General features: G+C 32.7%; 6 protein-coding genes and 1 pseudogene across 8 annotated transcripts in view; 6 read left to right on the top strand and 1 right to left on the bottom strand.

Moving 5' to 3' along the window:
• LOC132310468 (cytochrome b561 and DOMON domain-containing protein At3g25290-like) overlaps positions 1-1,738 on the top strand; it is a 1,910-nt gene extending 172 nt beyond the window's left edge. The window contains exons 1-3 of the mRNA XM_059808638.1: positions 1-485; positions 752-1,006; positions 1,111-1,738. The exon at positions 1-485 is cut by the window's left edge and continues 172 nt beyond it. Coding sequence (XP_059664621.1) covers positions 1-485; positions 752-1,006; positions 1,111-1,485 — 1,115 coding nt within the window. The 3' untranslated portion in view covers positions 1,486-1,738. The remainder of the gene's footprint in view (positions 486-751; positions 1,007-1,110) is intronic.
• Positions 1,739-7,695: 5,957 nt separating this feature from the next.
• Positions 7,696-10,029, top strand: LOC132310467 (cytochrome b561 and DOMON domain-containing protein At5g47530-like). Its single transcript, XM_059808637.1, has 3 exons — positions 7,696-8,439; positions 8,769-9,023; positions 9,180-10,029. Exons 1-3 carry the CDS (start codon positions 7,759-7,761, stop codon positions 9,483-9,485), a joined length of 1,242 nt encoding a protein of 413 aa, XP_059664620.1. The 5' UTR covers positions 7,696-7,758; the 3' UTR covers positions 9,486-10,029.
• Positions 10,030-13,236: 3,207 nt separating this feature from the next.
• LOC132310539 (U2 spliceosomal RNA) lies at positions 13,237-13,406 on the bottom strand (annotated as a pseudogene).
• Positions 13,407-25,264: 11,858 nt separating this feature from the next.
• LOC132308407 (uncharacterized) lies at positions 25,265-29,677 on the top strand. 2 transcript variants are annotated; one of them, XR_009482433.1, is made up of 8 exons: positions 25,265-25,557; positions 25,679-25,745; positions 26,408-26,454; positions 27,378-27,465; positions 28,128-28,261; positions 28,506-28,576; positions 28,694-28,792; positions 29,486-29,677. XR_009482433.1 is itself a non-coding variant. In XM_059806479.1 (7 exons), exons 1-7 carry the CDS (start codon positions 25,336-25,338, stop codon positions 29,567-29,569), a joined length of 741 nt encoding a protein of 246 aa, XP_059662462.1. In that variant the 5' UTR covers positions 25,272-25,335; the 3' UTR covers positions 29,570-29,677. The 2 variants fall into 2 exon arrangements, 1 of the variants encoding a protein (XP_059662462.1); XM_059806479.1 differs by lacking the exon at positions 28,506-28,576 and having other exon boundaries at positions 25,272-25,557.
• An 8,948-nt stretch (positions 29,678-38,625) lies between these two features.
• LOC132308406 (uncharacterized) lies at positions 38,626-43,123 on the top strand. The gene is made up of 7 exons (XM_059806478.1): positions 38,626-38,938; positions 39,063-39,129; positions 39,819-39,865; positions 40,807-40,894; positions 41,563-41,696; positions 42,150-42,248; positions 42,950-43,123. Exons 1-7 carry the CDS (start codon positions 38,717-38,719, stop codon positions 43,031-43,033), a joined length of 741 nt encoding a protein of 246 aa, XP_059662461.1. The 5' UTR covers positions 38,626-38,716; the 3' UTR covers positions 43,034-43,123.
• Positions 43,124-45,706: 2,583 nt separating this feature from the next.
• Positions 45,707-64,335, top strand: LOC132308405 (uncharacterized). Of its 2 annotated transcripts, none has more exons than XM_059806475.1 (9): positions 45,707-46,059; positions 48,555-48,626; positions 51,974-52,063; positions 53,123-53,165; positions 58,175-58,281; positions 59,648-59,743; positions 61,902-62,092; positions 62,226-62,295; positions 63,283-63,773. In XM_059806475.1, exons 1-9 carry the CDS (start codon positions 45,883-45,885, stop codon positions 63,424-63,426), a joined length of 990 nt encoding a protein of 329 aa, XP_059662458.1. In that variant the 5' UTR covers positions 45,707-45,882; the 3' UTR covers positions 63,427-63,773. The 2 variants fall into 2 exon arrangements, with proteins under 2 accessions (XP_059662458.1, XP_059662459.1); XM_059806476.1 differs by lacking the exon at positions 63,283-63,773 and adding an exon at positions 63,837-64,335 and having other exon boundaries at positions 45,708-46,059.
• Positions 64,336-64,820: 485 nt separating this feature from the next.
• Positions 64,821-71,099, top strand: LOC132308404 (ribonuclease 3-like protein 2). The gene is made up of 4 exons (XM_059806474.1): positions 64,821-65,475; positions 65,558-65,710; positions 66,447-66,823; positions 70,298-71,099. The coding sequence occupies exons 1-4, from the start codon at positions 65,089-65,091 to the stop codon at positions 70,470-70,472; spliced, it is 1,092 nt and encodes a 363-aa protein (XP_059662457.1). The 5' UTR covers positions 64,821-65,088; the 3' UTR covers positions 70,473-71,099.
• The last annotated feature ends 819 nt before the right edge of the window (positions 71,100-71,918 follow it).

Here is a 71,918-nt window from a genome sequence, read left to right as displayed (position 1 = left end):
GGTGGGAGTACCACCAAGGGTCCAGTAATATTACCATTTTGTTTGCAGCCAAGCTAGAGTCTGAGGTGGGATGGCTAGCTTGGGGGGTGAACCCTCAGGACAAACCACAGATGGTTGGGACTAGAGCCATCATAGGCATCAAACAACCAAATGGCTCACGAATAATCAACACCTACAACATCACCGGTGACACCAAGCTAGGTTGCCGCCTCCTACCTACCGACATTGATTTGGAAGTTCGCCGCATGAAATTTGAGTACTTTTCTCGAAATCAATACTACGCAATCAATGCCACACTTGTTCTTCCTTCAGCATACAACATGTCAAGGTTAAACATTGTGTGGCAAGTTGGTCACGCGTCCTCTGGCACCCAACCCTTGATGCATCCCGCCACTATCCAACATCTTGATAGCTCCGAGACTATAGACCTGAATTCGGGTCAAGGTACTCGAAGCATTGGAGAGCACCCAATGCACCTTAGAAAGGTAAACTATTATTTTACTTGAATTGCATGCTGGAAATGAAATTGTTGCAATATGTTCTACTTGTACCTAACATATATTTTGGCTATACATATGCATGTCTACAAGTAATCTCATTGCAGAGCACCTATGGCATAAGAGTCACTTTGGTATAACTGGTTTCATTTCATTTGCTCCCTATGGTCTTATTTTCCGCAATACTTCATCATATGTCTATGTGGTTGAGCCCCACAACAAAAACCATAATATGGGTTTTTGAGATTTTGCAGGTCCATGGGATCCTGAACATTGTTGGTTGGGGTACATTGATGCCAATTGGTGTGATTGTGGCGAGGTACTTCAGGACATTTCCGGTACCAATCAATTGGTGGTTTCGCCTTCATATTTTTTTTGAGATTGTGGGATATACATTAGGAACAGTAGGCTGGATCATTGGATTATGTCTTGGACATGTTTCTGAGTACTACACCTTTCGCACTCACCGGATTCTAGCAACATCCATTTTTACCTTCACAACATTGCAGGTAATTAAACTTCATGCTCTGTCACACTCATGTATGTCGATGTGTTTTTTTTTTTTTTTTTCTTCTTTAATTTAAATAAAATGTTGTGATCATTTATTGTTCAGATGGTGGCATTGCGACTCAGGCCAAGGGCAACAGATGATTATCGCAAGTACTGGGACATGTACCATCATTTTCTAGGCTATGCTCTGCTTGCTCTAATATCTGTGAACATATTTCATGGAATTGCCATCTTAAAACCGCAAAATAACTGGAAATGGATTTACATTGGACTGCTTGGTATTTTGCTCTCTATTACTCTAGTAATGGAGATTTACACTTGGGTTGCATTCGCTCGCAAAAATAAACGAACAAATACAACTCCAACCAACACAGATCAAGGGAAGACTTGTGACCCCTGGGTTGCATTGGTTCGCAAAAATAAACGAACAAATACAACTCCAACCAACAAAGATCAAGAGAAGACAAGTGGGCGCTAGCCAATTTACTCACCCTTTTAGGAAGAGACATGTCTCTATCTCGTACCCGATCTGAATATCAGCATCTGTTTCAATTGAATCACTTTGTTTCTTAGATATGAGTTGTATTGTCTATTTTTTTCACCCTTTTGGCTTGGATTAAGAATGTGACATTGGTGATGTATCTATTTGTTCCCAATTTAAAATTTAGTTGGTAGTTACAAGTGTAGCTCGTGAGAAAGTAATACAATACTTAATGTATTCATTATGTGGTACCTCCAAGTAATACACATTCATACTTTTTCTTAAAACTTCTTCATTTTTCGTATATCATGATAAATTGAGAGTTTACATAACTATGCATTAATTAGGGATACCATACTTTCAAAATATTATATATTTTCTGATAGTTCGGATATGTTAGACAATCATATATTTTTTAAAAAACTCTTCATTTTTTGCATATCAAGATAAATTGAGAGTTTTCATTACTATGCGTTGATTGAAAATATTAAGTGTAAGTATTTCCGAAATATTATATACTTTCTGGTAGTTCGAAAGTACTTACACAACTATGAGAGTTAATAATTTACCCTTGATTAAAGTTTATGTTTCCTGCTGGAATTCTAAATGTGGTTTGCATTTCTTTAATGACCTCATCCAATGGCATGGCCAAATTTCAATAGATGTACATCAATCGGGGCATCACATTAACCATAATAATAATATGTCAAAAATTGTAATGTTTTCAATTTTTACAAATTTTCATTTACTGGAATTTTCAGATTTTTTGAGGGCATTTTTGTCTTTTCATATGTTGCGTGCCGGACACCTTGGGGTGTGCTGAGTGTGTCAGAGAGTTATTTTGGGTATTTCATTGAGTTCAGGACTCTTTGAAATGCAAAGGTTGTCATTTTTACATTTTTTCATTTTTTGGGCCGGACAATCCCGTGTGGGACCCACTACCGTAATTGTTGTATATGAGAATTTTAGTTAGGTCCATTTGCATCTCATATATTTTATTTAATGTGTTTATGTGGGTTTTATATGGTTGTATGCATGGTGGAAAAATAAGAAGGAAAATAAAAGAAAAAAAAACTGGTGGAACCCACCATAATTGCTTTTATTGTCCAAAAGGCCATTATTTGGTCACACCTTATCTCTCTCTCCCTCATTTTTGTTTTCTTTTTTTTTTTCTTTTGCAAAATTCAAGCTTTAATTTCTCTTTCATTCCTTGGAGTTTTTGGATGCCGTTTGTGGCAAATCGAAGAGTTCGGTGAGATCTTCAAGTTAATGTAAGCAATTTCAGCTTTTGGTCACTCTAAGAATTTCGAAAATATGAACCCATTCGAGGGTTTTCTACAAAATTGAGGTAGGGGTGTTCTAATACCCATTTCTTTGAGTTTTGTGAATTAATCTCCTTTAATTGATGCACAAGCATGCTTATATTGTGTTAAATTCTTGAGATGTAATTTATATATTGTATATATGATTTTTTTTTTTTTTATGTTGTAGAAAGTGTGTGATTATGTGATAGCCGCCTTGTTGAGATGATACATGCTTAAATGATGTTAATTTAAGCCTTATGTATTTAAGTTGTTGGATTTGCAAATTGAAAGTATGTAAAATGCCATGAATTAGAAATATGAGAATGTGATATTGTGTGAAAATTCATATTTTAAACATGTCTAAATGATGTGGATGATATGCACGAAATTTTTATATTGTCATAGTATTAAAGGAATTGCATAATTCATGCATTAACATTGGAAAAGTAAAGGGAAAAGTTTATTTTAAAAAAATAAATAAAATTATTTTTGGAAAAATATTTTCAAAGGTGTTTGTAAAAATCGGACGCTTAGTGGTCCGTGTTGTTAGTGTAGTCTACAAGGGAGTATGGTTGAACTAATTAGGCCGGATGCGACGCCTTGAAGGTGCCTTGTGGTCGTGGATAGTTAGTTAACCCTCCTTTCGTGACGCCTTGGAGGTGCCTTGGATCGGATTGCACTAACGGTTTGAAAGTTGAAACAGTATTGTTTCGAAAATGGGGAGCGACATTGCATGGCATGGCATTGCGTTGACATACATTGTATATTTGGTGATTAGACGACTAGCGTATGTATTTATTGATATCACCATTGCTTTACTTGCTTTTCCCGAGGCATGATCCCATTTACTTGTATTCTATTCCTTTGTATTCACGGGGTCGTAAGAGGTGTGTCTTAGACATTTCCTACTGAGCGGTTGGTTCACCCCATTTTATTATTAACATTTTTTAGGATACAGAAGGGAAGTGGTGGACGACGCTCCTCCACAGTTTTTGACGGGTTAGTGGATTGTTTTGTAGCTATGACCCCATTTTATTATTATTATTATTATTATGTATTGACATAGAAAAGGACAGTAATGTCCTTAGTTGATTTCTGATTCAGATAAGGACCCGGTTAGCAGTTAGGACCTTCAGGTTTGGGTTGTTATAGAAACGCCCTTCTTTACGTCAACTATACCAACTTTCACAATTGATTGTTTCGGGTGAAGCTCAAGAGATTGGTGATTGCTAATTCTCTTCAATTTCTAGAGTTACTAAATTGAAGGCTTATTTATGTAATTCTTTCTACTTTGAAGTACAAACATGTAAATGGCCTCTGCTGCTTTCCGTGCAAGGATGGAAATTTTTAAGGAAATCACAAGGGAAAGTTTAACAATAAAGATCTTATCTAACATTTTAGAAGATGAAACTTGGAAATATTTTGGGTCATTTGTAGAAAATTTTGGCCTTGTCTAGTACATGTGGATGAAAGGACTGTACAAATTTTATGATGGATCAAACTATGAATGTTTTAAGAGATCAAACATTTTTATCGTCTAAAAAAAAGTGAAAAGAAAAGAAAATAAATTTGTAAAAATAGTTGGTTGAAGATTTTTGTATATGAGGATTTGGTTAAGTATGATTTGTTATAATGATATAATGTAATGCTCTTAAAAACTTCAAGGAATACATGTTAAAATAGTTAGTTTACAGTTTGTAAGGGTTAGGGAGGGAGAGACTTGCATTATGTGGAGATGAGAATAAATAAATTTCATTGTACTGGAAGGGAACTTGAGTAATTCCTTTGCTGTGCATGCCTAAAGGGAAAATAAAAACAAACAAAATAAAAATGCATATTTTTTCACACACGACAAGAGAATTAAGGGTCGCTCATATAGAATTGAAACTCATATCTATCCTACGGACTATTAATTCCATAAAAGTCACACAAAATCAAATGCTCTCTCCCAGAACACCCTTTTTGTTTTCCTCCCAAAGACGGACATCTCACATACGATACAGGCTTAAGCTCAAACTCAAAGTGCAATGAGCTATTGTCTATATATTGATATCCATTGAAAAAGAAAGAGATAAAATAAATAAAATAAATAAAGAGGATAATTAAATTACATGCATGCATGGACCTTCCTGAAATTTGTTATAATTGCATGGACTTATTCTCTTGTCTGAAAAAGTACATATATACTAAACCTCTCATATATATATATATTTCCGTTACCGAAGGTGTAAAATATTTTTACTAGCACTTAAAATAAAATTGGATTTATAAGGACAAAATGAAAATTTGAAATTCTGAATTACTATTTGCCTTCAATTTCTACCATTTTATTATTATTTTAATTAATTAAAATTATTATTATTATTATTTACAGAGAAGGAAAGCATTAGATACTTGGGGCTATTTAAGGATGAAGATAAAGATGGAGAATTTTTTTTTGCAAGGGAATTTGTAAGAGAACGTGGACTCTTGGGGTGGTATACTTTGCGTAAGAGATAGCTACAACCAGTTCACTTAGAATATTTAGATCTGGCCAAGCATTGTCTGAGTTGGGCCATTTTATTTATTATTTTTTTTCAATCAAAGACATGAATATGGAAAAGAAAGATGTTGATGTTTCTTAAGACCTTGACCAACCATACCTCCAAGAACATTGGCATCCAAACGTAAAAAGATTAGCAAATTAAATGTAAAAGTTAAAGGTCCCTTGAAACTCTGATGTTTATACATCAGTAAAGCAAAGCTTAAGAGAATTTCTTAGATTGTTAATTTGGCAAAGCATGCATATAAGTAAGATAAAGATAGGACATGAAACACGAGGTCTCTTTATAAAAATTTATATATAATGTGCAATATTCAATTGCAAATAAAAATCTATGCACTCACATCACATCACATACAGTCCAGGCTTAAGCTCAAACTCAAAGTGCAATGAGCTATTGTCTATATATTGGTATCGATTGAAAAAGAAAGAGATCAAAAAAATAAAGAGGGTAATTAAATTACATGCATGGACCTTCCTCAAATTTGTCATAATTACATGGACTTATTCTCTAGCTTGTCTGAAAAAGTACATATATATACTAACCTCTTATATATATATTTCCTTTACCTAGTTGCCTTTGGGCGAGGAAGAGGATGACAGTGAATCTTTTGTGTTTGAAAGGTTCGAAGGTGTAAAATATTTTTACAAGTACTTAAAATAAAATTGGATTTATAAGGACAAAATGAAAATTTGAAATTCTGAATTACTATTTGCCTTCAATTTCTACCATTTAATTTAATTTAATTAATTAATTTTAATTTTTTAATATTTTTGGGAGATGAAAAGCATTATTAGATGCTTAGGGCTATTGAAGGATGAAGATGAAGATGGAGATGGAGATGGAGATGGCCGGAGATGGAGAAGGTTTTTTTATATTTATATTTTTATTATTATTATTATTATTATTATTATTATTATTATTTTTTGCAGGGAATTTGTGAGATAACGTGGACTCTTGGGGTGGTATACTTTGCGTAAGAGGTTTAGCTTCAACCAGTTCACTTAGAATATTTAGATCTCGCCAAGCATTGTCTGAGTTGGGCCATTTTATTTATTATTTATTTCAATCAAAGACATGAATATGGAAAAGAAAGATGTTGATGTTTCTTAATACATTGGCCAACCATGCCTCCAAGAACATTGGCATCCAAACTTAATAACTGTAAAAAGATGAGCAAATTAAATGCAAAAGTTAAAGGTCCTTGAAACTTTGCTGTTTATGCATCAGTAAAGCAAGCTTAAGAGAATTTCTTAGATTGTTAATTTGGTAAAGCACATGCATATAAGTAAGATAAAGATAGGACATGAAACACGAGGTCTATTTATAAAAATCTATATATCATATAATATGCAATATTCAATATTCAACTGCAAATAAAAATCTATGCACTCACATCACACGCCACCACATGCAGTTTTCCATTTATATATAATATTATCATCATTTTGGATGGATGTATAAACTTTCCCAAGTTGAATTGTACGGAATAGCCTTACAATATTCAAATAATAACCATTTTATAACCTTGTAACAGGAAAAAAATGGCCAAACATGTTTACTTTATTCCCAATTTATTTTTTATATAGGGTAGTTGTGAATAAGAGATAAAAAGTAGCCATCAAGGGTGTTGAGAGGGGGATAAACTTGGTGCATAAAACTGACATTTATATATTAATCTTGTTCTTCAAGTTTCATGATACAAGTTTTACCCAACAAATGCATAAAATGACTCTCTCTCTCTCTCTCTCTCTATATATATATAAATGTGTGTGTGTATATTCTTGAACAAAATTAAAGCTCGTGCATTTGGTGGGCAAAGCTAGCCAACTCATTTAGAAGTTAGAACTCTGCAGTTAGATATTGTAACTAGAAATACCAACTCAAGTTTTAGAAAATTAATTCTTTGTAATTGCACTATATATGTCATTGTTTCTTCAATTCTTCTTAATTGGAAAAAATATTTTAGTCAGATCTTCACATATTTCTGTTTTGTACACACCTAAAACTTGCATTGCATTGCAATGTCTACTTAAGAAAACCAGACCTCAGTACTCTCACCAGTTTGAACATCCGTCTTACCTTCGTGAACACGAATCAATTGGAGCAAACAATTCTATATTTCTTGCAAACACAACGCGCGCGTGACAACGTGCGTAGAAGCATGGTTTCAGTCTAGCTAGCTTCTTTATGACAACAACTATATGTTCACAGAGTACTGTACCTTGAACTCACCTAGCTAAAAAGCAAAAACTAAAGAGAAACAGAATATATGCTAACTTGGAGTTAACTCCAGTGGTTATTTATGCTTTTAGAAAATTAAGTTTCTCACTTCTAAGTAATCACTTCCAAACTTGACAGCTAAGACCAAGATCTCATAACAAAAATTAAGTCAGAACATATGTATATACTGTATAATATACATGGAGAATTGGAGATCAGAGAGTGTGACAAAGATGTCTTCTTGGCATTTTACTCTAGCGTTCATCCTGGCCTTGCTTTCCGCCATCTCCACAACTGCCCATATTTCCCCCTGCAGTCAGGAATTCTCTAACCTTACCAGAAAAAAAAACAACATTACGAATTGCAAGAAATTGAATAGTTTGGGAGCTGAATTTGGGTGGGAGTACAACCATGAATCGAGGACTATTGACATTTGGTTTGGTGCCAAGCTAGAGTCTGAGATGGGATGGTTAGCCTGGGGGGTGAACCCTCAGGACAGACCACAGATGGTTGGGACTAGAGCCCTCATAGGCATCAAACAATCAAATGCTTCACTCATAATCAACACCTATAACATCACCAGTGACACCAAGCTAGGTTGCCGCCTCCTACCTACCGACATTGATGTGGAAGTTCGGGACAAGAATTTTTTTTACTTAGGTAAAATTCAATACTATGTAATAGATGCCACACTTGTTCTTCCTTCAGCATACAACATTTCAAGGCTGAACATTGTGTGGCAAGTTGGGCACGCCGCCTCTGGCGACCAACCCATGATGCATCCCACCACTCTCCGAAATGTTGATAGCGTGGAGACTCTAAACCTCGTTTCTGGTACTAGTATTGGAAGTGTTGGAGAGCACCGTCGTCACCTTAGAATGGTAATTAGCTGTCTTAAATTGCTGAAATGAAACTGTTGCATTGCATGTGTTGTTCTTACGTACTAACACTATTTTCAGTGAATTCCTTTTTTTTGTTTTTAACGCCACAGCATTTGACTATACATTGTGTAAAAGTAGTAATCTCATTGCAGAAAAATCAAAGCACTTTTTGACAGTTGACATGAAGTTTTAGCTTCTTGATTAACACTTGAGATTGATATGCTAAGAGTTAATTACTTTGGTATAACTGGTTTCATTTAATTTGCTCACTATGGCCTTATTTTCAGCCCCACAACACAAGCCATAATATGGTTTTTCGCAATTTGCAGGTCCATGGGATTTTGAACATTATTGGGTGGGGTACATTCATGCCAATGGGTGTGATTGTGGCGAGGTACTTCAGGAAATTTCCAGTAGAAACCAAATGGTGGTTTAGAATTCATCTATTTTTCCAGATTGGGGGATATATTTTGGGAACAAGCGGCTGGGCCATTGGATTATGGCTTGGAAATGCTTCTAAGTACTACAGATTTCGCATTCACCGGATTCTAGCAATATTGATTTTTACCTTTACAACATTGCAGGTATTTTAATCTCCATGCTCAATCTGTCGCGCTCATGAATGTCAATTAATTTGCTGCTGCTTTTTTGTGTGTGTGTGTGTGTGTGTGTGTGTGTGTTTGTCAAATCTTGCTTGCAGCATATATCAAATGAAGTGAGCATTTTTGTTGTACGTTCAGATGTTGGCATTGCGACTGAGGCCAAGGCCAACGGATGATTACCGCAAGTACTGGAACATGTACCATCATTTTCTAGGGTATGCTCTGCTTGCTCTCATATCAGTGAACATATTTCAAGGGATTGCCATCTTAAAACCAGAGCATACCTGGAAATGGATATACATTGGACTGCTTGGTGTTTTGGGCTTCATCACTCTAGCAATGGAGATTCTCACTTGGTATGTATTCATGACTAAGGAAAAGAAAAACGCACCAACCAACACAATTCAAGTACAGACAGCACCGAAGACAACAAGTGGGCTCTAACCCACCAACTTAAAGAACACACCTCTCATCTCTTACCTCATCTGATGGATATGAGGAGCATCTCATTACTTTTGTTTCTTGATTTCAGTTGTCCCTTGTGTTTTTATATATTACATTTATTTCTCCTGACATTTGGTAATATGTTGTTTGTAAACATTAAATTTTTATTAATGTTTGCAAATTGATATTCTAAAATGTCAACTCTGCCCTTAGTAAGAATGGACTGATAATGGAAGGTTTTTTTGGAAGGTAAGACAATGGAAGTTTTCAAGGGTAAACTAGTAAACTTCGTTAAATAAGAGGTAAAATAAGAAACTTTGCTGTTTAAGTACAAGATAGTGTGCATCAATGTATTTATTAAAAAAAAAAAAAGTGGTGCATCTGAGAGTCGTGACACCACCATTGTGGACATATAGAAAAAAAAAAAAAAAATGTATTGCAAATAATAAAAAATTGTAAAAAAAATAAAATAAAATAAATCACTGAAAGAAAACACTAGCATTTCCTCGGTTCTTCTTAAGAGTGTTTTAGAAAAATAATGATAAAATTACTCATAAACCTACTTTCTTACTTTAAAGATCCCTATAAAGCTTCAATAACATTAATAAATTTTAATTTTCGTAAATATTTTCAAATTAGTTTAGATCTCTCAAATTTTTTACTTTACTTTTGTGCAATTTGTAATTATAATTATTCTATTTTTGGTTTTTAAATTGTTACTATTCCTTTTAATTTTAATTTTATTTTGTTATATTCTCATAAATTCAAAATTTTGAAATGGGAAATTTTTTTCTTCAAAGAATTGATAAATTCTTCATTCTTTTATTTAAACTAGTAAAAGGCACGTGCGATGCACGTGATGAATGTTTTATAACTTATATAATTTATATTTTCATATATATTTTTAATTATTTATAGTTTTATAAAAAAAAATAGACAAAACAGTTTCAGGCCTAGAATGCCTTAGAGAGTAATAATTGTTACCTCAAAAGAAACAAAATAAGGTTTTCCATTGATGTATGAATGAAAACTATAAACATTTAAAAAATATATGAAAATAAAATTCTATAATTTACAAAATATTCATAAATAAATATTATATAAAAATTCTATATATTTTAAAATCCGAAAAGGGTACCAACAATTTTTAAATTGTAATAATTGTCACATCAAAAGAAACAAAATATATTAGAAAATTCAAAACTATAACTGTTTGAAAATAAAAGTATTCCTAAATTATTTATTTCTCAATCTTTATCTTTTTTACATATCTCATTTCTTCATGAAATGAATCATTGTTAAGTGTCAATTCTTTTAATTCTTCCACCGCAAAATAAGTTTTCACAACTTGTTATTGAGTATTGTCTATCTTCACCAGAAAAAGAAAATATTTTCCTTTGCAGCTTGTCACTTTGTTACTGAATTCATCCATGTTTTACAAAAAGAACAAATATAATTTAGAGCTATTGAGAATTTAGAGCTATTAAGAAATTCAAGTAAATATTTTTTTAATTTAATTAAAATTTTATGAATAAAGGTGAAAAATTACCTCAATTTGTAATTGTAATAAATCATCTAGTGAACAATTTATTAATATTTGGCAATCATTGAACACTACTAGGGTTACAAGTATTCTAATATGTTCCATTTCGCACTTTAATTATCATCATGAATCTGCACATGAGTAAAGACAAAGAATTATGTATTTGTAATATTATTAAACCATTGAAATAAATACAATAATAAGATTTTAAGATATAATAATACTTTTGAAAGCATTTTGGGTCTGTTGTGTTGCATCAAGAACAATATACTCTATCTTTTTCAACTTTAATTTTCTTGTTGCATTTCTCATACGCGTTGTACCACGGTTTGCAATCATTGATGACATTTTCAATTGTTGCTTCGAAAGTATAATTTGTTTTCTGCAGGTTGTGCAACAAAATATAACTTCTCAATATATAAATTGAATATAAAAATATGATACACAATTAAGTAAGGTTAAAAAATATACTAAAATTTAATACCTCAAAGGACATTGTAGATTTTCCTATTATGTCTTGAAATTTGACTTTTCAGCACCATTGAATTTTTTATCAACACCATTGAATTTAATATACTGGAAATCAAACTTTTTATATCTTTGTTATACCTCAATAACAATTCCCAAAGCATCTAGTAAGATTAAAAATAAAATATTAATGTTAATTTTAATTTATTTTATATATGTACAAGAAAGAACATATATATGGAGAGTTGAGAATTAAATGAAAACCAACCCATATTTTATTTTGCATCAATGTACTTGTTTAGCTCCTTGAAGTCCACAAAATTAAATTTTATTATTTTTAAGCTTACTACTTCAAGCTCCTCAACTTCAATTGAGGTGTTATTAAGAAACTTCAATTTAACAGTTCCACCGTTATGAATTCAGCCAGTCAAGTAGTCCGTTTCTTTAGGGGTTAAAATATTGAGGGTTATTCTACAGAGAACATCATATTCGGAAGGCATAAGCCATGGACATATAAAAGAATTCATAACTCAAAAAAATAATAAAACAATGCATGATCTGGGTATGAGACAAATAAAAATTAATAAAATAATTCATGATCTGGGTATAAGACAGATAAAAAATAATAAAACAATGCATGATATGGGGGTGAGACAAATAAAAAATAATAAAACAATGCATAATCTGGGGGTTACACGTACCTCAGAAAAAAACATATAAAACTGATGTGATTACAGGAAGGCAAAAAAAAGACTTACATATAGAGAGAGTAGAGATTTTTTTAGAAACAACAAAAAGGTAAAATAGGTAACTTAAATTTTATTAGGTAATAATTTTTAGAGTTTCTATAATTTGAAATATATTTCATGTTAGAGTTTTAATAAATATTTTCTTTGAATTTTATTGTGAAATAATTTTTAGAGTTTTTATAACTTGAAATATATTTTGTGTAGCAAGGCAAAAAAAAGACTTATAAATAGAGAGAGTAAATACTTTTTTAGAAACAACAAATAGATAAAATAGGTAATTTGAATTTTATTAGGTATAATTTTTAGAGTTTTATAGAAGCTACTTTTTTTTAGATTTCTATAATTTGAAATATTTCGTGTTAGAGTTTTAATAAATATTTTATTTGAATTTTATTAGGTATTAAGTTTTAGAGTTTCTATATTTGAAATGTATTTCGTGTGGAGTTTTAATAAATATTTTATTTGAATTTTATTAGGTAATAATTTTTATATTTTATTTGAATTTTATTAGGTAATAATTTTTAGACTTTCTATAATTTGAAAAGGTTAGCCAAAATGTCGAGAAAGTAGTACTACACTTGATCTTAGCCAAAAGACCGAGCAAGGTTAGTCAAAAGGCCGACCTAAAAAAATTTAGCACTACACTTTATCTTAGCCAAAAGGCCGAGAAAGGTTAGCCAAAAGGCCGAGAAAGGTGTGATTATTATTTCTTTGGGTCTATAGTTTTATAAAAGACTTTCATGTAATCACTTTTACTTAATGCCAATGTGGAACAAGAAAAATAAATTTTATTAGGTAATTTGTAATTTGAATTAAACTTTTTAAATTCATTTTTATAAATTTTATTAAGTAATTTGTAATTTGGATTAAACTCTTTAGATAATTTTTTGGTACTTTTTTGTTTATAAAAACTCTTTTTTTATATTAATAAAAAAATACTGAAAGACTAAAACTCTTTGCACATTCAAAAGGCCGAGAAGGTAGTACTACAATTGATCTTAGCCTGATCTTAGCCAAAAGGCCGAGAAAGGTTAGCCAAAAGGGCGAGAAAGTAGTACTACACTTGATCTTAGCCAAAAGACCAAAAAAGGTTAGCCAAAAGGCCAACCCAAAAAATTTTAGTACTACACTTGATCTTAGCCAAAAGGCCGAGAAAGATGTGATTATTATTTCTTTAGGTTTAAAGTTTTATAAATGGCTTCCATATAATCATTTTTATTTAAAACCAATATGGGACAAGAAAAATGAATTTTATTTGGTAATTTGTAATTTGAATTAAACTCTTTAAATTAATTTTTATAAATTTTATTAGGCAATTTGAATTAAACTCTTTAAAACTCTTTTTTTATATTAATAAATAAATACTGAAAGCCAAAAAGCTGAGAAAGTAGTAATAAATAAATAAATATATAAATTGTTTGAAAATACAAAAAAGCCCTTACACTTTTATATAGTATAAATATCTAAAAGAAAAGGGAATAACATCTGGCAAGTAATTTGCTCCTTTGTCTTCAACCCAATCCCACTCTTTTTGTTTGTGCAATTACCTCAAAAACGGAAGAAATGAGGGAAAGTGCGGAAGAAACAGATGTAGAAATAGAAACAGCTTCCGAAAAGAAGGGGACTAAACAGGAACAAGAGGAATCTACTGAAGAAAATCCTTCTCCTTCCCTTTTTTCCGAAGAAAAGGAGGATTCGGACAAAATAGGTGAAACGGAAAAGATCTGAGTGAATGGAAAGCAAAAGACAACGGATGAATTCCACTTTTACTTTAAAGAGACATGCTATCAAAATAGTCCAATTTCTGAGACTTCTTATCTAGATGGGAATCAAGAAAATTCGAAGTTAAAAATACTTGAAAATAAAGAAAGTTATATAGAAGAAAATAAATAGTAAATTACTAAAAAGATTGATACATAAGATGAATACAAGAAAAGTTAAGAAGAAATGCGCCCCCCTCCTATATATTTGATGCCTTCTCCTACAAAGAAACTCATAATACCAACCCCATTCGTAATTCCATTAATTATCCGTCTATCAAAAAAATGAATTAATTTAGCCAATCCTCTTATACCTCCAGTTCAAATTGTTGCATAAAAAGCATCTATGTAACCACGATTATATGACCAATCATATATCCCATATATTATTTTGTCCCTAAGAGTTCTCTTAGGCCTCGTTTTAACAAATGAATTAATTAAGTTCAAATTTTGCAAAGATGAATAAATGGGTTTATATAAAAAAAAAAAAAGATGATATAAAAATTCCAAAATAAGCTATACTAATTGAAAATTTGGTCCATCTAGGTTTGGTTTAGGTTTTGAATCCCTTCCTGCTACAATCGTGGGATATAATAACTAATGAGAGTTAATTTTGAATTTTATTAGGTAATTACTGTTATTATATTTTGTGTGAGTAGTATAGTATAATTTGAATTTATTGTATTTTGTGTGAGTAATAGTATACTGCAAAATTTAATACTACACTTGATCTTAGCCAAAAGGCTAAGAAGGTGTGATTATTATTTCTTTAGCTCTATAGTTTAATAAGAGGATTTCATACAATCCTTTTTACTTAAAACCAATGTGGGACTTTGTAATTTAAATTTAATTCTTTTTTATATTTTGTTAATTTGAATTAATTTTAATTTTATTAGGTAATTTGGAGTTTTATAGAATTTATATTGTGGGATATAATAATTAATGAGAGCTCTTTATTGTGAATTAAACTCTTTTATATTTTGTTAATTAGAATTTTATTAGGTAATTACTGTTATTATAATTTAGTAATTTATTACCGTGGAAGCATGTAGTAAGTTTCAAAGCTTTGGGGGTTCTCAAATTAGGAGAGGTTGTGTTGTATTTTGCTTTTCCTACTTGGTTGGTTGTTGCATATTGGTTGGTCTCTGTCGTTTGATGTATTAATTTTGCTTTCCAAGATATCATTTTTAGTGTGGCTTACAGCAATAAACTCACAACTCATTTACATTAAGGATTTTATTAAATAAAAAATATGAAAATTGACAAATAATTTAATATATGGACCATTTGGTCAAGCACAATTGATTATAGATTGAATTTTCAACAGTAACTCTAATGCTATTCCGAAATGTTCAAATCAAATATGGTACTTAATTTAAATATGTTTGTTCTCAAGTGTGGAAAGAATTATTTGGTCCATTTGGGTTTGGTTTAGCTTTTGAATCCCTTCCTGCTGCAATCGTGGGATATAATAATTAATGAGAGTAGTATAATATAATTTGTTAATTTGAATTTTATTAGGTAATTATTGTTATTATATTTTGTGTGAGTAATATAGTATAATTTGAATTTATTATATTTTGTGTGAGTAGTAATATAATGCAAAATTTAGTACTACACTTGATCTTAGCCAAAAGGCCAAGAAGATGTGATTATTATTTCTGTAGCTCTATAGTTTTATAAGAGGCTTTCATGTAATCCTTTTTACTTAAAACCAATATGGAACTTTGTAATTTGAATTAAACTCTTTTTATATTTTATTAATTTTAATTTTATTAGGTAATTTTGAGTTTTATAGAATTTATATCAGTGGGATATAATAATTAATAAGAGCTTTTTATTATAAATTAAACTCTTTTATATTTTGTTAATTTGAATTAATTTGAATTTTATTAGGTACTTTTAAGTTTTATAGAATTTATATCAAATAATAAATAAATACTGAAACTCTTTGCACAAAGGCCGAGAAAGTAGTACTACACTTGATCTTAGCCAAAAGACCGAGAAAAGTTAGCCAAAAGGCCGACCCAAAAAAATTTAGTACTACAGTTGATCTTAGCTATAAGGCCGTCTTAGCTATAAGGCCGAGAAGGTGTGATTATTATTTCTTTAACTCTATGGTTTTATAAGAGGTTTTCATATAATCATTTTTACTTAAAACCAATGTGAGACTTTGTAATTTGAATTAAACTCTTTTTATATTTTGTTAATTTGAATTAATTTTAATTTTATTAGGTAATTTTAAGTTTTATAGAATTTATATCAATTAATAAATAAATACTTATTTTGTTAATCTGAATTAATTTTAATTTTATTAGGTAATTTTGAATTTAATAGAATTTATATCGTGGGATATAATAATTAATGATAGCTCTTTATTGTGAATTAAACTCTTTTATATTTTGTTAATTTGAATTAATTTGAATTTTATTAGGTAATTTTGAATTCATAGAATTTATATTCATTAATAAATAAATATTGAAACTCTTTGCACAAAGACCGAGAAAGTAATACTAAAACTATAAGAGACTTTTATGTAATCTTTTTTACTTAAAACCGATGTGGGACTTTGTAATATTTTGTGTGAGTAGTAGTATACTGCAAAATTTAGTACTACACTTGATCTTTAGCCAAAAGGCCGAGAAGATGTGATTATTATTTTTTTAATTCTATAGTTTTATAAGAGGTTTTCATGTAATCACTTTTACTTAAAACCAACGTGGGACTTTGTAATTTGAATTAAACTCTTTTTATATTTTGTTAATTTGAATTAATTTTAATTTTATTAGGTAATTTTGAGTTTTAGAGAATTTATTTCGTGGGATATAATAATTAATGATAGCTCTTTATTGTGAATTAAACTCTTTTATATTTTGCTAATTTGAATTAATTTGAATTTTATTAGGTAATTTTGAGTTTTATAGAATTTATATCAATTAATAAATAAATCGTGAAACTCTATGTACAAAGGCCGAGAAAGTAGTATTATACTTGATCTTAGCCAAAAGACCAAGAAAGGTTAGCCAAAAGGCCGACCCAAAAAATTTTAATACTACACTAGATCTTAGCCAAAAGACCGAGAAGGTGTGATTATTATTTCTTTAGCTCTATAGTTTAATAAAAGAAGTAGTATTACACTTGATCTTAGCCAAAAGACCAAGAAAGGTTAGCCAAAATGCCGACCCAAAAAAATTTAGTACTACACTTGATCTTAGCCAAAAGATCGAGAAAGTGTGATTATTATTTCTTTAACTTTATAATTTTATAACAGACTTTCATGTAATCCTTTTTACTTAAAACCAATGTGGGACTTTGTAATTTGAATTTAACTCGTTTTATATTTTATTAATTTGAATTAATTTTAATGTTATTTATTAATTTTGAGTTTTACAAAATGAATTAATTTTAATTTTATTAGGTAATTTTGAGTTTTATAGAATTTATATAAATTAATAAATAAATACTTATTTTGTTAATTTAAATTGATTTTAATTTTATTAGGTAATTTTGAGCTTTATAGAATTTATATCGTGGGATATAATAATTAATGAGAGCTCTTTATTATGAATTAAACTCTTTTATATTTTGTTAATTTGAATTTTTTTAGGTAATTTATAGTTTTATAGAATTTATATCAATTAATAAATAAATACTAAAATTCTTTGCACAAAGTCCGAGAAAGTAGTATTACACTTGATCTTAGCCAAAAGACCAAGAAAGGTTAGCCAAAAGGTCAACCCAAAAAAAATTAGTACTACACTTGATCTTAGCCAAAAGGTCGAGAATGTGTGATTATTATTTCTTTAACTCTATAGTTTTATAAGAGGCTTTCCTGTAATCATTTTTACTTAAAACCAATGTGGGACTTTGTAATTTGAATTAAACTATTTTTATATTTTGTTAATTTGAATTAATTTTAATTTAATTAAGTAATTTTGAGTTTTATAGAATTTATATCAATTAATAAATAAATACTGAAACACTTTGCACATTTAATAATAATTTAGATATAGATATAGATATAGATAAAGTTTAGAAAATCTATGGTAGAAATAACATTATTAACATAAAAATGAAATTCACCATTTATTATTTTTTAATAAAGTCATATATTTTATACTTTTAAAAAGTAGACTAATTATTTGAAAAATAAAATTTGTAAAGGATAAAAATCTAGTTTTTAATAAGAAATTTTAAAAATGCTCATATAGTTCTAAAAAATGAACTATATATCAATTTTTAAAAATTGCAAGATTTTTACTTTAACTTTGATGAATATTTGTAGAAGATTTTTATTTTTTATTTTTTTATCATTAGACAGAAGTATAGAAAATATTACTGGATCACAGGTCGCTTGATTATTAGTAGAAGATTGACTGATCTAAATTAACTTATATAGAACACTTACTACATATATATCTATATCTATACTATTATTAAATGTGCAAAGTGTCTTAGTATTTTAGTATTTCAGTATTTATTTATTAATTGATATAAATTTTATAAAACTCAAAATTACCTAATAAAATTAAAATTAATTCAAATTAACAAAATATAAAAAAATTTTAATTCAAATTACAAAGTCCTACATTGGTTTTAAGTAAAAAAGATTACATGAAAACCTCTTATAAAACTATAGAGCTAAAGAAATAATAATCACACCTTCTCGGCCTTTTAACTAAGATCAAGTGAAGTATTTATTTATTAATTGATATAAATTTTATAAAACTCAAAATTACCTAATAAAATTAAAATTAATTAAAATTAACAAAATATAAAAAGAGTTTAATTCAAATTACAAAATCCCACATTGGTTTTAAGTAAAAAAGATTACATGAAAACCTCTTATAAAACTATAGAGTTAAAGAAATAATAATCACACCTTCTCGGCCTTTTGGCTAAGATCAAGTATAGTACTAAATTTTTTTGGGTCGGCCTTTTGGCTAACCTTTCTTGGTCTTTTGGCTAAGATCAAGTGTAGTACTACTTTCTCAGCGTTTGTGCAAAGAGTTTCAGTATTTATTTATTAATTGATATAAATTCTATAAAACTCGAAATAACCTAATAAAATTCAAATTAATTCAAATTAACAAAATATAAAAGAGTTTAATTCACAATAAAGAACTCACATTAATTATTGTATCACACGATATAAATTCTATAAAACTCAAAATTACCGAATAAAATTAAAATTAATTCAAATTAACAAAATATAAAAAGAGTTTAATTCAAATTACAAAATCCCACATTGGTTTTAAGTAAAAAGGATTACATGAAAGCCTCTTATAAGATTATAGAGCTAATTAAAGAAATAATAATCACACATTTACGGCCTTTTAGCTAAGATCAAGTCATATAGTTTTTTGGGTCGGCCTTTTGGCTAACACATTTCTTAGTCTTTTGGCTAAGATAAAGTGTAGTACTACTTTCTCAGCCTTTGTGCAAAGAGTTTCAGTATTTATTTATTAATTGATATAAATTCTATAAAACTCAAAATTACCTAATAAAATTCAAATTTAAAAAAATATAAAAGAGTTTAATTCACAATAAAGAGCCTCATTAATTATTATATCCCACGATATAAATTCTATAAAACTCAAAATTACCTAATAAAATTAAAATTAAGTCAAATTAACAAAATATAAAAAGAGTTTAATTCAAATTACAAAGTCCCACATTGGTTTAAAGTAAAAAGGATTACATGAAAATCTCTTATAAAACTATAGAGGTAAAGAAATAATAATCACACCTTCTCGGCCTTTTGGTTAAAATCAAGTGTAGTACTAAATTTTGCAGTATATTACTACTCACACAAAATATAATAACAATAATTACTTAATAAAATTCAAAAATATAATAACAATAATTACTTAATAAAATTCAAATTAATTATACTACTCTCATTAATTATTATATCTCACGATTGCAGTAGGAAGTGATTCAAAACCTAAACCAAACCCAAATGGACCGAATAATTATTTCCACACTTGAGAACAAACATATTTAAATTAAGTACCATATTTGATCTGAACATTTTGGAATAGCTTTAGAGTTACTATTGAAAATTCAATTTATAATCAATTGTGCTTGACCAAATGGTCCATATATTAAATTATTTGTCAATTTTCATATTTTTTATTTAATAAAATCCTTGATGTAAATGAGTCGTGAGTTTATTGCTGTAAGCCACACTAAAAATGATATCTTGGAAAACAAAATTAATACATTAAATGACAGAGTCCAACCAATATGCAATAACTAACCAAGCAGGAAAAGCAAAATACAACACAACCTCTCCTAATTTGAGAACCCCCAAAGCTCTAAAACTTACCACATGCTTCCACGGTAATAAATTACTAAATTATAATAACAGTAATTGCCTAATAAAATTCTAATTAACAAAATATAAAAAGAGTTTAATTCACAATTCAAATTATACTATACTACTCTCATTAATAAAAACATATTCATAAAAAGGGTTTAATTCACAATAAAGAGTTTAATTATTATATTCACAATCAATAAAGAGTTTAATTAAAATTCAAATTATACTAAAATTCAAAACATATAATAATTAAAATTCAAATTATATTCAAAACCTAATAATAATCACACCTTCTCGGCCTTTTGGCTAAGATCAAGTGTAGTACTAAATTTTGCAGTATACTACTACTCACACAAAATATAATAAATTCAAATTATACTATACTACTCACACAAAATATAATAACAGTAATTACCTAATAAAATTCAAATTAACAAATTATATTATACTACTCTCATTAATTATTATATCCCACGATTGCAGCAGGAAGGGATTCAAAACCTAAACCAAACCCAAATGGACCAAATAATTCTTTCCATACTTGATAACAAACATATTTAAATTAAGTACCACATTTGATCTGAACATTTCAAAATAGCTTTAGAGTTAGTTGCATCTTCGATTTTACCTAGTGGCAGGACCGCACATTCGAGATTTAAAATTCCAATATTAGCAAACAAGTCCGCAGTTTGTAACATTTCAAAGCAAAGTTCAACAACAGAGCTAATGCGTAAAGGAAGTGTCATTATTTGAGATGAAGCACCAATGGCTAAACATTATGCAATTGAAGCAGTTGACGGGACTTTCCAAGATCTCCTCAGTACCATGGAACTTTTTGGAGGAAAAGTAGTAGTCTTTGGTGGAGACTTTCGACAAGTATTACCTGTTGTACCTCGAGGGACCTGGGTTGAAACAATTGGAGTAAGTTTGGTAGAATCTTACTTATGGAAGAAGATGAAAAAGATACAGTTGAAATAGAACATAAGAACAAGAACTGATCCTTCATTTGCAAATTTTACGTGTTGGTAATGGGGAAAAACTAGTTCTGGTGGACAACATGATCAAGTTGCCAGACGAGATGGTAATAAAATCTACAAATGAGGAGGATTTAGAAAAAGAATTGATAAATGTTGTTTTCCCCCCACCTCCTCGAAAATGCACACTCGGCGGAATATATTACAAATCGAGCAATTTTGGCAACCAAAAATGATTTCTTTGACAAATTGAATGAGAAACTCATTGAACAATTCCCAGGCGAACCCACTACATATTATAGCTTTGACAAAACTACTGATGATATGGGGACTTATTACCAAGAAGATTTCTTTAATTCATTGGCTCCAAATGGCCTCCCGTCACGTAAGTTAACGTTGAAAGTCGATTGTCCTATAATGTTACTGAGAAATTTGGATCCGACAAATAGATTATGTAATGGTACCAGGCTCACCTGTCGTGGAACAAAGGCATCAATGCAGAAATTAGCCATGGACAACATGCTGGAAAACAAGTACTGATTCCAAGAATACCCCTATGCCCAGTAAAGAATGAAGCTACACCTTTCCATTTTACACGAATACAGTTTCCAATCCGGTTAAGTTTTGCAATGACAATAAATAAGGCACAGCGCCAAACCATTCCTTATGTTGGAGTTTATCTACCTGAGCACGTGTTCTCCCATGGACAATTATATGTCGCACTATCTAGAGGAACTTCAATGCCAACTACTAAAGTACTTATTAAGAAGGATCAAACAAACATTAGAGGTGATACATACACTAAAAATGTTGTCTATAAGGAGGTTCTCCAATCTGAAAGGTAAGGATACACCCGCATTAATATCCATGCCTTCCCATTCCAAAATTATTTTTCATTGTTCGAAAGGTAAAGATACCCCACATTCGCTACCAATTATTACAATATTTAAATCTTTCACTCACAATTTTATTCTTTTAAAAATTTATAAAAAATATTAACTTCGATTTAACTTACTATTGATGTATGTATATATTTTTTTCATTTCTATTTTGATACTCGATCATTCTTATTTCACAATTTTATTTTTATTTTTTATTTTCTTTAACCTCAATTCTTTTTTATTTTAATCATGCAAAAAAAATCATGAAAATGAAGAAAGGTCACCAAAGCTTTGACTTAATAAATTCACTTGTTAGTTTAAAAACAGAATCGACAATAAAAGTAGTTGTACTTCGAAGAACAATCGAGGAATACACATCAGGAACAATGTTGAAAGTAGTTCTGATGGATGATGATGTAAGTATACCATCGACTATTTCTATTAGTTTCATTAAATGCATCTATATTTGTATGGTAACATTGTTATTTAATGATCTTATTAATCCATTTACACATCTTTTTTACTCTTTCAGGGAACACAAATTCAAGGTGTCTTATTTAATGAGCTCGTCACCAAATTCAATGATTCACTATTGCTTCACAAGACATATATAATTTCTAATGTAACTGTAAAAGACGTCAATCCTATATATAGGAGTGTGCACAAAGAGTATGAATTGAAGTTTTTTAATAACACCTCAATTGAAGTTGAAAAGCTTGAAGTAGTAAGCCTAGAAATAATAAACTTTAATTTTGTGGACTTCAAGGAGCTGAACAACTACACTAATGCAAAAGAAAATATGGGTTAGTTTTCGTTTAATTCTCAACTCTCCATATATATGTTATCTCTTGTACATATATAAAATTAAAATTAAAATTTTTTATTTTTTATTTTATTTTTAATCTGGCTAGATGCTTTGGGAATTGTTATTGAGGTATTTCCTACATTGAACATATGTAAGAAGAAAAATAGAGGCACAACCAAAAAGCGGAAAGCCATTATAATGGATATGAGGTACGTCATTATTATATTACATATACGATCATAATTATGCCAATATAATATAATGACTAAAGTAATTAATCTTTATTATAGTTCAAGGACAACTACTTTGACGTTATGGAAGGATCTTGCTGAGAATGAAGGAAACTTTACATGGAATTAATATAAGAAAGACCTATTATCACAGTTACACATATGGCAATCAACACTTACAAAGGTAAATTATCATACAAATCGATATTATTTACATTATATATTATTAAGTAAATCTATAATAACAAATTTTTACAAATAATAATGTTATATTCCAGGTCTGTCTCTTCAAACGCAAAAAGGATCTACATTGCAAATCAATATGGATATTGAAAGTGTCAAAGCATTAAGACATTGGTTCTTTATTTATTCCAACTTCTTTTACATTATATATATATATTCATAAAGCTATATGTAATCTTTTTCTTTGAGCATATTCATATATAACTAAACATATACGCCAGATGATATTTGTTTTTATATTTTTATATTGCAGACTTCTTGGTGCAAAATATACATTATTTGTAGAAAGAGAATATGTTTTTCTGTTTTATTTATTTAATTATTTTACAAGATAATTTATATGTGGACAGGTTCAAAGAGAACATAAATAACAAAGATATAAGAAGTTTGATTTCCAATACAAAAGATCAAAAATTCAATGATACTGAAAAAGTCAAACTTCAAGACATAATAGGAAAATTACAATGTCCTTTGAGGTATTAAATTTCAGTATGTTTCTTAATCTTTCTTAATTGTATATCACATTTTTATATTCAATTTATTTATTGAGAAGTTATATTTTGTTGCACAACTTGCAGAAAACAAATTACTGTTTCGAAACAATAATTGAAAATGTCGTTAATGACCGCGAACCGTGGTATGACGCCTGTGAGAAATGCAACAAGAAAATAAAAGTTGAAAAAGATATAGTATACTGTCCTCGATGCAACACAACAGACCCAAAATGCATTCAAAAGTATTATTATATCCTAAAACCTTATTATTGTATTTATTTCAATGGTTTAATAATATTACAAATACATAATTCTTTGTCTTTACTTATGTGCAGATTCATGATGATAATTAAAGTGTGAAGTATGGAACATATTGCAACACTTGCAACCCTAACAATGCTCAATGATTGCCAAACATTAATAAATTGTTCACTAGATGATTTACTACAATTACAAATTGAGGTAATTTTCCACCCTTATTCATAAAATTTTAATTAAATTAAAAAAAAATACTTACTTGAATTTCTCAATAGCTCTAAATTATATTTCTTCTTTTTGCAAGATATGGATGAATTTAGCAACAAAGTGACAAGGTGCAAAGGAAAATCTTTTTTTTTTTTTGTGAAGATAGACAATACTCAACAACAAGTTGTGAAAACCTATTTTACAGTGGAAGAATTAAAAGAATTGACACTTGATAATGATTCATGAAGAAATGAGATATGCAAAAAAGATAAAGATTGAGAAATAAATAATTTAGGAATACTTTTATTTTCAAACAGTTATAGTTTTAGATTTCCTAATATATTTTGTTTCTTTTGAAGTGACAATTATTACAATCTAAACATTGTTGGTACTCTTTCCGATTTTATAATATATAGAATTTTTATATAGTATTTATTTATAAATATTTTATAAATTATAGAATTTTAATTTTTATATATATTTTTAAATGTTTATAGTTTTCATTCATTCGTTAATGGAAAACCTTATTTTCTTTTTCTTGAGGTGACAAATAGTACTCTTTAAACATTGTTCATATAAATACTTTTATTTTCAAAGAGGTATAGTTTAGGAATTCATTGAGATGACAATTAATACACTCTAAATATTATTCATAAAAATTTATTTAATATCTAACAATATCATACAACCAAATATCCAAATATAACCATAAGTTACAAAACATTCAATACAGTGCATTTTACTAGTGTGTGTATATAAAAAAGTTATTGGTGTTAAATTTTCTAAAAATTAATCGGCACTACTACTGTACTTCATGACCACGTAGCATAACTACCTCAGCAACCTCAAGTTCTCTGGTTTATATTTTATTACAAGAGCCGTGAAAAGTGTGTGTGTGAGAGAGAGATTGGTGATGTCTGCTCCTGCGGTGGAGAGTGTAGCCGTCTCGGCTCTCCGGGCGGTGCTCCACCGTGTTCGGCAGGCGGCGGAGAGGTCCCGTCGCGGGCCCGACGAGGTGAGGGTGGTGGCAGTGAGCAAGACCAAGCCTAACTCTCTCATCCGTCAAGTCTACGACGCCGGTCATCGCTGTTTCGGCGAAAACTACGTCCAAGAAATCATAGATAAAGCACCTCAGGTTCTCTCTTCCTTGAAATTTTTTGATTTTATATTGCTTTGATTGAAACCCTGGTTCTTGCAATTTAGCAGTGATATGGTGTGCAGAAGACTTGATTTTGAAATTGTTGAATATGTGGCAGCTTCCTGAGGACATTGAGTGGCACTTTGTTGGGCATTTGCAGAGCAATAAAGTGAAACCACTTTTGGGTAATATACCAATATGATTGTAATTGTCACACACTCTTTGATGTCCTTACAATGTTTTGTAATGTTTCTCTGGATTATAAATATCCTGACTTCATAGTTTTGACCTATCTTGGTTATAGATTTCTTGAACTAATACTCCAATTTAGAAAATTATATAGAAATTTCGTCTAATATAGGATCTAAAATATATACTACGCACTCAGATGTTTTTTTTTTTTTTTCTATCTTTACCCAATCTTTGATTGATTCCAAACCCAACTTAGTTCAAATCTTATTGGGTTATGCTTAGTAATTATGTAATGGCAGCGAACCTTTTTTATGCTCGTAATTTTTCTCTCCTTCTTGAATCTTATTGTCCTGGGAATCCTGATATTTTTTTATTAACTCCTGACAAATGAAAAGTCCTTCACTATTTTTACTGAATGGAAAGAGATCTTGTTTTGTTCCTCTTTGAAATTATTATGATGGCCCATAATTCTCACATTTCATATTTGTTACTATATGGATGCATGGGATATGTGTGCATAATGCAATGCGAAATCTCTTTAGTCCTTCAGAGATTTGGTATGAAGTAGATTTCATTTTTCCTGTTCTATATCTTTCTCTTTCTGGTTTAACAAGAAGGATTATAGTACATGTTAAAGTTAAGTTCTCATTTGCAGCTGCTGTCCCAAATCTTGCCATGGTTGAGGGTGTAGACAATGAGAAGGTAAATGCTTCATCCATTAGCTTTATTTTGTAGCTAGTTAATCTGTTTTGGTTTTATGCTCCATTTAGTATAAAAAGTTGGACAATTGGAAAAAGGGTATCCTAAGGGAATGAAGGAGCATTTCCATCATATTTTTTGAGGGGGTAGAAAGGAAAAGAAGGAAGGGAAGGGATGTTGTATGAATAACCATTGTACCTAGAAGAATAAAAAGGTATATGTGCAAGGGTGAAAGAATTCCATTCACTTGTGCAGAAGAATACTGGTGGTACCAGAGAGAGACCTCCTCTCATCCTTTCCCTTGGCCTTTTCCCTCTACCAAACAAGGAAGATCCCCCTGTTCTTTTGCCTTCTCCACCCCCTTAACCCCCCTTTTGTCCCTTCATTCTTCTTCCTAATTGTTATTTAAGTATTTAAGATGTTAATTTTTTATTATTATGCTAAACTGACATATATATATATATATATATAGGTAAATACACACACACACCCACAAATGACCATCATGGAGCTCGAACCCCTCACCTCCCATTTGAGAGGGAACAGGTTATACCAACTGGTTAATGGCCCAGTGGTTAACCACACAAGAAAAATCAACATTTTTTATGCTCTTAACTTGTCTTTTTTTCCCTTTAAAAGAGTATTGGTTGTAAATGTAAAATTATTTATGATTTCATGTTGATCTCTAAAAATTAGATACATATATTCATCTTTCATTTTACCTTTAATGAATAAACAAACCAGCTTAAAAGTTCAGTTCCATGGTGTCAATTCTATTACTTCTTTTCATTTTGCATTATCTCAAACCCGAGTGAGGCTTCAAATTGCAGATTAGTAGCCTAAATGAGAAATGATGTTTTTTACAAGATCTCCAATGTACATCACTCACAGCAACAATGTGTTTCCTTTCCTTCTGTGATGAACAGGTTGCAAATCAACTTGATCGTGTAGTTTCAAGCATTGGAAGAAAGCCCTTGAAGGTTTTAGTCCAAGTGAATACCAGTGGAGAAACATGTGAGTGAATTGTAATAACTTACCCATTTTTCCTTCACAAATTAACAAGGGAGATTGGTTTGCTTAGGGGATGAGATCAGTTCCAAATCGTTCCCTCATGCAACATTTATGTAGTTTTTTATACATCACAAGAATCACAACTTAACTAATTGCAACATCTTCCTCATTTGTCCCGAAGAATCCTTACTTTCAGAGAGAGGCATCTTTGCCAGTATACATGTTCATTTACACATCGACATTATTAAATAATTGACTGCTCCATGAAACAAGGATCAAGTGCAGTCAAGTATTGAATTGTTCATCATTGCCTTTTAAGTGAAAATTGCTCATTGAAGTTTTATTTTTTCATAGATAGTTGCTATTATTTTATGATGATGTCAATGTAATTTGGTGCCAACTTGCTATTTCTGTGTCGATATTTCTTGCCCCTTTTAAGCAACATATTTAGAATCTGGCTGAGGTGCTTGTCTGAGGCAGCCTAAGCATCACATAGGATTTATTTTTATGCACCCACCTCAGCCATCATGCTTGCACCAAAAAACACCAGAGTCCTACTGTTTGTTGGCCGTTTTCAACACAGATTTGAACTTTTCTTTCAGTTTATTTTTACATGACAAATGATTTGATTGACTATCTAATTGATTATTGTACCATTATTGCAGCAAAATCTGGTGTTGATCCATCAGGTTGTCTAGAGCTTGTGAAACATGTTAAGCTCGGTTGCCCAAATCTTGAGTTCTCTGGCTTAATGACAATAGGGATGCCAGACTATTCATCAACTCCAGAGAACTTCAGGGTGATGATTCCACACCTATTCTTGGGTAGTGTTTGCATGCCAAGTGATACCACATAATATAATTGCAATTTTTTTTTTTTCCCCCTTTGAACATTTGAGAAAAGGTCAGTTTGGTTTCTCATGGCATGCAATGGATAATATTTGTTTTTCTCAACTTTTTAACAGTAGGCCACTAAATACTATTGGATTATAATGCAGGATCTTTGTTTTTTTTGTAAAAGTTCATTTTTGTTCATATTGGTAGTGCCTCCATATGATGAGGAAAACTTCCATGCTTAACTGCAATGGAAATCGGGATGGAGTCATTTCTTATAGGTGTGCTGTTGGGACACCCCAAAATAGCGTTCCCACTCATTTTCTCTTGCTCTGTCTACTTTTCTCACTGATTATACAAATTTCCGAGGCTTTATTTTTTGTGTTGTAATGCAACAGACACTATCAAACTGTAGAACTGAGGTATGCAAGGTACTTGGATTGACAGAGAACCACTATGAGCTGTCCATGGGCATGTCTGGCGACTTTGAGAAAGCTGTAAGGAATTGAAACTTATTCCAATTCCATCATCTTGCTGATTTGAAAGTAGATGTCATTAAATCATAGTGCACCTCTTTTTATTACAAGAAATTGTATTGTATCTTAATCTACCACAATTCATGGAAATTTCATATGCCGCCTGACTGGATCACACTGCAGTTACTTGTAAACTGTCTTAACATGTTCCTTTACATTTCCCCTAAATTTTCATTCTTACTTTTCAGTCTACAGTTCAAGGCTTCTAGTACTGCTAAAATTTCTCACTAGATTCTAGCATGATTAGATATTTTGTTTTCATTTTAAAGATTGTTTGATTGTCACTGTTCCTACCTGCACTTCTGAATCTAGAAACACCCAGGCCTGCTTGTATTGTTTAGAAATAAAATCAGGAAATCTGTAAATGGTATTGGATATAGTTTTCCTGATGATATATTGTTGGTTTTAAGCATTTATAGTCTCTGTGTATTCTAGGAAAATGACTTCCAACAAAAGTAGGTGAACTTTTTTCTCCATCTTGGAGTATCTTGAACTTGGTTGGGAGAAATAATTGATTTTTCTTGTTCCAGACTACGGTTGCAAATCTCCCACGAGTTTACTTATCCAACTTACCCACTGCAGGCAGAAATAAGCAAAGCTAGAACATCGATTAAGAGGTTTTGTAACTAATGAGTTGCACTTTGATTCATGCAGATTGAAATGGGAAGTACCAATGTGAGGATTGGATCAACCATATTCGGACCGAGGGAGTATCCAAAGAAGCAGCAGAATCAGTAATCTTCATGTATATATCTATTGATTGATGATTTGACTGCATTTGCACAATTCTTGAATTGATATAATGCATTTATCTTTAAATTTATACAGTTTGATCTTTTCCACCAAGTTTGTTCACAAATTTGTCGTTCATTAGCATGATAAAGCCTGCAGTGAATTGATTAACCAAAATAAATAAATGGAAGTTCCATAGCAAATAATTTTTTTTTACTTGTCGTTTGAGTTTTGAGCTTTTGAAATATGATTCAAACCATACGCATCCTTGATCATCAAATGTAAATGAATCAATAAGAGGGTGAATGTTCCACGAAATTCTTAGAACAAATGAGTAACTAATACTCTCTGTGTCCCATGTTAGCTGTGACTCACTATCCTTTTTATTTTTGAGTCATTTGATGTCATTTTTAATCATATTCCTTTTATATACTTATATACTACCTGTGTACTATATTAAATGTCCACTTCAGAAACTTTGACTCACAAAAATTGTGAGTCAAAGTTTTCGAGGTGGACATCTAATATGGGACTGAGATAGTATGTATAAATCTCGTCTTTGTAGCAATTGAATGATTTTCATTCGCATTTAAATACATGTAGAATAATATTAACATTTGAAACTCCTATTACTTGTTGACTGCTCTTTTTTGAAAAGAGTAAAGCTATCAAGAGAGTCTTATCACTCTTGTTTACCGTTGGATTTATAGATTTGAAAGAACAAAAAAAAAATTCATTTGACTTCTTGTCACGAGAGAGCTATGTTCGTAGGCTGATAGCCTTACTCTTTCGAAAAATGATCCAAAATATACAAAAAAAAAAAATTCCTTTCATACAATGTACATGATTCAATAGGATGGTGAATGTTTTGTAGAATATTTCCCACCTCATGTTCGTGAATATACATGAATATTTCCCAGCTTGAATTTCCTTTGATTATTCTGTCACAACTTTTCATTCTGCTGCTATAATTCTCAATTCTCAAATAAACCCTCATCTATTCTATCTAGACTAATTTCCTTTTTATACTCTTTCTACAATACCAAAACTATTCGTTTCAAAACTACTCCATATTTCTAGTATTATCGGAGAAATACTTTAATGCTAGTGTATATTGATGATATTATTGATATGGTATCACCAATTGATGATATATGACACATAAATAATAGGACTCACTAAAATAAATTCACATTTTCTTATATGATTAGATATAATTGGTTGATAATACCTAGTATCAATAGAAAGTCTTTCTCGTTTGTTTTTAAATAATATACTAGGAAAACCATTAAAATTAAAGGCAAAGTTGAGAGGTATTTCTTCCAGATCTCCTACTGGTCCCACTAAAACCTTTATACTATGAGAGTTTTTTCCAAACTTATTCCAAGAGAGCATCTCCAGCAGTCTGTTAAATTATATTGTCATATCACTAAGGTATAAAAAGATTGTGTATTTTACACAACCACGTAAACATATTTTCTCTTTCCTTCCCCTTTTTCACTGGCGGTTCTCTTTCTTCTCTCTCATTTCTTTACGGTTCTTTGTTTCACACTTTTTTAGAGCGCCATAGAGAAGAATCTACAACTGGCAACAAGATAAGAACTGCGCGACTATCTTTTACTTATTTATTTATTAATAAATATAGTTTAATTCATCACTTTCGTTTGATCTTATCTTCTGCAATTATCCCCTTTTTTTTAGATTTTTTTTATCATTTTACATTCTATTCTAATGAGAGAAATATGTACTAGTTAGCCAAAGACTAGATATATATTTTAATCACATTTTTATATAATTGCCCTTTTTTTAGATTTTTTTTTATCTTTTTACATTTTATTCTAATAAGATAAATATATACTAGCTAGCCAAAGATTAGATATATATTTTAATCATGTTTTTATATAATTGTTGATTTAAAACCTTTGATTATGTAATTTCTACGTACTTGAATCTCATTTTATTATTTGTTATTAAGTTAAAATTCTGGTGGTGGCAGAAAAAGTTTGCTATCGGCCGATGGGAAAGTGAAATATAGGGGGAAATTAATATTTTTTTTTCTAATTGAGGAGGATTGGGACGTGAGGTTTAATCGCGAAAAAGTAAAGGGAATTAACTAGGTTTGTAACAGTTTTGTAGGGCCTTGGGTATGGCACGTGGTTGATTGTTATTGGGAGATATTTTTTTACACAAAATGTACAAAACAATCGATGGAACTAAAAATAGGTAGTATAAAATTTTGTGTAAATCAATTTTGACAAATCAAATTTATACAAAATTATATACACAACGATTAGAGATTATAACGGTTAAAGATACTCTTATATTTTGAGTAAATAGACCTCTCTAAAAGCATTGTATATATGTATGAAGCCTGTCGAAAAAGAAAAGGATTGATTGAATGGGACATACTAACGAATGGGTTTAAATTAGATATGCACATCATATGTCACAATTATGCGTTATGATCAAATTGTTCTTGAATCAAGCTTGACTTCTGAATAAGTCCATACAAGATGGATCGTCCACATAGTAATTTCAGCTTGAACTAGTGAGAGGTTGAGAAAGCTGATTTTGAAGTTCCACTAACATTGATCGCAAGCAGGTTCGATTTGCCTTGATTAGCGAGCTTATGAAAAAAAATTGTTTTAGTTTTTTTACTATTTATATTAATGTATTAGTTTAACAATGATATAATAAACTATTATAAGCTATGTCCAAGAACAAAACTATTACATGTTATAAAAACAAATTGGATATTTATCAAATGGCTCGTTTTTATAAGTGAGCGCCTAAAGTAAATTTGAGCTCGGTTTGTTTTATAAAAAAAAGTAAAGTTTGAATGCCTTTTGACGAATTGATTTATTTTATAAAATATATAAAGTTTGAATGTCTTTTGATGAGTAAATGCTTCGCTGTCCGATTGAAAATTTTAAATTATTATGTGATATTAACACTTAACTCTTATATATTTAGTTACTTTTTAGTCATTAATAAATTATTTTAGAAAGAAAAATCAAAATAATAAACCTGTAGTATAACCTTAAAAAAATTCCTTTCTACACCTCGTCAAGCCAAACATACACTCGCAATGGCGCGTAGTATTACGCTAAAACTCTTTTATATGTTACAGAAATTAAACTTCAACGGTCTTTTATTTGTTTCCGTAAAAAAAGCTAAAAACTCACCGACTTTCGCAGAACAGGACGAACTGCTATAAGGGAAAGAAAGTGAAACAGAAAAGAACGAAAAAAAACAAAAAAACAAAAAACGAGAGCCTGAAATGGCCAATTTGCCTCGGTCTCTAGCCATAAGAAAATTTGTTCAAGTACAAGTTTTTTAAATAAAAAAGTGGAAAGAAAAAGTGATGCATCTAAAAAAGGTGACACCACCATTGTGAACATAAAGAAAAAGTGTGATGACCCTGTTGGCAGGTGTGTCGTGGGCAGGCGAGAGAGATGTTAACAGACTATTATACTGACGAGTTACGGGTGCACAGTCCTACATCGTCTGGGTAGAGAAAAGATGAAGTGTTTATATGTAAGTGTGTCATCTCGAATTGATATGAGGCCTTGGAGTAAAGTGCAAGAGCAAAACCGTGCGAGCTCAGACTCTGACCCAGCCGAAAGTGTGTCGACGAGAACGTCGGGCCTCCAAGGGGGGTGGATTGTGATGACCCTGTGGGCGAGTGTGCCGTGGGCGCGTGCGAGAGATACTGACAGGCTACCACACTAACGAGCTACAGGTGCACAGTCCCACATCGCCTGGGTAGAGAAAATGTGAAGTGCTTATATGTAAGTGTGTCAACTCCAATTGGTATAAGACCTTTTGAGGTAAAGTAAAACCTTGAGGGCTCTTTGTTACAAATAATAATAATAATAATAATAATAAAAATGTATTGCAAATAATAAAAAATTTTAAAAAAAATAAAGCACAGAAAGAAAACACTAGCACTTCCTAGGTTCTTCTTAGAGTACATACTTTTTACTTTCAAGATCCCTATAAAGCTTCAATAACATTAATAAATTCTAATTTTCGTAAATGTTTTCAAATTAGCTTAGATCTCTCAAATTTTTTACTTTACTTTTGTGCAATTTGTAATTATAATTATTCTATTTTTGGTTTTTAAATTGTTATTAGTCTTTTTCATTTTAAATTTATTTTGTTATATTCTTATAAATTCAAATTTTGAACTGGGAAATTTTTTCTTCAAAGAATTGATAAATTCTTCATTCTTTTATTTAAATATAAGTTTAGAAAATCTATGGTACAAAGTACATTATGACTGAAATTTTTTTTGCAAAAATTATAAATTAAAATAAAAATGAAATTCAGCATTTATTATTTTTTAATAAATTAATATATTTTATACTTTTAAAAAATAGACTAATTATTTCAAAAATAAAATTTGTAAAAGATAAAAATCTAGTTTTTAATAAGAAAATTAAAAAATGTTCATATAGTTCTAAAAAATTAACTAAATATCAATTTAAAAATATATATATATTGTTGTAACGGTAAGATTTTTACTTTTACTTTGATGTATATTAGTAGAAGATTATTATTATTATTACATAATTACAGGGACCTCCCCTCCTGTTTCGGAAATTACTCGGACCTCTTTTAATTTTGAAAATATCTTACACAAACCTCCCTTTTGTTAAAGTCAACGGCAGTCAACGATAGAAATTAATGACGTCGTCTACTATTCTTACTAAAATCCCTAAAATACCCTTATCCCTACCAATTGATATATATATATATATATATATATATATATATATATATATATATATATATATATATATACTCTGCATCCAATTCGACGGTGCCGTAAATTCCCCACCGAAGATTGGACCATAAAATCATCATGCTGCTGAATATTTTGTTACCCAACAAAACTACTAAATCCTCCTGTTGATGCCAAAAATCCACACGCTCAGAAGTCGGTGTCGATTTCTGCAAAACAAGAGAAGTGATGACAGGCGTGGTGCCGGCCGGGTGCACTCCGACGATCAAGTTAGTACTTGACGATCTAATATCCGATAAGGATTACATATAAAATTTATGGCATACATTTTTAGGTTGACTGATCATTTCTTTTATAGAAGCATTAATGGTAGTAATTGTTGAAGCAAGATTCTCCCTGATCCAAGATGATATTGTTCCCTTTTTACATGAATGGTAACTCTGGTTACATATGGTAACCAGATATTTTTTATGATTTCATAGAGATTTTGGGTAAGATAAATCCCTTATCCTTATCTTATTTCTCTTTTGACTTTGAGTTGCCTATTATTTTTATCCTTATCAGTTGCCCCCCATTCTCGTGCTTGTTTGTCAAGCATCGAGAATGTCAGAGTATTTTTTGGAGTGACGTCTCTTTGGCATAAATCAATCTCTTTTTAGGTTAACCCTTGTTGGGCGGCCTTTTTTTGGTTGATCTCTTAAGATTTGCCGGAACTTCATGAGCTGGGGGAGTAGGCTTTCTTAAGCTGAATGAGCTTACCTTTTAAAAAAGGGAAGTATATTTACGAGTTTTACTCAGCTCGCCCTCTTAAAAAGGAAAATATATTTTACGAGTTTCACTCAGCTCGCCCTTTAAAAAGGAAAGTATATTTTACAAGTTGATTTCGACCCCTTTTAATACGGAGGACAACAATTACGATTCAGCTCGGGCCCTTATAGTACGGAGCACTTTTATATCAATCCCTTATAATACCGGGATGGTAATTATGAGCTTCATTCAACTCGCCCTTTAAAAAGGAAAATATATTTTACGAGCTTCACTCAGCTCACCCTTTAAAAAGGGAAGTATATTTTACAAGTTGATTTTGACCCCTTTTAATACGGAGGACAACAATTACGAGCTTCATTCAGTTCGGACCCTTATAGTACGAGGCACTTTTATATTAATCCCTTATAATACGGGGATGACAATTACGAGCTTCATTCAACTAGCCCTTTAAAAAGGGAGTAGGTTCTCCAAGCTTCATGAACTTATCCTTTTAATATGGGAGGTTCATCCTCGTGAGTTTCGTCATCTCATCTGTTTGATAAGAAAGACTAATTTTCCAAAGCTTCGTGAGCTCGTATCTTTAATAAGAGAGGTTAATTTTCTGCTCCCATTCCCAAGCTTGCCTCTCACGCGCAAGGAATACTAATGTTTTCTTTCTATTTGCAAAGTTAGTAAAACAAAAATAAAAGAACAGATGTACAGTTTGAACGGATAATATATATATACATATTTATATATATCAGAATTGGTACAATTAAGGCAAAAACTTATCATTGAGCATCAATGGAGCTAGCAATTGTTCTCTAGAATAAGATTTTTATTTTTTTATTTTTATTTTTTTATTTTTTCACCCTGTGAACAGTACCCGCGGGTACTATTCCCGCTGACACTATTCATGTGAATAGTACTCACAGAATATTTTTTATTTTTTATTTTTTCAAACCCTGTGAACAGTACCCACAAAGCGTAGTATTCTATCGAAGGGTCCCCAAGTGAACTACATCATTATGTAGGTGAACAATATTTTGCAGACAATTGGAAACACATAAAAAATTATTTCTCTTTAAATCATGTGAGGAAGTGTAGACATATATTTTGATATACGCGTAATGTATAAAACTTACCCGGTTAACAGCAATGATGAAACAACTGCTAGCGGTCGGGTGGGGCTTTCCAGCAATTTTACCGGATTGAGCAACTGTACTGTTGCTTTTGGCCACGTAATCCATGAACTATTCTCTTTCTTTTAGAGAAAGCCAGATTGTAAAGGGACTGAATTGCTTTTAAGTTTTGTAGTAGATTTTCCTTGTACGAACCATGATTTGTTGGGACCAATATACGTTCCCACAGACGGCACCAACTGTTGATGCCAAAAATCTACACGCTCCGGAGTTGGTGGCGATTTCTGCAAAACAAGAGAAGTGATGACCGGCGTGGTGCCGGCCGGGTGCACTCCGACGGTCAAGTTAGTACTTGACGATCTAATATCCGATAAGGATTACATATAAAATTTATGGCATATCTTTTTAGGTTGACTGATCATTTCTTTTATAAAAGCATTAATGGTAGTAGTTGTTGAAGCGAGATTCTCCCTGATTCAAGATGATATTGTTCCCTTTTTACAGGAATGGTAACTCTAGTTACATATGGTAACCAGATATTTTTTATGATTTCATAGAGATTTTGGGTAAGATAAATCCCTTACCCTTATCTGATTTCTCTTTTGACTTTGAGTTGCCTATTATTTTTATCCTTATCACCTCCAAAATCAAGTTCTGATCTAAAAAATCATTGAAAATCACAAAATCCCAAAGACCCAATATTGACACAATTCCAAGTTATTACTCTTTCCTTTTCTATATATATGCACACACGCATTATATGCACAAGCCTCATGTATGATTTTCATTTAGTCTGGTAAATTTCTCTCTGTATATTTATTTTTATTTTGGTAAATTTCTCTCTGTATATATACACAAAAACCCAAACACACGAAGAGAAAGAAAGAGGAGAAAAAAAAGGTAGAGGAGAGACTAATTGTAAAGAGAGAAATGAAATGAACTAAATCTGAAGAGAGAGAAAGATTTTGTAACCTTTGCAAATTTTCTAAATTTGTTGAAATCTTGTAGAAAGAAAGAATTTGCATATCTTTTCTCGACCATTTGCAGATCTTTAAGCCTCCCTAACCGAAGCAAATGTTGGCGTTGCAGAGAGCCCAAAGTTTCAGATGGGTAGTTTAGTAATTTCAGATGCCAAAGAGAGGGTATTTAAATATTTTTAACAGATCTGTTAGTGTACACATAAAGGAGATCCGTGTAGGATATTTCAAAATTATGGGAGGTTCGAGTAATTTTCAAAACAGGAGGGAAAGTCTTTGTAAGCAAACCATATGGGAGGTTTGTGTAAATTACCCCAAAAAATTATGTAGATCACTTTCAATATATATATATATAGGGCAAAATACAAAAAACTCCCCTCAACTTGTAACCTTTTCTAGTAAACCCCCCTTGTTTATATTTTTACCAAAGAACCTCCTTCGACTTGTAGTCCTTTCTAGTAAATCCCTCTTGCCTAATTTTTTTACCAAAGGACCCCCTCAACTATCTAAAGGGGTAAAATAGTTGATATTTGGACCAAAATACCCCTTTTTTTAAATCTTAATTTTTTGAAAATTCATATATCACAAACCGTACATCCAAATATTGCAAATAATATATGCACAGAAAGCTTATAAAACAAGGATTCCATAAATATAAAATTTGTTTAACTAAACTTTATAACCGAAGAGAAATAGACAATCTAAAAATTTACTGCAACAATCTTATTTTATTTTATTTTTTATAAAATACTTGGGTTATTTGCATGAAAATTTTTAGAATTATTCATTTTCATATGGATCATAACATATAAAAAAATTAGCCTTAATAGAGACCGAATATTCATTTTTATTTATTTATTTTTAAATGGTGAGTCTATAAAAGAATGAAAAATACTTTGACGCAAAATATGATATCTCATGAAATTGATCTCTATTGGGCCTAATTTTTTTTTTTTTTTTTTTATATATCTGGCTTCATATGTAAATGAATAATTTTAAAAAAATTTCTTGCAAATATCTTGAGTATTTTATTTTTTAAAAATAAAATAGGATTGTTATAGTAGATTTTTAGATTGTATATTTCCATCTGGTTATAAAGGTTTGTTGTATAAATATTATATTTCTGAAATCCTTATTCATAAGCTTTCCGTGCATATATTATTCACAATTTTTAAATGTACGGTTTGTGATTTATGAATTTTTGAAGTTAGAGAGAATTAAGTTTTTAATAAAAGGACATTTTGGTTCAAATATTAACTCTTTTATCTTATTTAAATAATTGAGGGGGTTCTTTGGTAAAAAAAATTAAATAAGGAAGATTTATTGAAAAAAAGGCTATAAGTCAAGGAATTCTTTGGGAAAAAAATAGATAAAGGAGTTTTACTGATAAATGATACAAGTCCAAGGGGACTTCATACTCTGCCCTATATATATATAAGTTATTCCTGTTATTTTGCTACCTCTACCAACTTAAAGTTCTCCGGTTCTATTTTACCATAAGAGCCCTGAAAAGTGTGTGTGTGAGAGAGAGAGATTGGTGATGTCTGCTCCTGCGGTGAAGAGTGTAGCCGTCTCGGCTTTTCGGGCGGTGTTCCACCGTGTTCGGCAGGCGGCGGAGAGGTCCGGTCGCAGGCCGGACGAGGTGAGGGTGGTGGCAGTGAGCAGGACCAAGCCTAACTCTCTCATCCGTCAAGTCTACGACGCCGGTCATCGCTGTTTCGGCGAATACTACGTCCAAGAAATCATAGATAAAGCACCTCAGGTTCTCTCTTCCTTGAATTTTTTGATTTTATATTGCTTTGATTGAAACCCCTGGTTCTTGCAATTTAGCAGTGATATGGTGTGCAGAAGAAGACTTGATTTTGACATTTTTGAATATGTGGCAGCTTCCTGAGGACATTGAGTGGCACTTTGTTGGGCATTTGCAGAGCAATAAAGTGAAACCACTTCTGGGTAATATACCAATATTATTGTAATTGTCACACACTCTTTGATGCCTTTACAATGTTTTGTAATGTTTCTCTGAATTATAAATATCCTGACTTCATAGTTTAGACTTATCTTGGTTATAGATTTCTTGAACTAATACTCCAATTTAGAACATTATATCGAAATTTCGTCTAATATAGGATCTAAAATATATACTGCGCACTCAGATGCTTTTTTTTTTATTTTATTTTATCTTTACCCAATCTTTGATTGATTCCAAACCCAACTTAGTTCAAATCTTATTGGGTGAGTAATTATGTAATGGCAGGGAACCTCGTTTATGCTCGTAATTTTTCTCTCCTTCTTGAATCTTATTGTCCTGGGAATCCCGATATTTTTTTTTATCAATTCCTGACAAATATTTTTTTATTAACTCGTGACAAATGGAATGTCCTTCACTATTTTACTGAATGGAAAGAGAAGATCTTGTTTTGTTCCTCTTTGAAATTATTATGATGGCCCATTATTCTCACATTTCATATTTGTTACTATATGGATGCATGGGATATGAGTGCATAATGCAATGCGAAATCTCCTTAGTCCTTCAGTGATTTGGTATGAAGCAGATTTCATTTTTCCTGTTCTATGTCTTTCTCTTTCTGGTTTAACAACAAGGATTATAGTACATGTTAAAGTTAAGTTCTCATTTGCAGCTGCCGTCCCAAATCTTGCCATGGTTGGGGGTGTAGACAATGAGAAGGTAAATGCTTCATCCATTAGCTTTATTTTGTAGCTAGTTAATCTGTTTTGGTTTTATGCTCCATTTAGTATAAAAAGTTGGACAATTGGAAAAAGGGTATCCTAAGGGAATGAAGGAGCATTTCCATCATATTTTTCGAGGGAGTAGAAAGGAAAAGAAGGAAGGGAAGGGATGTTATATGAATAACCATTGTACCTAGAAGAATAAAAAGGTATATGTGCAATGGTGAAAGAATTCCATTCACTTGTGCAGAAGAATACTGGTGGAACCAGAGAGAGACCTCCTCTCATCCTTTCCCTTGGCCTTTCCCCTCTACCAAACAAGGAAGATCCCCCTGTTCTTTTGCCTTCTCCACCCCCTTACCCCCCCTTCGTCCCTTCTTCTTCCTAATTGTTATTTTTAAGTATTTCAGATGTTAATTTTTTTATTATTATGCTAAACGGACACACACACACACACATATATATATAGGTAAATATACACACACACACACACACCCACAAATGACCATTATGGAGCTCAAACCCTCCACCTCCCATTTGAGAGGGAAGAGGTTATCCCAACTGGTTTATGGCCCAGTGGTTAACCACACAAGAAAAATCAACATTTTTTATGCTCTTAACTTGTCTTTTTTTTTTCCCCCCCCTTAAAAAGAGTATTGGTTGTAAATGTAAAATTATTTATGCTTTCATGTTGGTCTCTAAAAATTAGATACATATATTCATCTTTCATTTTACCTTTAATGAATAAATAAACCAGCTTAAAAGTTCAGCTCCATACAATCAATTCTATTACTTCTTTTCATTTTGCATTATCTAAAACCCGAGTGAGGCTCCAAATTGCAGATTAGTAGCCTAAATGAGAAATGATGTTTTTTACAAGATCTCCAATGCACATCCCTCACAGCAACAATGAGTTTCCTTTCCTTCTGTGTTGAACAGGTTGCAAATCAACTTGATCGTATAGTTTCAAGCATTGGAAGAAAGCCCTTGAAAGTTTTAGTCCAAGTGAATACCAGTGGAGAAACATGTGAGTGAATTGTAATAACTTACCCATTTTTCCTTCACAAATTAACCAGGGAGATTGGTTTGCTTAGGGGATGAGATCAGTCCCAAACCGTTCCCTCATGCAACATTTATGTAGTTTTTTATACACCACAAGGATCACAACTTAAGTAATTGCAACATCTTCCTCATTTGTCCCGAAGAATCCTTACTTTCAGAGAGAGGCATCTTTGTCAGATGCAATATTATACATGTTCATTTACACATCGACATTATTAAATAATTGACTGCTCCATGAAACAAGGATCAAGTGCAGTCAAGTATTGAATTGTTCATCATTGCCTTTTAAGGGAAAATTGCTCATTGAAGTTTTATTTTTTCATAGATAGTTGCTATTATTTTATGATGATGAATGTAATTTGGTGCCACTTGCTATTTATGTGTCAATATTTCTTGCCCCTTCTAAGCAACATATTTAGAATCTGGCTGAGGTGCTTGTCTGAGGCAGCCTAAGCATCACATAGGATTTTTTTTTATGCAGCCACCTCAGCCATCATGCTTGCACCAAAAAACACCACAGTCCTACTGTTTGTTGGCTGTTTTCAACACAGATTTGAACTTTTCTTTCATTTTATTTTTACATGACAAATGATGCGATTGACTATCTAATTGATTATTGTACCATTATTGCAGCAAAATCTGGTGTTGATCCGTCAGGTTGTCTAGAGCTTGTGAAACATGTTAAGCTCGGTTGCCCAAATCTTGAGTTCTCTGGCTTAATGACAATAGGGATGCCGGACTATTCATCTACTCCAGAGAACTTCAGGGTGATGATTCCACACCTATTTTTGGGTAGTGTTTGCATGCCTAGTGATACCACATAAAATAATTGCAAATTATTTATTTATTTATTTTTTCATTTTTCCCCCCTTTGAGCATTTGAGAAAAGGTCTGTTTTGGTTTCTCATGGCATGCAATGGATAATATTTGTTTTTCTCAACTTTTTAACAGTAGGCCACTAAATATTATTGGATTATAATGCAGGATCTTTGTTTTTTTTTGGTAAAAGATCATTTATGTTCATATTGGTAGTGCCTCCATATAATGAGGAAAACTTCCATGCTTAACTGCAATGGAAATCGTGATGGAGCCATTTCTTATACGTGTGCTGTTGGGACACCCCAAAATAGCGTTCCCACTCATTTTCTCTTGCTCTGTCTACTTTTCTCACTGATTATTCAAATTTCCGAGGCTTTATTTTTTGTGTTGTAATGCAACAGACACTATCAAACTGTAGAACTGAGGTATGCAAGGTACTTGGATTGACAGAGAACCACTATGAGCTGTCCATGGGCATGACTGGCGACTTTGAGAAAGCTGTAAGGAATTGAAACTTATTCCAATTCCATCATCTTGCGGATTTGAAAGTAGATGTCATTAAATTATATTGCACCTCTTTTTATGACAAGAAATTGTATTGTATCTTAATCTACCACAATTCATGGAAATTTCATATGCCGTCTGAAACTGTGACTGGATCACACTGCAGTTACTTGTAAACTGTCTTAACATGTTCCTTTACATTTCCCCTAAGGTTTCATTCTTACTTTTCAGTCTACAGTTCAAGGCTTCTAGTACTGCTAAAATTTATCCCTAGACTCTAGCATGATTAGATATTTTGTTTTCATTTTAAAGATTGTTTGATTATCACTGTTCCTACCTGCACTTCTGAATCTAGAAACACTCAGGCCTGGTCGTATTGTTTAGAAATAAAATCAGGAAATCTGTAAATGGTATTGGATATAGTTTTCCTGATGATATATTGTTAGTTTTAAGCATCTATAATCTCTGTATATTCTAGGAAAATGACTTCCAACAAAAGTAGGTGAACTTTTTTCTCCATCTTGGAGTATCTTGAACTTGGTTGGGAGAAATAATTGATTTTTCTTGTTGCAGACTACGGTTGCAAATCTCCCACGAGTTTACTTATCCAACTTACCCACTGCAGGCAGAAATAAGCAAAGCTAGAACATCGATTAAGAGGTTTTGTAACTAATGAGTTGCACTTTGATTCATGCAGATTGAAATGGGAAGTACCTATGTGAGGATTGGATCAACCATATTCGGACCGAGGAAGTATCCAAAGAAACAGCAGAATCAGTAATCTTCATGTATATATCTATTGATTGATGATTTGACTGCATTTGCATAATTCTTGAATTGATAGAATGCATTTATCTTTAAATTTTTACAATTTGATCTTTTCCACCAAGTTTGTTCACAATTTTGTCGTTCATTAGCATGATAAAGCCAGCAGTGAATTGATTAACCAAAATAAATAAATGGAAGTTCCATAGCAAATAAATAATTTTTACTTGTCGTTAGAGTTTTGAGCTTTTGAAATATGATTCAAATCATAGGCATCCTTGATCATCAAATGTAAAGGAATCAATAAGAGGGTGAATGTTCCACGAAATTCTTAGAACAAATGAGTAACTAATACTCCCTCTGTCCCATGTTAGTTGTCCACGTCGAAATTTTTGACTCACTATCCCTTTTTATTTTTGAGTCATTTGATGTCATTTTTAGTTATATTCCTTTTATATATTTATATATTACCTCTGTACCATATTAGATGTTCACTTTGGAAACTTTAACTCACAAAAATTACGGGTCAAAGTTTCGAGGTGGACATCTAATATGGGACTGAGGTAGTATGTATAAATCTTATCTTTGTAGCAACTGAATGATTTTCATTCACATTTAAATACATGTAGAATAATATTAACATTTGAAACTCCTATTACTTGCTGATTGCTCTTTTTTGGAAAGAGTAAAGCTATCAAGAGAGCCTTATCACTCCTGTTGACAATGGAATTTATAGATTTGAAAGAAAAAAAAATTCATTTGACTTCTTGTCAGAGAGAGCTATGTTCATAGGCTGATAGCCTTACTCTTTCGAAAAATGATCCAAAATATACAAAAAAAATTTCCTTTCATACAATGTACATTATTCAATACGATGGTGAATGTTTTGTATAATTTACAACCTCATGTTCGTGAATATACATGAATATTTCCCAGCTTGAATTTCCTTTGATTATTCTGTCACAACTTTTCATTCTGCTGCTATAATTCTCAATTCTCAAATAAACCCTCATCTATTCTATCTAGACTTGTTCTTTTTTATACTCTTTCTACAATACGAAAACCATTCATTTCAAAACTACTCCATATTTCTAGTATTACCGGAGAAATACTTTAATGCTGGTGTATATTGATGATATTATCAATATGGTATCACCAATTGAGAGGTATTTCTTCCGGATCTCCTACCGGTCCCACTAAAACCTTTATACTGCGAGAGTTTTTTCCAAACTTATTCCAACAAATGGAGATGCTCTTATATTTTGAATAAATGGACCTCTATAAAAGTATTGTATATCTGTATGAAGCCTGCCAAAAACGAAAAAACGAAAAGGATTGATTGAATGGGACATGCTAACGAATGGATTTAATTTAGATACGCATATCATATGTCACAATTATATGTTATGATCAAATTATTCAAGCTTTCTTTGTAGCATTATCTCCCATCCAAATTTGTAACAAAACTATTGATTTGGAAACAGAAACAATGTTTATTGTGGTTTTGGCATTTGAGAGTTAGAGATTGTCTCAGGTTGGTGTCGGGGTCTCTCTTCATCACTGGTGTTGATGGGATGGAAATGGAACAACTAACGACAACGACGTTAATGGTATATCAAATTCTGTATTTGTAATGTACTTAGGTGGGTCCCAATTTCCGAAGTAGGATTTGCAATCCAATTGTCAGTTCAGGACGGTGACAGCTGGGCACCAGGTCTAAGTCAAAATGTTTTTCTGGTTTTTCTTCCTTTCTTCCTTTTGACAGTGAAATGAGTTTACGGTGAAGTGTTAATCCATCTCCTAACTTGAGGTTCGGTGAAGTGTTAATCCATCTCCTAACTTGAGGTTTTTAATTGAATCGTGAATCGCGGTTGGTGTTACAGTCAAATTCATTTCTTGATTCGGTATTACGTTAAGCTATCTAGATAGACAAAGTTGTCCGACCGCAAAGAGGACGTTGCAAGTTTTACAATTGACATCAGAGTTAAACTCATTTCTTAATTTGGTATTACGCTAAACTATCCGAATAGGCAGAGTGGTTTGATTGCAAAGAAGGCGTTGCAAATTTAGATGGAAGAGAATGTTACCAAAAAAGTCTTGTTCCACATTATATTCGGATGGAAAATTAAATGAGTATATATGAGTTAACTGTGAACAAATTGAATGGGTTAAAAAAAATGCTTAGAACAAAACTATTACATTTCAAATAAATAAATAAAAAACATAACTAAAACTATTCAAGTTATAAAAACAATTTGAATATTTATCAAATAGCTCTTTTTTGTAAATGTGCGCCAAAAGCAAGTTTGAGCTTGATTTGTTTATATATATATATATAAGTTTGAATGGGGTCGAATTTCACAATTTAATTAAAAAATTTAAACTATTAGGTGTTGGTACTAACACTTAAGTTATATACTATGAGCAATTTTAGAAAAAAATTAAAATAATAAACACTGTATTTTGTCTAAATCTCGTACTTATCTAAACCTCATCGGGGTAGTGTAATTTACCTTATGATGTGCTGCTTTTAAAAAAAAAAAAAATGCGCCCCTAAAAAATGCTTTTTATCTACACCATGTCACGCCATTTGGTACCGGCCCGTAGCACACCTGGCGTGGAGGACTAGAAACATCAACGCTCATCAACGGCGCGTGTAGTATTACGCCAAAACTCTTATATATTACTTTTATACAGTAGAAACTTCAACGGTCTCTTCTTTGTTTCCGTAAAAAAGCAAAAAAAAAACTCACCCATTTCCGCAGAACAGGGACGAAACTGCTAGAAAGAAAGAGAGAAAGAAAGAAGGGAAAGAAAGTGAAACAGAAAAGAAAGGAAAAAAAAAAAAAAAAGCGAGAGCCTGAAATGGCCAATTTGCCTCAGTCTCTCTCCATGAATGCTCCGTTCGGTGGTCCAAACTCGTCCGCGAATGCCGTCGGAGTTCCGCCGAACAAAGAACGGAAAATGCAATCGGCTGAGCAGTTGGTGCTCGATCTCAGCAATCCTGATCTCAGAGAAAACGCTCTTCTCGAACTTTCCAAGGTTTATATGTACACCGCCCGATTCTGTGTGTGTTTACATGTATAAATATCTCAGTCCTACTGATCAATTTAGGGTTCTTTAGATATATATATATATATATCTATATATTTATTTATTTTCTATAGTTCACATATGTTATGGTTTGCTGCCAATTTGGTAACCGACATGTTTTGGGTAAGAAACTAAATGTCGTCCGAAGTTGAAAATATGAAGGAAAAGCGATAAAATTTATTTATTGTTTTATATTAAGATTTGAATGTTCACCCTAAGTGAGCTAATTAGTGTGATTTAAATGAGAAAGATAGGGTTTTGATATAATTTTGGATGTTTGTAGCTTCAATTATGAAATGGGTTAGTTGAGGTATTTGAGTGAGCAACTACACACTGCAATCTGTTTAGATGCTGAGATTAGTTAGGGAAAGGAAAAAAGAAAAGCAACCTTAATATTATTTTCTGTGTTGTTTTCGTTTCTAAAAGAAGACAACCCTGATGCTTATATGTTCTTTCCCACATGGATTGATTATGGGTATAACTCAAGTATTTCCCATAGGCCAGCTACTTGGTGTTTTCTCTTCGGCATGTATCTAAATGTTTGGGTAAATAGCTATGTTGATGGGTTATTGTCGTTCTGTTTCCAGCATGTATATAAATGTCTTTTCCAGTTTGTCTGGGACTTGAACCCCCATCCTCCTCTTTCAGAGGGTAAGATATAAATCTTGCTAGAGAGCTAGGTGGTCCTCACTATATTTTTGCTATAATAGTTGGTTTAAATATTCAGTACCTTATTATATTTTTTTTCATACAACCATATTTTGGCATCATCGTCATCGTTGACTTTATCCCATATGGATGGGATTAGCCACATGAATTCTTTTTTAATACACTAAATGAGAATAGTATCGCAATATTCAATGCGTCAGACACTTGAGAGTTTTGAGCGGGGGTGTTACCACTGGATATATGCAACTACCCCAAAGCCATTATGTTAATGCATTACGCATGTCCAGAAGTTTCTAAGAGCTGTTAGTTTCTGACATGGATGCAGTTTCTGTAGACGTGCCTTCTTTCGTAGTGGATCTGTTGTCCAGCATCAGTTTTTATTCAATGTTGAACTTTCCATGATTCATTTTGATATGTTATGTTCATGGAAATATGCATTGCTTAAACTTGAAATTGTTAATTGGTGTGCTCTCGCTTATGTTCCCTCTATCCCATATTCCCATATTAGTTATCGCTTTTGGAGAGTACAACTTTTTAAGAGGACATGCAATTAATGCATTTTCCCCCTTTTAAAATTATAAAATTATCCTTTTAAGATTGAATTTATATATTTGTACAAGTTGGAAAATTTCGAAAACTTCAAAGGCATTTATGGAAAGATATTTCTTAGTTGGACTTATTAACTAGGACAAGTATTTTGGGACAACCCAAAAAGAAAAGATGGACAATTATAGTGGGACGAAGGGAGTATTTGTTTTTAGATTGTATTGGTTCATGAAGATGGGAATGCATGGATGGATTTTGGTTGTAAATTTTAAAGGGATCTAATTTTTTTTTTTTTGGGAATTTCTAAAATGAAGATGGATTGTGATTTGTAATTTACGAAAGAAGCATGTGAAATAGGTTGTAGCTTATTGTGGTTTTGTTGATGTAGAATTCTCATGCGGAAAGCATTGATTTTAAAGTACCCGAATAGGGAAATGAGCTGTTCCTAGGTTTAAAGTGATGAAGTTTATAATTTTTGAATTTTAGACTGGAACAGGGCAGTCCATTGTACTTTTGATGAAAAATAGAGACGCATGCAATGCCAACAACCAACATTTAGTTGAAAGAAAATATAAATGTACTCATTTTCTTAGTTGGCTTCAATTTGTTTGTACCAATTTAAGACTTTTTTTTTTAATTATTATTCTCAACGATCTCATTTTTCTCTTTTTACTATGTTTTAAGATTGTTTCACTTAATTTAGTCATTCTGTTTGCACATATTATATCTTGGTTAGCAGGATTTGATTATTCAAAACATAATGGTATTTTTTGCCTCGTAGATCTTCCTTTCCTCATTACAAAATTATTTGTCTTTCATCACATTTGTCAATTTTCTAGTGTGGAAACACCAATCTGTATTAATGTCAGAATTGGAAAATGGCACCCCTATTAATCACATGTTAGTTGTTACATTGCTTTGGTTTTTTTTCTTTTCGGAAGATTACTACATTGCTTTGATTTTGTTGGAATGGTTCTAACACCAAAACACACTAGATTTATATCAGTGTCATGCTCTAATTGTATTGGTGACATCGATCTCTTACTATTGAAAAGTAGGCTTGAATATCTCCTTCTTTCTTGTTTCTTTTGATTTTCTTTCTTTAGAACAAGTAATTATTTCAAGATTTGGCTCACTTCTTGTGGATTTCTATTGGCAACTCTTATATGGCTATGCTCAATTCACTTTTATTTTTATTTTATTTTATTTTTTTATTTTTAAATTTTTAGAAGAGAGAATTATTTCAAGATTTGGCTCCATTATTGTGGAATTCTTTTGGTACTATCGCTGCACTCTTACAGGTATGCTTTATACAGTCCTATTTTTGTTTATATATTTTCACACCCTTAGTTTATATTAATCATAGAATTTTTCCATATCATTGGTTCCTTCTTTATTCTCAAATGATGCCATTGAAGGATGCTTCCTCTCTTAGCTTTCTTTTACCATTATATTTGTATTGTGCTCTTTTAATCAGCATAGCATGAGAAGAACACATGGTGTTATTGAGTTGAGATAAAGCACAACCTATTTCCAATCTCAGGTCACCTTGATTAATTACCACGAACTTTATCCCAAACTTGATCCGCTCTACACTAGCTTCGTGCTAAGTTTGAGCTGCTCCAAATTAAGGGCTTACAGGATTCAGAAAAGAACAAGCTGGCCAGCGTCCAGGAGAAATCTTGAATTTAGAATGGTAAAGTTCCAGGAAACCAAAATTCATTAAAAATGCTCTTGACACCACCATGAACTTGTTAAGAAATCTAAAATTAAGGTCAAAATAAGCAGAGTAGAGATGTGAAATCACACAATCGTTCTCGGTGTTCATCTTAAGTTAAGCCTACCTTGACAATCGAAGACATTGAAGAAAATTCCACTATGGAGATGAAATTGATACAAGATGGTGGCTGCCTGATCTCACAAAACCCTCACCCGTCTACAACAATGAGTTCTCACTGCTGACCCTAAATGTGACCCTTATACCAAGTCCAAATATAAAAGAGAACCCACAAAAAGTCCAATGCAAAGTGCAGATGACTGTGTCGTTTCGGCTGCGTTACCATTGGAACTTGCCAAGAATTAGAGAAGGCTGCCACTCATTTTCCATCTGTCTCAGAGAAAGGCCCCTTGTTTTATTATAGCAAGACACCATCACAGTAAATCTTGATTCCATCAATCTTCACAAAACAGAAGTCTTCCCTCCGGCTTCTTCCACAAAGGTCCCATAGGACATACTTTCAATAGCTGCAAAAACCAATCAAATCTGATGGTGGAACTCAATGAATGCAATAATAGTCCTGTCCATCATATTGTTGGGTTATTTGCTATAGCAATCTTCTTTACTATGATAACTCCCTGAGGCGTGACCCTTGAATGAAGTGATATCCAACATCAATGTTTACATCTTATTTATGATTATGCTATATTCATTATAATAAGTGTGTAGTTAACAGCAATAAATTATTTGGCATGAGCAGGAAACATTTAGACTCATTGCCTTTTTTGAACATATTTGTCTTGTTCCTCTCATAACACATTTAATTTTACCTCTATGGTGGACGAGGTAGCTGTAGACTACAAAGTTGCTTTATGAAAAATGCACAATTTAAGAGAGTAAGGACTTGTCCTGTTACAGGTCTCCTATCCAAAGCACAATCAGAACAGAATCGAAACATAGAAATCCAGCAACAGTACCAAAAGTGTCACTGCTCCTGTCAGACACCAAATCCACATTTCACTGCTTGCCAATGTATTTTTTGTCGATTTACAATATCTACGAGCAACACTGCCAGCATGTGAAATGTCATTTGAATGTAAACTTTGGCATACATGATTCTTTTAACTACTTTAGCATAAGGAACTTGAGGCATGTGCTACTCTTCTCAGTCTGTGTTGACAAAACTGCCGAAAGCCCGAAATATGTAGCTAGTGGAGTACTCCAATTCTGACCCATATTTATCAAAACGTTCATGCACCTTCTCAATGTAACTTTTTTAGTAATAAGAATAACCTGCTTGATAGGTCCCTAAAAGAATAATCTTAGAGCTTCCTTTGACACTCACAAGTGTGATCTTCACTCTAAAGTAATCTCAGTCAACCATAAATGTATCAAACTGTTTGTACCACTGTCTTGGAGTTGGCTTTATCCCATATAAGGGTTTTTTCAACAATCAAATGCACATTTCCTTTTCCTGAATAACAAATCCATTTGGCTGATGCATATATATCTGCTCTATAGCTCTACGTGAAGAAATTTTGTTTTGACATCGAGTTGCTCTGGTAATAATGTCAAACAAATCTACCATAGCAAGCCATACACAAACAGAGCTATGCTTTACAAGTGGTGAGAACACTTTGTAGAAGTCTAAATGCTCTTTCTGGCTTTAGTCCTTTTGCAACCAAGTATGTCTTGTTCCTTGCATCTTCAACCAGTGTTCCTTTAGATCCATTTGCAACAATCTTCTTGCAATTAGGCAGTTTTACCATCTCACAAGTCTGATTCCTGTAAAAGAAACTCAATCTTCCAACTCATAACAACAATCCACTGAACCTACTTTCTTTCTAGTTTTTAATATTATTCTTTTATTTTTCTAGGGAAAAATGGTGCCTTTATATAACAGAGAGTGTTTAATATGGGGACTTCACACATTTTGAATTAATAATTAAACAAAAAGAACATATTATGTATTTTATGCACACTTGTGTAATGAACTTGAATTTCCAAATATGCTTGTTAGATGCATATCTGAACAGACCTGTTGAACGCACAATCATACTCATGCCTAAATGTCATGTGTTATGTGTCCTGCATGGGTGCTACGTGACTATATGGGTGCTTCACTCACTTACAAGCCCTAGTAACTCAGAAATGCCGCCCCTAAATCCTAAAGAAAACGGATATCTTTTTTATTCCCTTTCATCACAAAAGGGGGACCTTGAAGACTTTACTCCACTTTCAGCTGTCTACTTGCATCTATAAGCTATAGTGCAGAGTGCCAAAAGAAATGAGAACATCTTTTAGTATGGAGCGTGTTGACCATTTGTCAAGGATTACCATCATGCATCATAACATTTGTTGTCTTTATTCCCAACTAATGGGGTATGTTGTGTCCAAACTAAGACAATACCACTACTTAAAAAAAAAAAAAAAAATACCACTATTAATATTATGATATGAGGCAATCTAGTCCTTATTTGGAAACACGTGGTATGAGTAACTGAATCAGGAATCAAATTATTACTCCAATTTATAGAAACAAGTAAAACATTAACAAAGTGTTGACTTTCAAAGCTTGATCAATTGGCAATCATTCAACAGATAGGTGATTCTTGTAGTGATATATAGACCTATATTCAGAAATCCTACAAGTTCGAGGTTATAAAGTACAAAGCTGATGGCAAGCTTGTTTTCTTGGCTTACCAATAGCAAATGGTTTGACGGGATGCGAATTGAAAGAAGAGTGGAATGAGAGCGTCGAGGACTTGAAGTTTATTATTTATAGGCAATGAATCGTGATTGGAAGATATGACGCCAATACTTATTTCTTGAACCTTTAAACAAATAGCTGGGTACCTGTCATGTTATGTCTCATCTCTTTCATTGATACCAGAATTTCTTATCACCTCCGGTTTCTTCAATTCATGGCAGGAGATAGTTTCGATATACCCTGTTCTATCACCGCCAAATTTGACTCCTGCACAATCTAACCGGGTCTGCAATGCACTTGCCCTTCTTCAGGTATAATTTCTTCCTTTCTCAAGTTTATATCATTGCTATTGTTGAAAGTTCAGTGTGTTATTTTTGCAACTATTATTCTACATGAATTGATGAAAACCCCACAAAAGGGAATTGCAGTCCCTTGCTTTACCGCTCAGCAATGCTGCCATAAATTATACTGATAAAAAAATTGATGAAAACTGGAAGGGAATATCAGTCCCTTGCTTTTACAGCTCAGCAATGCTTCCATAAATTATACTGTAAATTTTTTATGAAAACTGAGCAAAATAGAATTGCAGTCCCTTGCTTCCCGCTCAGCAATGCTGCCATAAATTATACTGATAAAAGAAGTATTCATTTATTCTATTTCATTATTTTTTTCATTTTTATTTTGGGAGTAGGTGGAATCTGGATTGACTATTGTACCGAAATGGATAAAAAAAATCTAGGTTAATGGTTGTGGTTTACTTGTTCATGGGGTCACATATGAAAAAAAGAAAGAAAAAGAAACATTTGTTAGCATATCAAATGCTGGTTGTGGTGTTCTTCCTTTCAAATGTTTTTGTGACCAAATATGAGGAACGCTATTGAAAATAATTAAGTTTCATATTTTTGGTGCGTCAAGGTGATTTGGCCAGTCTGTCCAATTTTTAAGATATTGTATCCTACAAAAACCAAAAAGGGAAAAAAATGAAGAAAAAGAAGAAAACACATTCCTTGTTACTGTTGTGAGATTTGTAATTCAAAATTGCGTCTAAATATATGGTTGTCTCTAAACACTTCCTTGAATTTAAGTGGAATTGTTTAGTTTACATGATTTTGCCCTCAACAACTAGAGCAAATGAAGTTCCTAGAAAGTGCTTTTATTGAATTCAATCATTGGAATAACTATCAGCCTTTTGCTTTTTGCATATGATGGCCATGCTATGTTGAATTCTCAATTGCATTGCTATTGATATTACTTAGATTGAACTGCAATAGATGTGCTCTGATTTTGCCAATTAATGTTGAATTTTGTCTTGATTGCTTTGAAGTCATTACTGACGCTATTTATATTTATTATATGTATATATTTTGCAGTGTGTTGCTTCTCACCCAGACACAAGAATGTTGTTCCTCAATGGTAATCTTATTGGTTGTGTTAATACATAAAGGCTTTAACTTCATTATTTTACCACAAATTTGGAGTACTGTATATAAAAATGTCAAGGGTTACTGACAGTTTCGACTTGACTGAGAATCATTTGACATCACTGAAGTCTTGGCAATTCCATAAAAAGTTCATACTTGAAATCATATGCATTAATTTTTCTAACCAAATTTGCTTGAACAAGATGGTCCATTTGGCAGGTTAGAATTTAGAAGAATGGGAGTTTCCATTGATTGGTAGTAGGAAGCAAAAGGGAAGGAAAAGAGGGGGGGAGGGATACTTCTCTCCGGGTCCACCAACTTCTTTACACCCAAAAGAGTGCAAGGAGGGAGAGGGCTCTCCTTTTGATTTTAAATATTCAGTCTTCCAATAATATGTACCTTAACAACCGCTCCCCCCCCCCCCCCCCCCCAAAAAAAAAAAAAAAAAAAAAAAAAAAACCTTCTCAAATTTCCATCCATCTTACTTCCCTTAATTACCAATTTTTCATACTCATACAAAACAGAGCTTTAGAGGTGCAATATAATATACATAGTGAAGAAATACTTGATTGTATTAGTTCATATGGCTAGTTTACACTATTGAACAATAAATTTGCTACAACCTAAGAACACATCCACTTCTCTTCTTGAGCACTGCTGGACACATATCTTGTACAATTTTTCTGCTTCCCTGATTTTTTTTTGGTAAGTAAAATATATTAGAAAAACGTTCAAGAGGGGAACGCATTCCTAATACAGAAAAACAAAAACCCTACGGACCAATAGAATCCAAAAGGTCAAAAAGATCAGCAATCGAGGATCAAGCGCTTCCTCTAACATAACAGAAAAGAGAATGGAGAATATGAGATTTTAAGTGAGCAATAGTTGATTATTTCCCTTCAAAATTTCTGTTGTTTCTCTCTCGCTAGATACACCACCAAACACAATGTAGGACAATTCTCCAAAAAGCTCGTGCATGACCTTTAACTGGACATCTTCTCCATGCATTGATTAATTGAAAAGAGTGGTTAGGCATCACCCACTGAACACTGAAAATGCTGAAAATTAAATTCTAACAATCAAACGCGACAGGACAATGCATGAGAATGTGATCCACGAACTCTCCATCTGTTTTGCATAAACAACACCAATTCACAATGGTATTACCCCTCTCTCTCAAATTATCCAATGTCAAAATCTTTCCCCAGGTGACAGTCCAAACAAAAAATGCAACTCTAAAAGGAGCTTTAGAGCGCCAAATAGACTTTCAAGGGAATTCATGGCCATTAAAGTTGGACAAACACATGAACATGGATTGTACTCCATATCTACTATGAGGGGAAGGCACCCACAAAATATCGTCACAACCTCTGCCAACATCCTTCTATCTATACAGCAAGGCCAAAAAAGCGCAAACTTCTGTCAACTCCCAGTCCTGAAAAGAGCATCTAAAACGCACATCCCACATAACCCCACTGTTATCAAGATGATAACAATCAACTACATAAGAATGCTTGTTTTCGACAATACTGAAGAGGCGAGGAAAAGAAAGAGACTACCAAATCTTCCCAAAAGCGAACGTGCCTACCATTGCGAACTTTGAATCTAATGTGGGTGGAAAACACATCCCAACCCTTCTGAATTAATTTCCACATGCCAACGCCTCCCGTGACAGAAATAGGACGAGAGGACCAACCCCTACTCTCCTCCCCAAATCGACACGAGACAACTCTTCTCCACTGATGATGACGCTCTTTACCAAATCTCCATAACCACTTACCCAATAAAGCTCTGTTGAAAGGGACCAACTTCCGAATGCCTAATCCACCAAATTTCAAAGGTTTGCAAACTTGGTCCCAATTAACAAGATGATACTTGAATTCCTCTCCTCTTCCACCCCAAAGAAAGTCACGTTGAATTTTTTCAATCCGTTCAGCACAAAGCATGGAATCTGAAACAGAGATAAAAAATAAGTGGGAAGGGACGAGAGGGTACTCTTAATAAGAGTGACCTTCACCCCTTTCGAGAGATACTGTTTTTTCCATCCTGTTAATCTCTTTTCATACATATTGACCGGATCCCAACTCCCCACTATCCTGGAGGAAACCCCCAAAGGCAGTCCCAAATAAGGAAGTGGAAAAGCACCCACTCCACATCCAAGAACAGCAGCTAAAGAGGAGATATCTGGAACATCCCCCACTGAAACAATCACACTCTTTCCCACATTGATTTTAAGATTGGACACCGCTTGGAAACAAGTAAGAATGCACCTCAAGTATCTCAATTGAGATACATCAGCATCACAAAAAACCAAGGTATCGTTTGCGAACAACAAATGGGAAATCTCTATCTGATTGGCAGCTTCTCTACCAACTCTGAAACCCCTGATAAAACCCAAATCCTCAGCGCTTTTCATTAATCTACTTAACCCCTCCATGAAAATAAGAAAAAAGGAGGACGATAGGGGGTCCCCTTGTCTCAAACCACGCGAACTCGCAAAAAAACCAGCGGGAGATCCGTTCACAAGCATCGAGAACATGACGGACGAGATACAAGTCTATCCATTTAATCCACCTATCTCCGAACCCCATCCTCCAAAGCAGGTAAAGAAGAAACTTCCAATTCACGTGATCATAGGCTTTCTCAATATCAAGTTTGCATAAGATACCAGGAACACCATTCTTCAACCTAGAGTCAACACATTCCCCTGCAATAAGGACAAAATCCAAGATCTGCTGTCCCCCAACAAAAGCGTTTTGTGTTTCTGAAATAATTCCGTCCAATGCATTCCGCATTCTAAGAACGAGAACTTTGGCGATAAGCTTGTCCATGCAACCCACTAAACTGATTGGTCTAAAGTCCTTAATATCAAAGGCGTTACCCTTCTTAGAAATAAGGGCAATAAAAAAAGCGTTCAAAGATTTCTCAAAAGTGCCATGAGAATGAAAAACCTGAAAGGTGTTCATCACCTCACTGCGCACCACCTCCCAGCTCTCCTTAAGAAATCGCATAGTAAAACCGTCTGGCCTGGAGCTGTATCCCCGTTACAACTAGATAACGCCTTAATGCCTTAAGAACTTCCTCTTCAGTAAAAGGAACACAAGCCCGTCACTATCCAGCGAAGAAATAAAATTGAAATGCAACCCATCAAGTTTAGGTCTCCATTCCAAAGACTCAATATAAAGCTGCTGATAAAAAGAAACAATTCCCCCACGCACCTCATCTTCTCTCCACAACTCTGTACCATTCACACGGATACGCCCGATGTGATTACATCTTCTATGGGCATTAGCAAGTCTGTGAAAGAATTTTGTATTACGGTCACCTTCTTTAAGCCATAGTGCCGGAGATTTCTGAACCCATGAAATCTCCTCCATAACAGCAATCTCCACAAAAATCGCTTGACAAGACGCTCTTCTAGAGCGTAAAGACTCCATGTCTTGCCCCAGCTCGGCAAGATGGACAAGTTTATGCTTCCATGATTTGAACATAAAACTTTTAATTTTGTTAATACAGCATGAACCTCTTGGACATTTGTCAGCATGTGACAAACAAACCTTGGACACTGAAAATGTTATTTCTTTTAGTATGTTCAGAAAAAGGTATAATTACAAAGAAGACCCAAATTTCAGTCTAATTCAAACTATTTTAAATCGTTTGACATGTTTTTTCACAAAAAAGTTGCGATGCAAGAAAGTTTACACAGGGAAGTGCCCATAGAAGGAAAAGAGGAGTCACTATAAATCATGTGTATATGTATAGATTCATAAACACGTGCATGACCACATATTATGTCCTTCGTGTTATCTTCATCTATATAAGTACACAACATTAGTGATTATTTATTATTGTTATTCATAAATTTATTTCATGTTATAGTCACAGAATATTACATTAAGTTGCTTTAAAATAATTAATATTGTATATAGCAGTATTCTATGTATAATTTTTTTTCCTATTGCTATATTGTTGTCATGTCCTCCTTTTTTAGAATTTGCCATGTCAGTATATTTGTGTCGTATCGTGTCCTATCTTGGTGCGATGTCCGTGCTTCATAGGCTACAATACAGATCATCTGGCTCTCTTGTGGCATGCTAGACGCCATAGTCAGCACCTGTACTTGACACTTGTCTAGTTTCTGTTTGTTTTGCATGGCAAACACCTTGTGTTATCCACGTTGGATGCCTGTACCACTTTGTTAGTAGTGTGCTCTAAGAAGCATGTATTTGGACACGGCACATACACATTGACACACAAAACTTTAAAAAATAGAATAAGCACATGTGATTACACGACATGAGAAAGAAGATATGAAGAACACTATATTTGATCATATAATTATAATAAACCTTTCACATAGAGAAAGATGACAAGGACAACACTATATTTGTGTATGTATATGGTTACACACTTATTTATGTAAAAAAATATGTAAAGTACAAGGTGGTCTAGACGTTAAAACATGTTCTAGATGTGACGGCTGTCTGAAATGAAGAATTTATTTTATGGACACATTTAAGATGTATTGGACGTGTTCAAGAGTGAATGAGAAGTGTCCATGTCTAACATGTGCTGATACAAACATACTTTTTAGAGTTACCCATGCGTCTTAGGCTGTCCTGTTAGATAAAATCATATTCTGTGGGATTTATCTCTCTCTGAGCTTCGTACATGGCTTGCAAGTTCTGGATTGTATTTCATCAGTGTGACTCGATGTATAAAGGTCCCTTGTCAGCTGCCATGCTGACATCTTTTTTACCCCTTTTTATTTTAAGATACTGGTTTTTGCCCCTGATGGTTGAATGCTTTCATATAAATCTTTGCGCTGAGTTTTAGCTTTGTGCTTCAGATGTCTATAAAGTTCTTTCTCAATGAGCTTTATGATTAGGGTAATACAGATGGATTATTCTTTCCATGGTTAGTTCTTTGTCTAGATGCATGTATTCACTGAAGTCTGTTGAGTTTTTATTAAATTGTTGACTGAACTTTTCTCCTTTGCAGCCCATATTCCTTTATACCTGTACCCTTTCCTTAATACAACCAGCAAATCAAGGCCTTTTGAGTACTTGAGGCTTACTAGCTTAGGCGTCATTGGTGCTCTGGTGAAGGTATTTGCTGACATTATTTTCCATAAGTCATGCATATACTCGTGTCCCTTTTTAATCCTACTCTGAAACACTTTATCTTCAGAGGTGCATAACATATTGAAAAATGCATCGATTGGAAAAGATTGGTGCATATCATATATGTTTAGAACGAAGTTATCAGGCAGATTGCAACTTGTGATCTAGCAACAATTACTTGCATGCCTCTTATCTGCTGGCCTGGCATTGGGAAACATTCAGTTGCTAGTTTGTGATGCATTGGAAAAATCATTTTTCTTGTCATGAACCTGAGCTTGGGAAGTGGCTAGGCGTTCAATTAACATTTGCTGACAAATTTGACATTTTTTATTAGTTTCAGCATGTGTTATTGCTTCTGGAAATCTCAACTTAACATAATTTTATAACTTGTGTTTTCTAGATGATAATTATTATTTTTTCTTTTTCTTTAATTATTATATTATTTTGGTTTGGCAGATATTGAGTTAAAACTATATTGATGGACATAATCTGACAAAACGTGTAGTTCCAAAATAAAAATAAAAATGGAAGAAGAAGAAGAAGAGAAGAAAATTCCGATTTGCTACTACGCACAGCTGCTTATAATAAGACAATGATTGCAGCCAAAAGAATAATTCCGTACTATCTGATTCATACGATCTTAAGGAGTTCCATGATGAGCATATGAAACAAAGGCATGTAGGATTATATATTGCATTTGTTCCTTTAACTGCGTCCTTCATTTTCCCTTTTACCCTTCAGACCCTCAAGTTTGATGATATTGGGCAGGTTACAGCTGGCCATATCATGGGTTTTCTGTATTAGGGGTCCCATTATGAGGATCTAAAACAAATATGTGTTGTATTATATATAATATTTGTTACTTAGCTGCATACTTCTTTTTCTGTTTTTACCCCTTTTCAGACCCTCAAATGTCACCATTGAGCAGGTAACAGCGGCCAATATCATGGTTTTCCACTTTTCCTGCATCATCTTTGTTCGACTTCAGTACACTATTTTGTGAATGCCAAATACCCATTATGTTTACTGCAAATCAAGTGCATATGTGCAAGAAAACATAATGGGTATTTGGCATTCATAAAAGACACAGTACCCAAGTCAAAATTTTCCATGGTTTTTCTGTATTAGTTTTGTTTGACTTGGGTACTTTAATGCCAAATACCCATTATGTATACTTGCACATATGCACTTGATTTGCAGTAATGTTTTCCAACTTAATGCACTGTAAACAAACCCCCCCCCCCTCCTCTCTCTCTCTCTCTCTCTCTCTCTCATGGAATGCACTTGGTAGCACTAGTTTTTATGCTTTTGTTCATATTAGTCAGAGGGTCTCATTCTTTTTCTTTTTCAGGTCGACGACACAGAGGTTATTAGTTTCCTTCTCTCGACTGAAATAATTCCACTGTGCCTTCGTACGATGGAAATGGGCAGTGAATTATCAAAGACGGTTGAGTGTTTCCTTAATGCATTTTTCAAATTTTATTTTTTCTTTACGTACATACCAATAAATTTACCATTTCTGTGTCTATTTACTGCAGATTATAGCTTTGTAAATTCTGAATGTTACTTTCAGTCATAGGTATGCGTGAATTTGATACGAGGATAAGAATTTTGTTCATCTTCTTTTTCCCAATAGTAGGCTCCTGTCTCAGATAACAGGAAGTGTTTGTTAGAAATTTCTGGAAAAGCCCACTTAAGGACCAATAAGACTCTGAATTTGTAGGACCACCAAAAAGTCCTACTTAAAAATGATTCCACATTAGCACATCATGTGTTTGGCTTCCAATTTTACCGTCTTTAGTAGACAATTTTACGGTTCAGTTTAAACAAGATGAAACTAGTTCAAATCATAAACTAGTAAATGATATTTTCACAATATTAGACCTTTTTTGAAATTTCCGGATGTAAATTGTGCTATATTTTAGGTTTTTATTGATTATTCATTTTGTTTTAACTTAACTATATTGTGTGAACTTTTTGCTTGAATCTTATTTGAGATTGTTAAATTGGACATTTTTCTATATAATTATATCTGCAAGATTCTTTGAATTTATCAGCTTGAACTTTGAGATGAGATACAACACAATTTTTTATTTTTTGTAGCACCTAATCTTTCATTTTTTTGTTCAACTAGGTAGAATTGCTTATTGTATGATCCAATTTGGGAAACCAAACAAGAAATTTCTTTTAAGTCCTTGTTCATGATTTCTAGATTTTAGAAAGTTTATCTATTCCTTTTTGGTTTTCCACATAATTATTTCATATTAAATAATCTACTTTTTTTTTTTTTTTTTTTTAATTTTTATTCATCAGACTTTAAAAGTTTGGCAATATTTTCTGTACATACTTTTCATTCAAACTTCAATATTAGCTGATTTAATTTGGGTGCCCTCAAATGGAAGAAATTTTAATAATTCGGATGAAGGGAAAATACTGGGAAAATACTGGGAAAAAAGAATCTTAAAATTGATCAATTACACATTATAACAAAAAGTAAAAACTTAATTATAATGAAAAATTTAACGTAATATAAAATGATTTTAAAATTCATCTCATTCATACTTAGTTGTAACTTTCAGAGTTCAAGCAGTTAGAGTTTGTGTTAAACTTTATTTGTTCATTAATTAATGAATCGAAAATTTATGTTTGATGACAAATTAATGTAATGACCATAATTTTAATGTCGAATTAAGCAGGAAATATAAAAAAATTATATTTGTATGGAATAATCTTACAAAAGCTGGATTTGTCGGTCCTATTAGAAGTTATTAGGACTTATTGATCCTTGGGAAGGAAAAATAGGACTCATCCTTACATTCACTTCAATTTTTTAGAACTATTTTTCACAAAGAAGCTCTTTATGTGATTATCCCAAATAATATGTTAGATTTATTTGCTTTTAGTAGCTCATCTTGCAGAGATAAATAGGTTACAGAATAGCTAAATATTGTTTTAGCTTCATCGTGCTACGGATTTTTAGGAGGCCTACAGCAGATCATATGACAATCGGTCCAACATGTATCAATTCTAACAAGCATCTTGGTTGATGGAATGTGATTGGTTTTTAAGAGAGCAGGAACTCAGTTTTGGATTCCCTTGGTGTTCTAGAAAATAGATGCTGCAGTAGTAGTGAGCATGGCAAATCCCTTTGAAGTAAAAAAGTAGGTTATATGTCGTGTTACTCTTGTACCTAGTGATGATTCTTCGCTTGGTAGAGGCTGTTAGACATTGTGCTGGGCTTGACATGTGGACCTGAGGACAAATACTTTTTATTTGGTTGAAATAGTCCACCTTCATAGATAATGTGATTGTCAAGAAACCTAGGATTGAAGCAAATTACAATGGATTGAAGTACATGGTACCTTTCACTGGAGATTCACTATTTTTAGTAGGTCTCTTCATTAGTTTCTTTGAAATCTTTAATCGAATGATCAGGGTAATTTACCTTTAAATCTAAACATGTTTCTAATATTAAGATTTGGAATTTTTAAGTTCTTATCGTACAAAAGTTGCCAGCGTGGTTATGAACTCAACCAAATTCTTCCTGCAAGCACCAGACTTGACATTCAGGTTCTTTGAAGTCTTATTAAAGTTTATGTTGTCAGGTTGCAACATTTATAGTTCAAAAAATTCTACTGGATGACGTGGGCTTGGATTATATATGTACCACAGCAGAGCGGTTTTTTGCAGTAGGTCGAGTTTTGGGGAATATGGTTGCAGCACTTGCTGAACAACCCTCATCAAGGCTGTTAAAACATATTATTCGTTGTTATCTTCGATTATCTGATAATCCGAGGTTGGTAAATTTTTTAATTTGAAAAAAATCTTACAATTTATACAGTGTGCCAGAGCCTTCTGTTTTTTTTCCCCTTCTTTGATAACAATGTTGATGTTTACTGAGGCCGTGCCTATTGGTCTTTATAACGCAGGGCTTGTGATGCATTACGAAGTTGCCTTCCAGATATGCTAAGAGATGCCACCTTCAATAGTTGCCTTCGTGTAAGTACAGTTGTTGAAGTTTATGCAGTTTAATTATCAGCGAAAAAAAAACGTATGCAGTTCAACTTTTATTCATCCCAAGAGTTTCTAGGAAAGTTTGGTTATGTTGCTATTTATGTGACATAAAATGCATAGAAAACAAGCATGCATAAAATGGGGTCCTGAAGACAATTATACTCCATAATAGCACTCATGTTGTTTGTGAATTTGACATCATCGTACTTGATATATATTGTTACCCTATATATTTGTTAATTTTATTATTGCGAAAGGGATGGATTGGATACTCCTGTTATCTAGATATGTTATATTTCCTTTCACATGGGAACTCTTTATTTGCCTGTTTCTTTTGTTATTAATTTGTTTTTACTCGAGGGTTAGTGTACGAGTTTGCAACAGCAGGGTCTTTTATATATGGTGCTCAGTTCTTTGGCTATATACACTTATTTTCTTCAGGGGTGGTGCGTACAAGTATTCCAGTGTTTGGATCTTCATAAATTGTGCTCAGGTTCCTATTTATTGCGCTGTGTTTGAGTATGTCAATTTCACTAGGATTTGGATGGCTTTTCCTGGATATTTTCCATACTGTTTAGGCACTACTGTAATTGTGAGATAGTTCTGGTTTTTGGTTGAAAAACTCTAGGGGAAATGTCACATTACTCTTTGCCCTTTGGTGATTTATGCTGCAAGATATGGATAGCCTATGTAGATGATGTACATATATATTTAATTTCAACAGTAAGAATTATACCACTTTGGATGCCTTCACGATAGTGGTAGGCTTACTTTATCTTTATAAAAGGTCAGGAAGGTTGCCTATTTATTTATTACCTTTATGGACCTCGCCCATGGCTTAAGGGATTCCTGCTTTCCCAAGCATCTCAGGAGATTTTGGTCATAAGAACTTCTTTTGTAAAGCGTGCCATCGAGGAGATTGTGTGCCAACCATATGACTTTCCTTTCAGTCGTTGAATGTGGGTTCTGCAGGTACCTTATCATAGGGGTCCTCCAGTCGTGGACTTCGACTCGACTGTTGAAAGATCAGTTTCTTCCTCAGCCTCAATGGTCATGATCTTGTCCTATCATTCACGGAGGCGGGTTAGAAAACACAAGACTTCTGGTTTCTACTGAAGGCAGGCTCCTCTTCTCAATTGTGTGATGATTCTCTCAGAAAAGCCCTGAGGAACTCCTTTGAGATTAGTGTAAAGTTTGTGTTTAGGTTTAAGGTTGGGTGATTATTTCACATTTGGGGGTGCCCCTGCAGTCATTGGTTATATGGTCAGATACGATGTGAGATGGTTTCATCTTTTCTTCACCTTGAATTTGAAATGAAATTTATTCTATTTTTCATAGCATTTGACAAGTCAATGTTGTTTCATGACTTCGATTATTTGTAAATTTCCAACGCTGGTTGAATATTATTATATAAATTGTGATGCTGGTGTAGAATGGAATAAAGGATATACTATTTTGCTTCACTGCATCTCTTTGTTGTTCAACTAGGTGGATTTTTTTTATTTTCAATCTTTTTATGTTATCAGGAAGATCCAACAGCGAGAAGGTGGCTTCAACAGTTGCTTCACAATGTCCAAGGGCCTAGGGTTGCTCTACAGGGTGGGGGAGGATTTGATCATTTGCTGGTGAACTAAATTGGTCGTATGTACCTTCAGTTGTTACCTGTACCCAGAGCATTGCAAGTGTTGTTACTTGTACCCATATCTAGGGTGATTTTATTGGTTAATTTAGTAATATGTGTGTGGGGTGTGGGATGTGGTGAGAGGAAGATAAGACTGACATAATAAGCTGTTACAGATATTTATGTAATTCATTGTCTAGTTAGTTTATTTATGCTACTTTAGTGTTCTTGAGATATTCCAACCAGTTGATGTGGGATACAAATTTCTTAACTGAGAATTTTTGTTTGGGTTAGGCTACTGGTGATACCTCATGAACATTGGATATATGTAATGTTTATTATTTATGTGATGTAAATACATAAATATTACTAGTATTTATTAAGGTTTTATTAGTTATATATGATATCTGAATGATCTCTCTCAATTCTACCAAATTTATTTTCATGAGAAATTGCTATCATGATGAGTCCTCTATTGGGAGTTTGTGCCTTCAATTTTTCGTGACACCTTTAGGTATGAATTCATGGTAACACAAATGGAGTTAACTTTAACATTTTACAAGAATTAAAGTTCAAGTTCAAAATACGTCTATCTTATAAAAATTTTAGTTACTAGCATTTTTGTTGGTAGCTAAACTTTTCACTTCGAAAATAATTTCCCACGAAATAAAAATTCTAAAACTGACTAGTTAGGGTATGTTTAGAATAATCTAAAATTTAGTAGTAAAAAAAAAAAAAAACAGAAGACTTCGTGTGTGTTTTGGTCCTTTTGGATGATGTCGAGTTTTTGATGGATTAATTATAGAAAATTCTAAAACTGACTAGTTAGTGATTATTTTACTTGAGTTTTCAATCCTATTTAAGATTGTAACTTATATGAGATTTTCCAATAAAGTAGAATCCATTCTAAATTTCAAATAGAGGGAGTTGGCAATCCGATTTGAAATCCAACCTTCCAAATGAGTGCTGTAATATATCGTTATGGAAACAAAACACTCCGAAATATATCCTGAGTTGACAGTCCGATTTCAAATTCAACATCCCACACTACTCGAAGAGCCAAACTTGCAAAACCAAAAAAGAAAGTCTCATGGAGGCGACTCAGTAGAGAAGCTACAATCAAATTACTCGGACTATTAGATTCTCCGCGCCACGAAATGCGTATCCAAGATTACAAGAGCATGTACAGTTGCACTGTCAATAGCGAAGTTGATTCCGAATATATAACGGACATGAGCACTTCGATTAGGGCTGTAGAAGATCTTCTCAACTACAGATTCAAGAACAAGAAGCTGTTAGAGGAAGCTTTGACTCACTCTTCTTACACCGATTCCCCCTCTTATCAGCGACTGGAGTTTGTCGGTGATGCTGCTTTGGGTCTTGCTATTTCCAATTTTGTTTTTCTAAGTTACCCTGATCTTGATCCGGGTCAACTATCTCTAATCCGTGCCGCCAACATCAGCACGGAAAAGTTGGCCCGAGTCGCCGTCCAACACAGACTCTATCGATATGTCCGCCACAACGCAGCGGCTCTGGATGAAAAGGTATTTTATATAATCGCAATTGTTGTTATTATGTATATATATATGGGTTAGTATTGATTTTTGATGGAGTTTTGTTTTTTAGGTTAGGGATTTTGTGGTAGCGGTGGAAGAAGAAGACGATGCAGTAGTGTATGGGGGATCGATGAAAGCACCTAAAGTCTTAGCTGACATTGTTGAGTCTGTGGCTGCTGCGGTTTATGTTGATTGTGAATTTGATTTGAAAGCTCTTTGGGTGGTGAGTAGTGTTGTTATTTATTATTCGAGTCTTTCTTTAATTTGTTGAAATTTGAGGAAGTTCCGATTTGGATTGCATGATGAATTTGGCTTTAATTTGTTTAACAGCGAGGAAGTTCTGATTTTGATTGTATGATGAATTTGGACTCTGAACTTGCTTGGCCGACTACTAGGTCGGCAAATTAGCAAACTCGTAAAAGATAATTTTGGGCCTTTTTATCTCCCGAACCATCTTGAGTCAAACTCAGAGCAGCTTGGTATTTTATACAAATTTATTTTGATAACGAGTTCGTTGTCAGGTAAGGCTCTTGCTGAGCTGATAATTACCAAGAGCCTAGCTTGAAAGCTCGGCTCATCCTACTGGACTAGTTGATGAAAAAGGGTAAGGAAAAAAAAAAAAAAAACAATTGCCTTACCCTTGCAAGATTTTTTCGTTGTAAAATTAAACAAATTATTTATTTTACATTATTTATTATATATATATATATAATTGTCGTATTGCTGTATCCATGTAATGTCATGTTGGTACTCTATATCTAGCCGTCACAACTAAAACATCATATTTAGAATATAATTCTACAAATTTCTACCATCCAATTTTTTGAAAAACTTTTGGAATTTTGAAGAAAATTGGGTTTGGAATGGACATCTGAATTAATGACAGACTCTCATACTTAAAGGGATGGTTTGATGTTATTTTATTTTGTCTTGATGTATAATTTTTCCATGTTCTATAGATCATTAGAGGGCTATTGGAGCCCATTGTTACACCTGACCAATTGCAACAAGAACCACAGCCGGTAACCATGCTTTTCGAGCTGTGCCAAAAAGATGGCAAGCAAGTAGATATAAAACATTGGAGGAAAGGGGAGAAGAACATTGCTAGCGTTTATGTGGATGGAAAATTTGTTGCCTCCGGTTCTTCTGAGCAAAAGGAAAACGCAAAGCTTCATGCAGCAAGGGCTGCTTTGGGCAAACTGTCACATTTAAAAGTCAATGACAAAATGAGTTTCGACTTCTGTACCGAATTCAATGGAACTAATGAGATTGAAGGAGCAAAACAGAAAGTACATGAGCTTTGTGGAAAGAAGAAATGGACCAAACCAAGTTATAGGTACGAAATTCCTCTTTTACGAACTAACTTAATCCTAGGACTCATTGTTTTAATAACTACAGTCATGCAACTCTTTAAGTTGAATATTATAATCCAAAGCTTTGTCTGGATTAAAAGTGCAGTTGTCTTGACCTTTTTAGTTGATATTTCATCTACTAATATGAATTAGGTTGCATTGTACATAAAGTATGAATGCCTATACACATACATTGAATTGTTGCAATGTATGCAGTTTTTGATAGACAGAAGATTGATGGTCTACACTTTACAAGAAACATCATACCATTTCTTGCCTTCTATGACTTCGAACACAGTAGTAGCAGCCATACCTCGGAGTCATTCATTCAATTTACTCTGATTCCAGCCTTTGTTAGCATTTTTCACAATTTAGAACTCCACATCAAGCTATCATGCACGTCAACATTGATCCTCAAACTATTATGAGTTAGGTTGCATTGTACATAAAGTGTGCATGCCTATACACATACATTGAATTGTTGACATAACAAGATTTTTATTTGGTTTTTTAGTAAGAAATGTTATAGTCAGACCATATGTCCATAACATAGAAGAATGAGAGGAACTACTTGTCAAAACTCAAATGGGGCACCACCAACCAAATCAAGAAATAGTCTAATTGGTCAAACAGATGTTACTATTTGCCTGCTGTTGTCATGTATGGCAAAGCACCATGGTAAAATAGTGTAAGGTTTTATAATTGACCTCCACTAAGCTAGTCACCAAAAAGAGAAACCTCAACGACAAATGGCCACTCTTAAACAATTTGCAATAGAATCTATCTTCCTTTACATATGAATACAATTCAAAGATATTGTGAATTAGTATACATATCCTACTGCTTTCTCCCTTGGCAAATTTGATCCAAAGATGATACAGTAACAGCAATAATTAGCTTCTTCACTACACAAGATACCTTCTCTTTTGTAATAGTGAACCATCCGCAACACCTTCTCAGTTACACATCCAACTTCCAAACCACTCCACCAGCTGCCAATACCAATAACTCCAGGTAAAGCAATTGCCCTCATGTACTTTTCTTGTATGTTCTTCTTATGTTCCAGACTTACATAATGCAGAGGATATTTCTGCCCCTTTGACTAAAGTAATAGTTCTAAGAGTTCCACACTCCTTCAACAGTGCCCCGTGCTTAATTTCTGGGAGTAAATTTTAGCTGATCCAATTAGTTAGGATAGACTGCTTCACTGAGTTCTAGATATTGAAACTGAATGAAGTCAAAATGAGTATGTTTACATAGTCTCCTGATACAGTAGTTCGAACCAAGCTTTAGCAGATATTTGTCAAATCCCAACAGAAGAGTTTGAAGGCTATCTGAAGTTGTCAACGAAAGAAGACAGAATCAATAGTCACTTTAGGTTAAAGCTGTTGTGACATAGTGGAAAAGTTGTTGGTATGACATCTAAATTCTCAATGTTGTCAATAAAAACAAAGTTCAATCATCACCTAAGTCTGTTAGTACTTAAAGCATTTTTTAGTCACGTGATTTTGGAATAGGCTTTTTTATATATATATATAATTGGTCTGCTGTACTTGTACTTGCTTCTTTTGAAACAAACACTGCTTCAGTAGGTCAGTAGCTTGTCTCAGGAATTAAAAACATTCTCATGCTTTTAAGTTCTTGATGCCTACTTCAGACAATGGTGAAAATTCTTGATTTCTTGTTTATTCTATGAGAATCTGGTTTTCACAACTTAATTTAAAATTAAAATTAGTTGTGTGGGGAAAACATCTTTTATTTTCTTTTCTTTATATATACTTTTAGAATTTATATCTTATTTTATTTTATTATGATTATCGTAAATTAAATATTGTCAAATTGACTTGGTAATGAAGGATATAAATGGCACAATCCCTCTTACATGGTTAATTCATCGATATTGAGAAGCACATGTATCAAGACACTGACACCTTTTTGATGTGTCGATGTTCTAATTTCAATGCGAGGTGCTTTGATGGCGGCTTAAAAATGAAATGAATTGTGACATGTGTGCCTCCTACATTGGTTGAAATGAATTGCAACATAGGCGTTGGAGCTTACCCATGCCCAACCTTTCTCTGCAGTGCTCAAATACAAGTCTCTTTATTACAAATAAATTAAGTTCTGAAATATTGACTTCTAAGGATGAACGTGTGCCTATTAAAAACTCTGTAGACAACTTAATCAGGTTTTATGGGGTTCTGTTTTCGTTGTCAATTTGCTTCATCTTCGGGTCTGCTTGAAACAATAAATCTGAAAATTTTTGTGGAATTCAGCTATCACTGTGTCAATCTAACTAGCAGTATGTTATTCAAATTGTTCTATTTGGGTAATACATTTTGATTTCAATTTCATGGACTTAGCTGAATTGTAGAGTTTAAAATTTTCAAATCCAATAAAAAACGACATGGAAATTTGGAAGAACTGTGGAAATTTGGAAAAACTGTGGTGTTTTCATGTGGAGCCCTGAACATTTTAAACACCAGTTTCATGTCGCACCATATTCAGTTACTACGAACATTCCCTGCAGAATCATGGGTCCTTTGTTTTTTCAGCCAATCTGCCTTCATTGTTTGTGATGCAAGATTTCCAGTTGACTGTTTTTAGGATAACAAAGCATCAAGTAGGCTGGGTGGAGTACGTGATTGAGATGGTAAAGTAGGGATGATTTCATGATCTATGTATTTGATGGCACCGAAGTATATTGTTCATAATCAATCTCTATGCTTCCATTATTGAATCAATAAAAGGAGTTTGAAGGCTTACGTACTCCTCGGTGTTGTGAATTTAAGATCATTGTTTCACTTGACACCATGAATCACCCTTACTGCCAAGCAGCACATCCGTCTCATTTAGAGTTAGACCGAGAATGTGCTTGACGTTTGTTTTGCAGGACTAAAACTTCTTATTAAATCATATGCGAGGAATGATTACATAATGCTTAATATTTTATTGATATCTATATCTTGACAAGTTCCAAGTGTGTGTTATTTTACATAGCTGTAGTGTAACTTGATTATTTTGGGGTTAGGACTTGAGCCAAGATTGCGACCTTTGACCATTGTTTTAGTATTGTTGGGGTAACTTACAAATCATTGTCAAGAATGCTGACAAAAAATATTAATGGTTTAAAAGCTTATTAACCGGGGACTTGGCCCATTTTCTAGCATTTATTGGTTTCCATTTGCAGCTGTACTTGATTCTGTGGTATTAGCACGTCCAAATATATTTGAAAGTGTTTTCAAATATATTTGAATCAAGATATTTTTTTCCTTTAGTCTTTGATCTGATTGTGATAGGTAAAAGGAAAAATGATTTGGCATCCTGCTGTAGTTCTTTTGGTTTTGAACTGTTCTATATACTCATAAAAATTCATATATAGCATTGTCAGGACCTTAATTTTATAGCTCTTGCTTGTAAATTATTTAGACCTAATATTTATTTGCTTTTGATTGCAGAATCGAGAAAGAGGTGGGTCCTGCCCATGAGAGGAGATTTGTATGTTCAATTCAGATTGAAACTGCAGATGGTGTGTTTCATATGGTAGGAGATGAGAAGTCCAGAGTAAGAGACGCTGAGAACTCTGCTGCTTCCCTCATGATTCTTGCCTTACAAGAGTCCAAGTATATCTGATGCTCCTCTCTGTTGATACGAGTCTAAAATATGGAGATCTGGGATTGTAAGACCGGGTAGATGCAGGGAATGTTAGAACTTTTCCTGCTTTTAGCTGTGTAATTATTAGTAGATTTTAGCTTTTAAATCCAGATGAGCTCTGTAGTGCTGCAAGTTGACGAGAAGTTAGGGCTGGAAGGGGGTGGTGATGGCTCGGCCTGTTAGAATCACCTAGTTGATCTGTGCTCTTATGTGCAACATGCATCTCCCTTTTCCCATTTTTTTCTGCCCCAAGTTGAACGTGATAGAGCTCTAGGTAATTACCTAATCCTTTCAGGCTAACTTAATAGAACCATTTACCTTACAATTATCTTTTTCATGATCAATTCTCTCTCACTATTGATGGTTGATCTTGTTGGAATGGAAAAAAGACAACTATGGTTTCTAACAACTATCCAGTAACAACCATCCCTTACTCCATCTGCTTCTTTTGATATTCAGTGGAAATTCAGTCCTCATGGTTCCTATTGTAATGCATGACTACTTAACAGGGGATCACTGTAAATACTAGCTTGGCTCATTATTGCCGAGGTAATGGTCTACTTCTTCACCTCCACCGTGCAATGTATGCAGTTTTTGTTTTTGATAGACGGAAGATTCATGATATACACTTTACAAGAAACATCATACCATTCCTTGCCTTGTATAACTTCCAACACAGTAGTAGCAACCTTGAAGTTGTTCATTCAATTCACTATGTTTCCAGCCTCTGTTCGTATTTTTCACAATTTATTACTCCGCATCAAGCTATCATGCACGTCAACATTGATCTCAAAGGAGATATTTTCCGTACTATTGAAGTAATATTGCACCCGAGTCATACATGCACCACTGTTTCTCCTTTCACACACACACACACACACACACCACTACAAAGCATGCAAATTATCAGCCTCTTATAACAAATTATTAAAAATTGGGAGCTTATTCACACTGCACATACACAAAAGACATTTCCAGAGTCTCCTCCATGTACTAATATTCTATGTTTTCCATGTACTCTTTCATGCCATGGACATTGAACCGCAAAGTGAACAAAATTATTATTATTATTATTATTATCACTTGCATCTATAATAGTAGTCGTAATAAATTATGTGGACATATATAGTAGTAATATACGGTACATATTTCGCAAAATAAAATTTTAACTAAGAGTATTTACACTTATCCAAAAAAAATAAAATAATAAATAAAATAAAATAAAATCTATAGATTATTTACGTATAAACTGAACTTTGTTCCACGATATGTGAAAACATCATTGGGTGTGAAAGTGGTCCGCGGGACCACCATGTTAACACATTGACATGGTCTTGGATCACTGAATAGTTTCTCTAATATAATAAAATAGTCACATGAATAAACAATTTATTCAACGTTAAATTTAATTATATGAGCTAAAAT

Source organism: Cornus florida, unplaced genomic scaffold (genome assembly GCF_030987335.1).
Source record: "Cornus florida cultivar Cherokee Brave unplaced genomic scaffold, ASM3098733v1 CherokeeBrave_3.0.0_Hap2_Chr05, whole genome shotgun sequence".
Classification (NCBI taxonomy): Eukaryota; Viridiplantae; Streptophyta; class Magnoliopsida; order Cornales; family Cornaceae; genus Cornus; species Cornus florida.
Note: the sequence above shows the minus strand (reverse complement) of the source record. Positions and strands in the feature narration are given on the sequence as shown.

Excerpts from the sequence above, each read along its gene's own strand:
- LOC132310467 (XM_059808637.1), top strand. The coding sequence starts at position 7,759 with ATGGAGAATTGGAGATCAGAGAGTGTGACAAAGATGTCTTCTTGGCAT. Across the intron at positions 8,440-8,768 it reads ACCGTCGTCACCTTAGAATG|GTCCATGGGATTTTGAACAT; the intron begins GTAATTAGCTGT and ends CGCAATTTGCAG. Across the intron at positions 9,024-9,179 it reads TTACCTTTACAACATTGCAG|ATGTTGGCATTGCGACTGAG; the intron begins GTATTTTAATCT and ends TTGTACGTTCAG.
- LOC132308405 (XM_059806475.1), top strand. The coding sequence starts at position 45,883 with ATGGCCAATTTGCCTCAGTCTCTCTCCATGAATGCTCCGTTCGGTGGT. Across the intron at positions 53,166-58,174 it reads AAGAATGTTGTTCCTCAATG|CCCATATTCCTTTATACCTG; the intron begins GTAATCTTATTG and ends TCTCCTTTGCAG. Across the intron at positions 62,093-62,225 it reads CGATTATCTGATAATCCGAG|GGCTTGTGATGCATTACGAA; the intron begins GTTGGTAAATTT and ends TTTATAACGCAG.
- LOC132308406 (XM_059806478.1), top strand. The coding sequence starts at position 38,717 with ATGTCTGCTCCTGCGGTGAAGAGTGTAGCCGTCTCGGCTTTTCGGGCG. Across the intron at positions 40,895-41,562 it reads GAATACCAGTGGAGAAACAT|CAAAATCTGGTGTTGATCCG; the intron begins GTGAGTGAATTG and ends CCATTATTGCAG. Across the intron at positions 41,697-42,149 it reads CTACTCCAGAGAACTTCAGG|ACACTATCAAACTGTAGAAC; the intron begins GTGATGATTCCA and ends GTAATGCAACAG.
- LOC132308407 (XM_059806479.1), top strand. The coding sequence starts at position 25,336 with ATGTCTGCTCCTGCGGTGGAGAGTGTAGCCGTCTCGGCTCTCCGGGCG. Across the intron at positions 28,262-28,693 it reads CAACTCCAGAGAACTTCAGG|ACACTATCAAACTGTAGAAC; the intron begins GTGATGATTCCA and ends GTAATGCAACAG. Across the intron at positions 28,793-29,485 it reads CTGGCGACTTTGAGAAAGCT|ATTGAAATGGGAAGTACCAA; the intron begins GTAAGGAATTGA and ends TGATTCATGCAG.
- LOC132308404 (XM_059806474.1), top strand. The coding sequence starts at position 65,089 with ATGCGTATCCAAGATTACAAGAGCATGTACAGTTGCACTGTCAATAGC. Across the intron at positions 65,476-65,557 it reads CAGCGGCTCTGGATGAAAAG|GTTAGGGATTTTGTGGTAGC; the intron begins GTATTTTATATA and ends TTTGTTTTTTAG. Across the intron at positions 66,824-70,297 it reads TGGACCAAACCAAGTTATAG|AATCGAGAAAGAGGTGGGTC; the intron begins GTACGAAATTCC and ends TTTTGATTGCAG.